Source organism: Lissotriton helveticus, chromosome 2_1 (genome assembly GCF_964261635.1).
Source record: "Lissotriton helveticus chromosome 2_1, aLisHel1.1, whole genome shotgun sequence".
NCBI lineage: Eukaryota > Metazoa > Chordata > Amphibia > Caudata > Salamandridae > Lissotriton > Lissotriton helveticus.
This window is the reverse complement of record NC_136059.1, coordinates 257,510,363-257,582,451: the sequence shown is the minus strand read 5'-3', so window position 1 is coordinate 257,582,451 and position 72,089 is coordinate 257,510,363. Positions and strand designations below refer to the sequence as shown.

General features: G+C 45.7%; 1 long non-coding RNA gene across 1 annotated transcript; it reads right to left on the bottom strand.

Annotated features, from left to right (window-relative positions):
* Nucleotides 1–18,409: 18,409 nt before the first annotated feature.
* Nucleotides 18,410–67,682, bottom strand: LOC144819306 (uncharacterized). Its single transcript, XR_013607281.1, has 4 exons — nt 66,162–67,682; nt 65,722–65,820; nt 27,560–27,662; nt 18,410–18,545 (listed from the first exon to the last, which is right to left on the bottom strand). It is a non-coding gene; the product is annotated as an uncharacterized LOC144819306 (long non-coding RNA).
* Nucleotides 67,683–72,089: the final 4,407 nt, after the last annotated feature.

Here is a 72,089-nt window from a genome sequence, read left to right as displayed (position 1 = left end):
AAGTTCTTTTCCTCTCGTTCCTTTACAGTCTCTTTTTAATCCTTTTGTCTTTAAAATCCACACAACTGGAAGCTGACAACCTTCTTCGCAAAAGTCCTTTAACAGTTCAATAAAGACAACCCTAGCCCTTCTCCATCAACTCAAGGGAAGTTCCCTAAAATTCTCTGCTTCCTGGGCGCTAGGTAATCTTCTTTTTCTGCTTGTTTTATTTACAAAGTCCTTTAACAGTCTACTATCAGGTTTGTGCCTGTAGCTTCAATAGCATAGTTCAGTATTTCCAAACGAAGATTGTGCTCTTCATGTGCTGTTATCGTTGTACCAAAGTCGGGGAATTGCAATTCTGAAAGGAACATGTGTTTTAACTTGCTGAGGCGGGGAGGTCTGGGGAGCATGAATGTTAGTGACCCTTCTTGTTCGACTCCGGGTACCAACAGTCGTATTTCCACGGTGATAATGGGCTCAGAACTGGACACCACCACCGCTCGGATCCTCCCTGTCTCCGGTTTCACAGACATTTGTCGCCAGATATGTCCACTCAGGTGTGGAGTATCTTCTGTTAGGCACACGCACTCTTCTTGACCTTCTTCGGTCGGGTGCTTCAGCGCCCTGAGCACCTTCTTCTGGGTCTGAGTCTTCTGATATCGGAGGAAGGGTTACCTCTGGAGTTGACCTCAGGCTAGAGCTCCTTCTTTGCGGCCAATTAGCTTCTCCACGTGCCCTTCTACTCCTTCTCCTTCTTGTCTGTTCTCGCTCTCTCTCAGACCTGTCAGGGTCTGACTCGTACTCCCAGCTACTTTCTCCTTCTGTAGCGTCTTCCGTTTCGCTGTTGTACTGACCGTCCTCAGCTTGGTCAGACTCGTTCCCTGCTTCCGCTGGCACCTCTACAGCTTGGCTAGCCCCCTCTATGGCTTCTCGGTCCTCTTCTGGACGTCTATCCGAGAGAGGAGCTGTTTCTTCCCGAGGTGCTGGAACCCTTCGCGTATGTGACGCGTGGATCCAATTGGGCAGGCCTCCCACCTTCACAGCTGTGTTCGTGATCAGGATGATCTGGAAGGGCCCACGCCAACGAATATCTAAGCAGCTTCTTCTCACATGTTTTTTCACCAGGACCCAGTCCCCAGGGTACAGGTCATGGCACGGGCCCTGGCACGCTGGAACCTCGGCAGCCTGCACCTGAAGGGACACAGAACGAATGGCGTCAGACAGCCCCTTACAATAGTCCAGGATCATATCATCTGTGATATTTAACAGTGCAGTAGCTGGGACAGATGGCAGCCTCATTGCTCTCCCCATTAACACCTCATGTGGTGACAACCCCGTTCTTCTGTCTGGGGTACTACGAAGGCTCATGAGGACCAATGGCAGGGCATCAGGCCAACTCAGGGTCGTTGAGGAACAAACTTTGGCTATTCTGGCCTTGATCGTGCCATTGATCTGCTCCACAATTCCTGAGGCTTCTGGTCGGTAACTGCAATGCAACTTCTGATCAATATTTAGCGCTACACAAATCATCTTCACAAGCTCGCTGTTAAAATGTGTTCCCCTATCTGATTCCAAAAAGGCCGGCACCCCGAAGCGCGGAATGAGTTCCCTGAGCAGTAACTTGGCCACTGTGAGGGTGTCGCACCTACGTGTAGGGTATGCCTCAACCCATCTGGAGAACACACAAACAACCACCAGGACATAGCGGAGGCGGTTGCACCTTGGCATTTCAATGAAATCTATCTGCATTCGATTGAATGGACCTCCAGACCTTCCTATGTGACTTAGTGCAACTGGTGTTCTTTTTCCTACGTTCAGCTGCTGGCAGGTCACACAACGCTGGCACACTGCTTCTGCTGCTATTCTAAACTTAGGATTGTACCAAGTTTGTCTAAACACTCTCAGCATAGCATCTCTCCCTAAGTGTACGGGACCATGTATGAGTCTAGCCATTGGACTCACCATCTCATTGGGCAACACTGCTCTGCCGTCTGCTGAGACCCAAAAATGGGACTCACCCATTACACATCCTGCCTTTTCCCATGTTTCTTTTTCAGAATCAGGAGCATTTTCTTGCATGTTTGACAGTTCATCCCAAGTATCAACAGTTTCCAGTATCATGGCTAATTCAGTCCTTACATTTATTCCACCCACTTCCACCTCTGTGAAAGAGTACCCTTGCTCCGCGCAATACCGCGCAACTTCATCTGCATATCTATTGCCTTTCGAAACAAAGTCCTCATTTCTGGTATGTGCGGTGCACTTTACAACTGCGATACTTGCTGGGCATTGCAACGCCTCTAACAACAGGCGCACAAACTCTCCATTGCGAATGGGAGAGCCTGAAGAGGTCATGAACCCTCTTTGAGACCATAACTGCCCGTAATCATGAACTACCCCATAACCATATTGGCTGTCGGTGTATATGGTGACTCGAATTTGATTGCTTGCCAAGCAAGCACGTGTCAGGGCAATAATCTCGGCTACCTGAGCGGAGTGTACTCCTTCCAGGCACCCAGCTTCCACAACTCCAGTAATTGTACAAACAGCATAAGCTGCTCTCAACTGCCCAACTTCGTCTCTTACACATGAGCCATCGACAAAGAAAATTTCGTCTGGGTCGATCAGTGGCTCATCTACGATGTCGGGTCTGGGTTTGGTGCATAGTTCAGTCACATCAAGGCAGTCATGGTCTGTACATTCATCATCATCCTCGATATCATTTGGGAGTGGCATCAAGGTGGCAGGGTTCAAAACAGAGCATCTCTTGAGGGTCACATTCTCTGCAGCAAGAATAACTTGCTCATAGCGCGTGAGCCTGCTGTTGGTCAGATGCTGTGTTTTGGTCCTGGTCATCAACAGTTCAACAGAATGGGGCACGCACACCTCTAACGGGTGCCCCATGACGATATTTTCACATCTCTCAATGCTGACACCCGTTGCAGCAACGGATTTGAGACATCCGGGCAACGCTGCGGCTACTGGGTCTAAAGTAGCCGAGAAATAAGCAACTGGTCTACGGGCATTCCCATGGATTTGGACTAACACAGACAACGCGCAACCTTCTCTCTCACAACAGTAAAGAAAAAATGGTTTATTGTAATCAGGCATTCCCAATGCCGGAGCACGACACAGGTCCTCTCGCAGCTGTAGGAACGCCATCAAACAGTCTTTGTCCCATGGTACCGGGTCGCTCACCTCTTTGTGCGTCAGTTTTTGCAAGGGCTTTGCTTTCAGTGAAAAGTTCACGATCCACTGTCGGCAATAACCCACCATCCCTAGGAACATCCTGACCTCTCTCTGTGTCTTAGGCGCATTCATTTTCATGATCGCCTCTATCCTGTCTGGTGACACCTTTCGTTTGCCTTTCTCTATTCTGTGTCTCAAGTACTGCACTTCTGTCAGGCAGTACTGCAATTTTCCCGGGGACACCTTGTGCCCATTGGCAGCTAGGTGATTTAACAAAGCAATGGAGTCCTCCCTGCAAGCTTCTTCTGTTTCTGACGCCACAAGGAGGTCGTCTATGTACTGGACCAGAACTGACTTCTGGGGCCGCACTAGACTTTCAAGATTTTTCTTCAAAAGCTGGTTAAAGATCGATGGGCTCTCTGTATACCCCTGAGGGATACGACACCATGTTAGGACGCGATTTTCCAGCTTAAATGCGAAAAGAAAATGGCTTTCTTCGTCCAGAGGGATCGAAAAGAAAGCCTGACAAAGATCGATCACAGTGAACCACTCAGCTTGGAATGGAATCTGAAACAGTATCACTGATGGATTCGGTACCACTGGACAACACGAAACGACTATGTTATTAATCTTTCGAAGGTCCTGCACTATCCGAAATTTCCCATTTGGTTTCTGCAGACCCATAATCGGGGAGTTGCATGGACTACCCACGATTTCTTTCAGTATTCCCTGTTTAATCATGGACTCGATCACGGGTTTTATGCCTGCAATCGTTTCTGGAGTCAATTTATATTGGGGTGTTCTTGGGAACTCAGCATGCGGTTTCACTACAATTTTCACTGGGTCCACCCCTTTGACCAATCCAATCTCTTCCCCAGTGAAATCCCACACTTCTGGTGCCACTGTCTCTCTCAAGTCCCAGGGGAGCTCATCTACTGTCAAAGTAGGGTACAGCTCCACGCATATTCTTGAGTTTGCAACTTTGAAATCTGCGTCATCATCATTGGTCAATACCTCCACTCCCTGAGGTGTACAGTATATAGTACAATTCAATTTACACAACAGGTCTCTCCCTAGCAGACACACAGGACTTGAATCGCAAACCACAAACTGGTGCTCATCGCTGTACTTCCCTATTTTCACCTGTACCGGTTCTGTCAATTGGCTGGTTATTCTCCTGTTTGCGACCCCCACCACCTGTATGGTCTCTCCAGACATGGGCAGGTCTGGAACTGCAGCTGATCTGATCGTGGATCTAGTGGCTCCTGTGTCCACCAGAAATGTCGTAGGGCACCCTGCTACTTCTGCTTCCACATAGGGTCCCCTCTGGTCCACCTCCAAGGCTGCCCCGAGGGTGCAGTCTTCTCTTTCCACTCTCTGTCCGGTTAATGGGTCCACATAATAGCACTCTTCCCCTTCTACAAACAGGGGCATTTGTCTATAGGTCTTACCCATAGTCCCTACTCGAGGAGGTTGCGGGAACTGGGCTCGGGGAGGAGCCCCCCCCCCTTTGAGCACCTTTCCTTGGTATGGCGTCACCCCTCTTGTAGGCGCGCTCTGGACCTCTTCCTCCTCTATCTCTTGTTCTCCTATCTCTACATTGTAGGGACACTCGCGTTTCCAATGCCCCACCTCGTTACACTGGTGGCACCTAGTCGTTTTCTTCAAGGCAGCTATATCTATTCTGGGTCTAAAGGTGGAACTCTCCTCATTGCCCTTGTTCTGACTGTACTGCTTCTTTCCTCCTGTACCTGTTCCTTGCTGCTGTTGCTGTTGTCCCCCCTTCCCTGCTGCCTGCATCTGTACCACCATCAACTTTTCTTTTAGTTTCTTAGCCTTAGAGTCTATCTCATCACAGCAGTACCTGGCATATCTCAGTATTTCGTCTAGGGGTTTAGTTTGCCAACAAATCGAGTGTTGCTGAATCATTAAACTAATATCCGGTCTCAGTCCCAGGACGAACTTGGACACAAATTGCCCTATGTCTTTTGGATCCATTACATCCAAGCCGCTATACTGTTTAAACGCCTTCAGCAATCTCTCGTAATATTCGTGAACTGTCTCTTTGGGTTCCTGTCTTGTTCGGTCTATTCTGACCCAATCTATGTCTTGCATTGGCACTTTCTCTTTCAGCCAAGTCATCACTCTCTCGAATTTTGCCATCACAATCTCGGACGGCCCATTAGTCTTAGCATCTCTCTCTGGCTCCGTTGTGGGCCACTCAGCGCTAACCTTGCATGCTGTCCACAGATCGCCTGGTACTACAATGTCAAACAGCGTGTTCAGATCTATCCATAGGACCTTTGAGATTTTTACAAATCTCTCCACTTGCTTGTACCACTCCACTGGGTTTTCCCGTAATTTGGGGAAAGAGGTGGTAAAAGCAGCTAAATCTCCCCTACTCCAAGGGACATGTACATAGTTCCCATTTGCAACTTCACGCAAAGGGTAAGCTTCTATTCCCTGCTGTCCTCCTGGTGTCATACCAAGCGTGCTTCTCCTGCCGGTCCCTTTCTTGGACCACCTCTCTTCCCACTTATCTAGTGCTCTCCATGTCCTTATTCCAGCGATCAGTTCCCTTATGTGCGTTTTCAGCCCAATCGTTCTCCTCTCATCTAGGTCTCGATCTGTATAATGTAGCCTGTGGTTACCCTGTAATGCTTTGGTTCTTGACAAGTCCACCATATATTTGCCTGCTAGTTCGACTAACTTCTCATGGACTGCTCTCGCTTTTCGAGTAATGTCCTTTGCCATATACAGTATTTCATCCTGTTCATACATTTCCATTCTTTCTAAAGGCAGGGTACCATCTACCATGTCATCCAGGTCTGACCTTAAACTGGCGACATCGAGTCTCTTGGCTTTTATCTCAGCTCGCAATATGTCTTTCGAAGGGGGCTCACTGGTCTCCCTACCATCCCAACTTCGAGCTCTACGTTTGGGCTCGGGAGAGTTAATGGGTGCCCTCCCTTGCTCCCATCTCTCCAGGTCCCATGCTCGGCCATCCGATCTTGGAAGGTGATGGAACACGGGCCTGTTACCCCTACTCTTGCTCTGCCCACTCTCTTCTTCTTCTCTCCTTTCACCGTGCGCCTCTCTGTTATTTTCCCTCTGCTCTCTACTCTCTCTTTGCCTAGTATCTCTCAGTATCTGATACGATCCTTCCTGGTTCCCCATATTCCCTGGGCTGCGCCCATTTCCGTCATCACAGGGACTATGGTGCGACCTCTCACAGCTCCCATTCTGTTCTCTGGTGCCGGGCACACAGTGTGGACACTTAAAGCTGTTTCTGTACTCTTGCGCTCTCCTCTCCCCTTCACTGAGTATTGGGCGCGCCACCCCTCCACTCCCGGGGCCCCCGTTTTCCAGGTCTGTTCTATCTCCTCTCCGGGCCCAATGGGTGACTCCCCTACTCTCTCTCTCTCTACAGTCCCACTCCGGGCTGCTCTCCCCAGCCCCACAGTGAGTCCGAGCTCGACTGTCCTGACTTTCCCTTTCAGCTTCCGCAGCTATGATGCTCTTTTGAGCCTTCACTGCCTCATCCCACTGCTTCATGTACTCATTTAGCTCTTGAAAGGATTTTCGTCCAGATCCCCTCAGATCTACTGGCCATCTAGGGCCCCCAGGATCTCCTCCTGGGTCCCCTGCTGTGTGCATCGGGGTGCTCCACTCTCTGGGTATCGGCATCTGACTTGGGGAATTGATCGTATCGTTCCTCCTTGCCTTCTCTGCTCTTTCTCTGTCCTTCCGTACCCGTTCTTCCCCTCTTGCTCTCTCTTGGTCATATATCGATATTATAGGACCTATGGTAACAGGTACCTGTAGTGCATCTGGTAATGGGTAGGATGTGGCGCTTTCCGTTTCCGGCGCTCTTTGTACCACAAACCTCCCGACTACCTGTTGCACCTGACTAGGCTGGGACAGCTCTTTCTTTGCCTCAGGATCCCACTCTGAACTGGGAAGCGGTCCATGCTCTCCTGCATTGCCCCCCTTTTCTCCTTCACTATTCTCGACCTCTCCCCCTGCTCTATTATACGGGGGTGGCCTGTCTGTCAGTAATCTGTTTATCAGGCTGTCCTCTGTTTCGCTTTCATCATCTTCTTCTAGGGGACTTTTATTTACGGGCACCTCTAACACTGGGTACAGTTTATTTACTTCCATGTTATGCACTCTCCATCTTTTAGCATCCGCATCCCACCTGGCATCCTGCACTGCCCTTACCGATCGTTTCACCCTTTCTTGTCGTCTGTTCATATTCTTTTCATGCGCTGCCCTAATCCATGCATCAAGAGCTTCAAACTGGGTCGGTCTAGGCAAGGGTCTCATTGAGGTCATGACTGATTTTAATCGATGTAACACCTCTAATCTGAACGTCCCGTACTTCGGGAACGTCAGTTCCTCATTTCCTTCAGTAATCTTACTCCACTCTGATATCCAAAGGATCGTATGCAGCCCAACATTCACTGCCATATAACGAGCTGGCGTACCCTCCGGCGGGGCTTCTTCCCCTTCATACGATCCCCGCTTCTCTTTTTTAAACACCGCTTTCAGCCATTTAAAACACTTCATAATTATGCGCACAATATCCAGCCTCGCTACTCTGTTTACTTCCTGATGACAATCCACCAATCCTGTCGCGGCTTTGCTAGCTTGGCCTATCGCAGCGCGGTCTTTCTCCGGTCGGCCAATCACGTCGCGACCCTGTCTGACGTCTTTGCTAGCTGGCCTATCACAGCGCGGTCTTTCTCCGGTCGGCCAATCACTGCGCGACACTACCTGACGTCACTTTTCTCCGCTTCGCAGCAGCACCCCTCCTTTCTCAACTCGTCTCCCGGTTATGCATGCGTCCCATTCATACACCGAAAAATGACTACTTCCGACCAAGCGGTCACTTCTCTCGACTGTACGTCCACAGTCTATCTGTAATTGTCAACACAACTGACGAAATGTCTATCGTCTCTCTGATAGGTTGCTTACACACACAGTAACTTCCGACCAGCGTCCGTTACTCACGCACTCACTCTTACGGTCCCCCTATCTCGGTCTTTCGGGTGATCAATGGTACCTCATGACCCCCTTCACACTAGTTGACAATTACTCTGGGTGTCCGATACACCCGAACCACTTAAGCTCTCCTTGAACTTAAGATTTCCACCGGTTGCGCGCGCTCACAACCTGTTCCACAGTCACTCTACAGACATTCAACTCCGCCAGACATTACAACATAGATACAATACAAAACACCGCAATCTAACACGCATAACCCTTTATACTCACTCTCGACCGATACTGCTGCCTTTTCTGTCTCACGTCATCCGGATCTTCTTCAGCGGGCTGTTCTTCCGATCATCGATCTCTAGGGGCCTTGGGGTAAGCTAACCTGGCCTAGGTCACCGTCCTCAAGAAGGCAACCATCCTCTATAGCTACCAACTGAAAGGGCGAGATTTTGATCGATACCTTATATCTATTGATCTAAACCTCGATCTGGTCGACTGAACCTTTGTTGCCTGTCTTGGAGGAAAACAGTGCATCCATTTCCAAATTAGTTCACCCAATAAAGGACTCTGCTCCCAAAGATCACAAACAACTTCTAGCTTTCAAAAGTTTATTGTAAAGATATGATAAGCTGCAAATACAGGCATCTCAGAATGAGATTCACGAGATACACAGGTCCAATTACATACATGTGCTCTCGGAAAGCCCTCAGACGAGCAACGGAAATCACTAACACAAGTTCTAAGAATAATAAAGCTATCAGCATTGACGCATATCTCTCCTTCATTTAGGTTGGAGGAAAACGCACAGGTTAGGCTGTCCCTACCCTGCTCTAGATGGTATCCCTACTTAACCAAGTCCCAACCTAACAAAGGTGTCAGCAGTGAATGACCCCCAAGGGAAGTCACTCACTCTAAGTCTCTTGGTGAAAACCTATAATTCTCCAGTCATGACCCCTCTCTGCCTACCCATCCGCTCTCTAAAGGGTCCTCAGGTCTCTGCTCTAACTCCACCCAGGGGTGCTGTCCCTAATACAAAACAGTCAACAACATTTGAGACGCCCCTTGCGAGACGCCCCTCACGTGGTGTAGCTTCTGGCTTTTTCCATGATGCTTTGTATTGGGCCTCATACGTTAGAGTTGACCTTGCTTCTCAGACTCTTCTCCGGCCCGCTGATACCCCTCAAACATTCCGGAACCCTCCTCCATGTCTGGGCCGTCTACTGAACAGACCTCTATTCATTCATTTATAATTGGATCCCCCCTTTTCCCTTGCAGACAGATATCTGCAGCCAAGAACCCAACTCTCATAGACTTCTAAAAAGGCTTGCAACATTTCTCAGCCCAGACATGTACGTGTAAATCAATGTTAAAACATTTCAGGCCTACAATATTTCTCATCATGATTATAGCATTCAACTTCTTCATTAATTAAAGCATGTTAATATTCTTATTCTATTATTCAGTAAACATCTCTATAAATCATGGCCCATTTAATGCAATGACCAAAACATTAATACAATCTGTGTCGTGAAAAGAAACACCTTCCCTTTTAGCTCTGGCCCTGAGGCCTACCACATTCTGCGTTTAACCACATACCATCTTACATTTTAACAGCTACACGACATGGATTCAGAAATAATCACATCTACTAAAATCATATAATGTCACACATTTCTGTATTAGTTCCACTTCTACTTAAATCTCTACATTAGCTATACATTCAGAATATAATTACAGATACTATTAGCACTCATGGCATTTCTCCTCATGATTTGTGCTTACTACAGGTAAGTGTGATGTACTCATACATTTAAGTCAGTTTGCGCTCTCTCACCACCCTACGCTGTGATGAGTCGGCAATGATGCTATCAGTGAGTCTATCAGTGACATTAAACCTCATCCCCAGTGGATGGATCTCGAGGTGCTTTGCCATGCTGAAGAGGTCACGCCCACAGGGATGTGACATCTTCAACCCGGAAAGTTTAGTTCAGGCAGCCAGGTGCCTGCGCATGTATAGCGCCTGGCTGCCTGACCTGAACATAAAAAGTGTTTGTCAGGCTGACCTTTGCTCAGCCTGACGGAGACTCTTAATGTCGAATTTGAGCCTGAGCTTTCCGGTGCTGAGCACCAGCACCTAATTGTCAACACCACATTAAGGGAAGTCTGCCACAAGGTGGCGCTGCTCATGTAATTTAGAGATGTGCAGTATAACAGTTGTTTATGGAAACAATATACATTAAAACATTACTAATACCTACCTCCCCAGCCATTCCTTTAGCTTTGGGGACCTGGAATAATCTAAACTGTCGCATTTACATGCAAGAGAGATGGTTAGTAGTTGTTTTGGCAGCAATGACAGGGGTGATGGGTGGTGCAAGCTGCAGTGGCCTCCTGATCAGAGCCCTGGCACTTGATATTTTACAAATTAAGCACTGGCGGGCGGGGCCCGTCCGCCCTTAAGTACGGGCTGTTGCTGCACTTACTTTCTCATGCTGTTCTTGCCATACCATGCAGCCTCACAGTATTGGACAAATCACCAATAGTGGATTCTTCAGGAACCCACCGATCAATTATTTTCCTGTCTAGCTAAATTGCTCCCCAGTATTGCTTTAAATATCTATATGACTTAGACTATATATCAATCCTCATTCTAGTGTTTTTTCTCTCACAGAGATAGCATCGACATTGACTCATTTATAATTTCTTTTTAGCATTTTTATCGCTGTTCATCCTCAAAGAGTTCACTCATTCGCACTGAGCTCTGAGGAATGGGAGTGATAAGGCAGTGTAGAGGCATCATTATAGGTAGAATATAGTGTGATTATGAGCCTCTTTAGGTGCAATGTTGCCTGAGAAGGATCCGCACTCTGCTTTTTATATTTGTGGCTTGATCATGTATGCTATATTTATGATTACCTGTTTGTTAACATGAAACTGCATCAATACACATTATAGAAAGATATTATATTTCAACTAGTGTTTACGTTTCTAATGTGTCTATTTTCAGAACACCTCATTATAGGTCAATTGCATTGTTCATTGTATACGGTTCTTACATTCCACTTATTAACTGTGTCCAGCTGACACATGTTTCGCTATGTATCTCGTATATGCCTGAGAGCTTTCTTTTAGCTGAAGGGTATATAAACAAGAATTTTTTTTAATGTACTATGCAATATTGAATAAACTTATTTGTAGATTCATATAATAGTATTTAATATTGCGTTTTGCTCAAAAATAGTTGTATCCAACCTACACGGTAAAGTAGTTTTGAGCCGTTTTCTTTCATTAGTGTTTAGTATATTTGTGTATTCTCCTCCAGTACAAAAACATGTATTTTTCTTAGGACAACACGGTGCTTACTACAGCCTAAGAATTTCATTCAGTAAAGACTGTGGCTTCGGTAATAACAATTACAAGTAATAGTTAGCGAGTGTACCGGGTCTTTGTGCTTTTAGTGATTTCAGCCCAGCAGGCCATTTTCAGTGTCAATGCGTCATATAAATGTAATCATATTGCCTAGGGGCTCATTTAGAGGGTAGTAAAAGGACATCCCGAAATGGCGGATGCCCATTCTGCCTGCCTGTTCATTCCACCGCCTCATTTAGAGTGTATAGTTCAGTGCTTAATGTGAGCCGGTGGTTTCCGGTGCTCAGCACCAGCACTTAATTGTCAGTACCAGCTAATGCCAGTTCACCACATTTGTGGTGCTATCTGTCTGTCTAATATTCAGATAAGAACAACAGTATTTAGTGCGTCAATATACATTAAAAAACAATAATACTTGCCGCCCAAGACATTACTATAGCTTTGGGTGGCTTGGAATAGTCTGGACTCTCAAATTTCTAGGTGTGTGAGGGTTTCTCGTTGTGTAGGTGCTGTCATTGGCAGTGCAGGCTGGGGTCATGGGTAGTGCAAGCTTCAGTGTCCTGTGAATGGCCCTGGTGCTTACATTTTCACAAATTAAGTAGTGGTGTCGTTAGATCGAGTTGCCAGTGGCAAAACATCTGCTGATTCCAGCATCAGAAGCCTCCGTGTGGTGGAGCCAATTTGGGCATCAATTAAGACAGAAGGCCACAATACATTTATGGCACACCTCTGATGCCATGTTCAGTATCATTCCTACTGTCTGGAATATCCATGTAAACCTTGGCTGTACTGGGCAGAACTCCTACACAAAAAAATGCCCCCACAAAAATACTGCCATGAGTGGGGTACATTAGTTATGTTATTCTTAAGGATGGACACCTGGTCTGTAGTAACCGCAGGTCCTCCATGGCAGACACTATGGATCATTTGTTCCTCTGTCAAAGAAACTCTGCACTCAGGCCAACTGAAGTTTTAAAATGTTTATTAACAAAATAAAAATATATACCTATGATTAGGGACAGAGTCATGAAACAATGAGCAAATCTAAGTAAAGAGGAGACACAAACGTGGAGTATTTTACAATCAGGCTTGCAATTGGAATCACGTGGCTTTAGTGAAATAAAGGGAATAGACAAGTGCCAGAGACTGAGATAGTGAGGAAGGAAGGTGACGACCTTGAGTTGTTACAAAAATATACATTTTTAGGCAGAGAAGCCAATTATCACTTTCTCGTCCTATGAGCCAAGATGAAAAAGAGCCTTTACACATCACAGATGCGCATGTCCTTCAGGCACAATCACATGAGGAAGAAAACATGGCTGCAGCAATTATAATGAAGCTACAGCAATGGTGTAGTAATTGTTTTCCGAATTACTGTTTTAATGTTTGAAATTTAAATCCTACAAATTGCTTGGGGGTCCCCGGCTTCCAGTGGTGACTCAATGGGGGTCCTCAGGAGTCAAAAGGTTGGGAACCACTGGTGTAGATGGTCAAGCCCTCTGTCTTACACTACTTCTTAGCGCAACTCAGGACACATCCATAGCCCTAAAGTGATTCACTTTAGGACTATGGATTCACTTCCAAATTCATTTCAGGCTCAAAACATTCTAACAAGTCCTAATCAAATTTCCAATCCATTTATTCCTTAACCTCAACATCAACTATTTTCACTTTTTACGATGGAGAGATCCCTTGACACAACTAACTCGGTTGAGAGAGGCAACATAAATTCGAAAAATAATATAAATAAGAGTAAGAATGGCAAAGATGATCAGTACTAGTTCAAGAATCTCCGTTCCCTACATTTCCTGAACTCCAAAGAGTTTCTTTAGCCAGGACCGCCTTTTAAAGTCAGCCCGGTTATCAATTTATCTAATTGCTTCCCGCTTCCATATATTTCTTGTATACCTAACAAGACATTATGTATAAAGGTACACCATTCAAAACCTACAGTTGCACAGGCACCGCCATTGGCAGCCAAGACAAAACTGAGAGCCACTCTATTCTAGAATGTATTGAGGTTGCAATTGGTCAGAGATCAATCCAAGGATAGTTGGAGTTGAATTCTCAACCTCCTCCAATACTGTGGCGTGCAGGGCGTCAGGATGGCTAGATCAATGCACCTCTTTCATTCACACATTCACCCACCAGGGTCTGTGCTAAGGGATGTGAGCATTCCCTGCCTTCTCTCACCGCTTCCTTTTATTATATTTTTGAAAGTTTTATATAGCGCGAACCAGACTCTTGCGAGTATCAGAGCGCTTTACAGGGCAAGTGGAGTAAATATACGATATATTATGATATAGGATAACACAAAATAGGTAAGTTATACATACGTCTAGATCAAGAGAGGAAGGTGCTTAGCTAGAGCAAAACAACAAAGATAAAGAGAAGGACGAATATGAACCAAGAGAAGCAGGTAATACAGTGCCGTGAGTAGACATAGAGTTCATGTGAATTGAGCCATGAGGATAGCTTTCACTTCTCTTTTGAAGGCGGTAGAGAAGGGGTTCATTCTGGTTTCAGTGGGCAAAGCGTTCCATATCCTCGGAGCCAAACCAGAGAAGGATCGGTTATATGTTTTTTTCTTGGCAAATCGTTGAGGTTGTAGTAGCAGAGTCTTGGCACTCCTGGAAGCTCTGCTTTCCGCAGAGAGCACCAATTTCTGGGCTAGGTAGTGTGGGGTGTTGTGGTAGAGGGCCTTGTGAGTCATACAAGCTATTTTTAAATGAATTCTGGCTTCACACGGTAGCCAGTTGAGGGCTATGTGGGCGTTTCTCTTAGAACCTGTGATGAGTCTCGCCGCTGAGTTTATCGAGGCTCTTAGCGGGGCTGTCAATGACCTAGGGAGTCCGCATAAGGTTACTGCTCCATATTCCAGGCGTGGGATAACTAGGGCTTGAACTGCTTGTTTGAGATCGAAGGCGGGCAGATAGGGTTTCAGTTTTCGCAGGGTCTTAAGGTGGAAGTTAGCTCCCTTTGTTGAGGTGCTGATGTGTTTCTGCATCTTAAGATTACATTCCAGCGTTACCCCTAGAGATTTTGCTGTGTCGACTATGAGCGGTTGTCCATTGAGAGCTGTTAGGTGCTTCATCCAGTCTATGATAGTGTGAGTTTTGTTAGGGGGAGCGATTAGAAGGAATTCAGTTTTGAGGGAGTTGAGTTTCAAGTGGTTTTCGGCCAGCCAAATTTGGGTTTTTTGTAGTGTGGTTTTGAGTGATTTGATGTCTTCCAGAGAGTGGATTTTGATGTATAATTGGGTGTCGTCAGCATACATGTGGAAGTGTATCTTGGAGCAACTGAGAAGATCAGTGAGTGGTTCCATGAAAAGGTTGAATAGGGTGGGAGAGAGGGAGGAGCCTTGTGGGACTCCTAGCATGACAGACGAGGGGGTGGACAGGGATTGGTTGACCTTGAATCTTTGGGATCTATTTTGGAGGAAAGAGGCGAACCAGTTAAATACAGTTCCAGACAAACCCATTTTGTGTCTCAGGAGATTCAGCAGGTTTTCGTGTTTGACGGTGTCAAAAGCTGATGACAGGTCGAGTAGGATTAGAAGACAGGCTTCATTTTGGTCAAGGATTTTTAGAGCGTCATCTAATATGTGTGTCATGGCTGTTTCTGTGCTGTGACCTGCTCTGAAACCAGATTGAAATTGGTTCAGCAGGTTGAAACGAGCAATGTGACTGTTCAGTTGTATGTTAACACATTTTTCCAGGAGTTTGGCTAGCATAGGGATGTTAGAGATCGGACGATAGTTATTAAGGTCCGAGGGGTTGGCTGTGGGTTTCTTTAAGATAGGCGAGACCTGCCCTACACCGTAGATTACACTTGCACTTCTACCTCCTGTTATCCCAGGACGTCCCCCATATAGCTACCCGAAGTGGGTTTATTCTATCATTACCTACCCAAACGACAAATTCAACTTTTCAATGCTTTATACAATAACACACTTAGATGAGATATTTCCTAAATACAGTAGAGCGACACCGCTGTCTGACCTGCTTAGTGAGTCGGACGCCAGGCAACTGTCCACTCAAGCTAGCAATTTCTCCATCTTACCTGTTGAGGCCTGAAGTTGCCATAGTTGTGGAGTCATGTCCAGTTCTGCTCCCCACTTTCGGTGAAGTGCAGGCACTTCTCAAAACAAAGCATCAGGTCTGTCAAAGAAACTCTGCACTCAAGTCAGTTGAAGTCTTAAAATGTTTTTTAACAAAAGGAAAATATATTTCTGTGAACCAAAGAAACAACAGACAAGAAGGCCCACCCAACAGCTGTATTGAAATAAACACTGCTAAGCAAAGGTGACACTAATATATAGAATTTTGAAAACAGTGGTTCAAAGGGAACCACATGGCTTTGGAGACACACGAGGAGTACACAGGTACAGGAGACTGGAATCATGAGAAAGGTAGGAGATAAACTTCAGTTGATACAAGAATGTAAACTTTTTAGGCTCAGCATGCTAAGCACCACTTTCTCGTTTCAAGGACCAGGGTGTGAAGGAACGGCTCTAAGTGTCATAGGCAGGCACATCTTTTAGGCAGAATTTGCTGCAGCAATTATAGTTACATTAAGGAAATGGTTTCTGTTGTCAACCCTGAAGTTGCTTTTGCTACGTACGTAGAAGACCTTTTAGAGAAAAATGCAAGCCAACAAGTTTAAATCTGGTGGTGTGCCAGCTGCCACATGTTGTATTCACTGCCTCAGACACAACAGTGTTCCAGTGGCTGGGCTGCCAAAATCGAAATTACACCCGTGGCCACAACTTCTTGATATGAGTTAAATATGGATTTACATTTTTCAATCCTTTCTATTGAGGTTGAGTAACGAATATGATAAATTCAATTACGGGGTTTTCACTCTTCTCCATTAAATATGAAAAAGAAAAAAAAGGATGTCCTCACATAATTTACTTGCTTAATGTTGAATGCATTTCTATAATTTCTATATTTTTACTGAGAGTTTGTCAAGGTTTAGAATGTCCAAGGGTGTGTGTCACAAGCTGTTTCCACTACAACCTATTTATCTATTTGTAAATTTGTATTTATTCCAAACTCCATATTCTCTGATTCCGCCCCTTAATCTGAATCCCCTTTCTCTGGTGCTGGGTCATTCCTCTCGACTCATGTATGCATGATTGCTGCACTTTCCTGTTGGTCTTGCTCTTTCAGTCCCTCAGTCTCCCCTCTTCCACCCATTCCTTTGAGACTTCAGAAGTGATCAATGCCTTTCCCTGTTGATTTTTCACAATCTAATTGGGCTTACTTTACTAAATTAACTAAAAGATGAGCACTGCAGTGATACCCAGGTCCTTCTGAAAAGCTTTTGACGGTCAATAAATTATAACTTATTTTGCATCGAAAACAGATGCCAGAGATTCCTAAACAGGCATCCATTGAGGGCAATAGAGAAGTCTACTCCTTGGCGTATAAAGCAAATAGGTACTGGCGATCGGAATGGTCAGTAAAATATATGCCAGTTTCTGGAAATTTTATCCCATAATATCTCATCAATTTCCGACACAAATGTGTTCTGGCTTCGAATAATTTCATGGTCTGCCGTTAACCTATATCTATGTCAGCATAGTGTAGGTCATATTGTACAACATTTTCAGAATGTTATCTATTTTCAGAATCTATTTCTCACACACTATTGATTCAAGAAAATAGTTAACCCCATCCATAATACTACATAGAAAAGTCAAAATGTGATGGGTGGATTGCTTGAGTATTTCTCAGCCACCCACAATCACTCTTAGTCACATTGCAGTCCACCGTGGTTTTTGCCACTACGACACTCAAAAGATAAGTTATATGCAAATCAGACTTTGTCCTGCTCTAATAGTAACAGTACAGTCCAAACCACCAGGCCAGCACACTCTCAGCAAACCTTGAGGACAACACATTTCTTAAGGAATAGAAAGAATTTTACTATCTACGAAGAGCTGCTTAAATGCTCTAAACAGGGTTTGCTAAGCCTGAGCACTTACCCTATTCTGCTAGCTTGACCCTGCAAATCACGTCATTCTTATAGACCACTAATCTATATAGAGACAGATCCCTTAACTATTTTCTCCTTACAGATCCGAACAGAAGAAGTAAAATGTGGTCCTTTCCTGTCCAAATCCTGGAGCAAACATCTGCCATCCCTTAGGATCAGCCATCTCTCTGACTCTCTTTGACAGCTACGTGCTTCCACTGGCCTCACTCGGTGACCACCTTTATGCCTCCGAGAGTTCCCACTTGTTAGACACATAACATACAGGTGTTATTTCACACTGAACTCTGTTTCATGTCTCAAGTAAACCAAGTATTCCAACACACCATCAATCATCTCCACTTATTACGAGTAGTACTCCCGCTCTTGCAGATTTTTTAGACAATTCCTTTGATAATCTGAGTGGTAATGTGTTTTCTGGAGTACTATGATGCTGTATGCCTGGGATGCCATACCACAACACAGAGCTTACATTCAGTCTCACACCCTTCTAGAAGAGTCTTGACTTGCCTATGATAACACAGTTCACAACCACCCACACTTTCCTGTACCACTGGTGCTAGTGAGTGTGCTAAAATATCGAGGTCATTCCAACGCGCTCATCACTTCTCAAGAGAGAAATTGTTGCATGTATAGAATTCCTTTATTTATATTGGGAACTCCCTTCAGTAGACCTTGAGACTCTAAGCAAACTGCTTTCATTTCAGCAGAAGACTAACCTGTTCTGCCTTCAGGTTCTCTACAGAGGAATTCAGAGTGTCATTATCCAAGCACACTGTTACATTAGCTCCTCCCACCCTACTTGCTAATTAAACCCTTCAGTCTGGTTCTGCTTACCTGCATGCAAATCCAATGTGAAGCCCGGGGTACTCTCCATCGACACTCAGAATGTCTTAACCATTATGTAGCTGAAGTTGAGGCTTCTCCAGAGACTCCACAAGTCATGCTATTGCCCCTATTGGTTGTCCGCAAGTACCCAGGCTGGTGCTGAGATTTAAGACAGGGCTCTGATAGAAAAGAGAACAGCAAACTGAGCCGATCAGGGCATTTTAATGTTACTTGAATATTAGTGGCATAAAGTATATTAAACTATGGGCACTCCAGAGAAAGGTGCTCAGCTGTTAACAACCTCATCAAAGAAAAGACCTACTCATCAACAACGTCAGCATTCTTATTTGGCTGTCTTTGATATTGTTTTACCAGACAACCTCTCAAGATTTCTTAACTCTCTGAAAGACAAGTCTGATGAGGACAAACATGATCTCAATTTCAACAGTTAAGGCCATCCCCTGTGGAGCTCTCAAGTTTTAAACATGAAGGGTCATTTCGAATTTGGTGGAAAGGTGCCCTAAATCCACTGATGTACCACCTAATTCACAATCGCACACTCCATCGAGAGATGGATGATCAGCAGGGAGCTTCTGCTGGTGAGCCTGCAGCGTCTGAATAAGACCTACAGTCCACACATCCTTCAAGCAAGGGATCTATCCAAAATTAATACTGTCAAATCTTGCCTTTGCTGAAGGAATCTAACCTTGGCATTAACAAATGCACTAACTACCGAGCTATCACCCACTTAACATTCTGTGACATGATCATAGAAAAGACAGTCAGCATCACACTACAAGAAAAGATTACAAACAAAGGCCTTCTCCAGGACTTTGAAGCTATGTTCAGACCTCAGCGTGGGACACCAACTATCGGAATGGGCCACAGATTACAGCTGAGATCTTTCTGGTCCACGCCAACCCTAGTCTTCTGCAGCCTTCCCTAAGGATCTGTCTTCTTGCCAGTATTCTTCAATCTCAACATAGAACCCCTAAGATTCATCAGTATGCAGATGACACCAAAAGATCTCATCTGTAATGACATTACCTATTTCAAACAGTATCTCTTGAAAGCGGAATTTATATACCAGGGTCCTAAAACTAGAGCAAGCGCAGGCCTGCCTCTCTGCTATGAGCATTGGCGGCCTCAACTCACAACTGATGAGCAAGTAAAAATTCTGAGGCTCCACATCAGCACCTTTCTTGCTCGCTTCAGGATTTATACAGTGATGAGCACCATTCATCAACATTTTCTCCTTCAAATGAAATCTGATTTTAGTTCAGTTGTATAAGTCCTGGTCTTTCCAAGTTATGGACAAGTGCAAAACTCTGCTTACCAGCAACCTGCTAATGAATATCCTTCAACCGAAAACCTATTTCTTCAAACACCGGCTTATCATCATTGTGTAATTTTCCCAATATTGCAACCTGCCTCCAAAGCGACCTGCCTCCATTCAGCTATCAGGTACAATCTGCCTGTGCTATAAGTGAAAGTGCCCTCCTCTCCTCTAATATATCTCACTATCCTCACATTATGTACTCCTTACCTACAAGCCTCCATCTCATCTGAACCCTACCTGTAAATACCCTATCCATCTGCTATCAGATGTACCTAACAGGCTGCTCCTCTATATGACTCCAATTCTGCACAGTGCCCAATTATAATGCAGCTAGATTTGCGCTTATACATGCCCGTACATACAAATATATGTACATGTATATGGTCTCCTGGCAAGAACGTTGCTGCTGATAGGAACCCAGCAATAGAGGAAGGTGAAAAGCTAAACTTAACAACCATTGCTGTTAAAACCGGCCTATCAAGGTCACTGCTAGATTCCTTCACTTAAAACCATTCCTAAGACTGCTATGTTGCCTTCCCGCCTCCCATTTCTCACTTCTCAAGCGCAATCTTTCCCCTAGTTTATTCCGCTTTGTCTTCCTTAACACACGATCTCTGCTTCAACACAATGTCACAATTCGTGTTGTGATTACCTCTTCAAACATAGCTATCCCCTTTCTCATGGATGCATGGCGAAAGGACATCAATAGATCAATCTTGTGACAGCTATATCCAATGGTTTCAAAATTATACAGATTGACCGACGAGGTAAAGTTGGTGGCAGGCTCGTTCATGATAATTTTTTGAGACACCATTGCTTTGCTCTGTTACTTAACGCACTGTCTTCTCTGCTTTTTCAGCACATCCCACATCCCCATTAATGTGTTTACTAATGTAACATTCCTCTGGTCCTTCTAGTGATTTCTGCTCAACCTTAACTGATGCCATCTCTCCCAGTGTCATGCAAGCAGCCAATGTCCGCCTTCAGGGTGATCTCAATGTTGGATAGAGGCTTTGAATGTCCCTAGCGCTGCCCTCTTGCTGAACTCTCTGGCATCCACAGCCCACAACCAATTAGTCTTCACTGCCAACTACATGGACAGTTAAATATTGGATTTGATTTTCACCTTTACCTTTTTCCTTATGATGGACAAATATTCCAGTGATCCGGTCAGATCATTTGGTCATTTCCTTAGACATCAGAAGCCAGGTCTGCACTCTGGCTCCAGTTCTATCCACATATGCGTCTACTCAGCTGGAACAACATTTTATGTTTTGAGTGTAACAATCTGCCTGTCCTACATACTTAGGCTTATTCCACCTCCCACTTACTGCTTATCAAGAAGCCAACCACACCCGCAAAAATAGGTTGCATCACACATGACATTTCTGTCGCGAAAACTATATGAAACACTGCCCCTACTTACTAACAGCTTAGATCACTCATCAAATCACTATATTTGTAGAGGCAAACTCCCTTTTTGCCCCTATTCAATCTGCTTTTCTACACGTCCCTGGCATCGAAATTGCCTTACTTAATGCAATAAATGACATTTGTTTCATCCTTGTTTAAGGGGGTCAGGCAGCCCTCATTTTGCTGGATCTGACCTCATTGCAGCTCTTGATGTATTTTCTCACTTCACATTATTTTGTAGGTGCTCTACTCTAGTTATCCGGGGGTCTGTCCTTAGATGGATCGCCTCCTGTTGACCAACAGACCCCAAGCCGTCACTCTCGCCTCATTCTTCTGCTAAAAGGTTATTTGTGGAATTCATTAGGGTGTTCCCTTATCCAGTACTTCATTTGATCTGGGGTGAGGGGTGGGGGGGGGCACCAGCACTTATTTCGGGGGACCAGCATTTATTTCACGCATCAGATATATACTGAGTACAAAAAAGTGAGAAAAAGCATAGATCGGAGGGATGAAGGATGAGAAAGATGGCAAAACACTCATGAAGAGAGAAAGCAAGAACCTGCAAGAGCGAGAAAAGGAACAGGGGGTATCTGGTAGTGGATAAAAGACTACCACCCTTGGTGTTCGGTTTTCTTTCACAAATACAAACTTCCCTAAGCTCATCTTTACATCTGATATATCGCCCCTCTTTTCTCCTTAATTTGAGATTTTAAATTGGCTTGCATGTCATAAGCTTACAGCAATCAAAGAATTGTGTCTTATACGCCTCCTAAAGATAACGCCCGTGCCTACTTTAGAACAGTCAACACTTGGATGCAAGGTAGTTGTTAAAATAAATTTGATTAGACTGAGGTTGTTATCCTTGGTGGTCCGTCCACCTAGACTCCAGGCTGGTGGCCCCCGTGAGCTGGGGGATGCACCTTTGCCCATTACGGCTGACATAACATAGGAGTTTTTGCTGGTCCTATCTTAATCTGCTCCTCAACATTCACCCTATCATTCCCACTGATTGTTGCAAGACAGGTATTCGGACATTGATTCTCACCAACACTGATTGCTGTACTTCTCTCTAGTTAGGCATTCCTAAACATCTGCTGTAGCATCTCCAACTGATTCGAAATTGAGTTACTAGACTTCTATTGGGCCTCCTAGCCTACTCATCATTTTCAGGCCAGCATTCCTTTCCTCCTTCACTGTTACCTGGTAGAAAAGCCAGCTAAATGTATGGACTTATGCATCTGCCACAGAGCTCTTCATGCCACAGATCTTGTTTTCCTCCAACAAAAAATAGATTTCCTTATTCCAAGCCGAGTACTTCGCTCTTCCAAAAATACAAAAGTCATAATCAGGCGGCTGCTCCTTCCCATTACTACTATATATAACAAGGGGACCCAAAGTAGCAATTGGCTTGGGACCTTGGGGGTATAGAATATTTCAAAAGACAGTGGTCCCAAACTTCAATATCAATTTAAAAACAAAGGTACAAGTAGACCAAAATTGGAATCTTTGTTCATTGTCCAGCCGGACAAAATTTAATAATAAATATAAACAGATATAGCAAAATATCTTACAATTTCCAAGTGGGACACACGCCTGTGTCCAGCTGCCACATATACACAACCAACAGATAAACAAACAAACAAATACAAGGCAAAGCAAAAGTCTGTCAATTGGGCTAAAAATGTGTAGAACAGACAAATTAATTGAATACACTTTCTGTGATTTCAAAATTAAGGAGGTATACAAATCATCAAGTGTAAAAAGTGTCGACGACGTTTCGGACCTTATCTATTAAAGGACCATCATCAGGACATATCGATGCATGCCTTTACTACATATATCTCTGGTTGTATTGCGCTCTCCTGATATTATTTAGGGGAGGCTTACTTGCTCTCATCTAGATCTATTGTAGAGTTATAAAGTTTTAATTACATTGCTGAGCAGTATCCATAGATTCACGCTCCAGTAGGTTAGGTGAGCAGCTCCTAACGGGGGGAGTCTTTTCCGTATTTGTACGTATACAAGGCGGAGGGGCAGTCAATCAATGTACCATCCACTTGCGTATTTACTCCCGTAATAGGGGGTCTGTTGGAGCCGGCAAGATACTGCTCTGGAGCAGTATCTTGCCGGCTCCAACAGACCCCCTATTACGGGAGTTCTGGACTTCATTTTTCCGACTCACGACCGGATACCATTTTGGTAAATACGCGAGTGGATGGTACATTGATTGACTGCCCCTCCGCCTTGTATACGTACAAATATGGAAAAGCCTCCCCCCGTTAGGAGCTGCTCACCTAACCTACTGGAGCGTGAATCTATGGATACTGCTCAGCAATGTAATTAAAACTTTATAACTCTACAATAGATCTAGATGAGAGCAAGTAAGCCTCCCCTAAATAATATCAGGAGAGCGCAATACAACCAGAGATATATGTAGTAAAGGCATGCATCGATATGTCCTGATGATGGTCCTTTAATAGATAAGGTCCGAAACGTCGTCGACACTTTTTACACTTGATGATTTGTATACCTCCTTAATTTTGAAATCACAGAAAGTGTATTCAATTAATTTGTCTGTTCTACACATTTTTAGCCCAATTGACAGACTTTTGCTTTGCCTTGTATTTGTTTGTTTGTTTATCTGTTGGTTGTGTATATGTGGCAGCTGGACACAGGCGTGTGTCCCACTTGGAAATTGTAAGATATTTTGCTATATCTGTTTATATTTATTATTAAATTTTGTCCGGCTGGACAATGAACAAAGATTCCAATTTTGGTCTACTTGTACCTTTGTTTTTAAATTGATATTGAAGTTTGGGACCACTGTCTTTTGAAATATTCTATACCTGAAATATTCTATACCCCCAAGGTCCCAAGCCTATTGCTACTTTGGGTCCCCTTGTTATATATAGTAGTAATGGGAAGGAGCAGCCGCCTGATTATGATTGTACCTTTGTTTTCCTTCCCATTACTAGTCACAAAATAATGGAAAGCCCTCCAGTTTAATCTTCGCAGTCCGCAAAACTATTTTGTGAAACCTCTCAAAATTGTCTCTTTTCTCCTTCCAGATTTTAAAATCTTGTTCCTTCTCAAGTGCTAACTTATCTTCAAATTTACCAATAGGACTGAGCTTACTGTGACAACATATGCAAGGACAGGCATGTTATAATAAATCACAGCCAGCCCTCCTAGCTTTCCAAATGCTTGGTAGTGTTGCTGGTAGTAGTAGTCGTTTTACTGGTAATAGTATTGGTGATGATGTGGTGCTGGTATTTAATTTGAGGTATTGATGGTGGTATTGTTGGAGGTGGTGATATTTCCGGCAGTAATGGTATTGCTTGTGGTGGTGGTTTTGCTGGTACTGTTAGTGATATTGTTGGTGAGGTATTGGCGGTAGAAGTCATGTTGGTGGAGGTGGCGATATTAGTGGTTGTGATGATGTCAGTGGGGGTGTGGTACTGGTAATGGTATTGATGGTGATATTGGTATGGTGGTGGTGTGGTATTGGTTGTTTTGATCGAGTGTCCACTTCTGTATACATCTTCTACACACACAGTTATAATTACTTCTTGTTCATCTGCTCCAAACAGCCTGGCCCAGCTGATATGACAAACAGAAAGAAATTACTAATCCATGTTTCAGCTGCCTGCAATGTAGATTCCAAACTACACTTACACCACTATCTTGCCACCCCCTCCCCAGATCTAAAAAATATATTAACATATTCAGTCTCAATTGTCGCTCTCTAGCCAAACATCATGCGGACGTTCTGGATTTATTAGAGGAGGCCACTCCAGATGTCCTCTTCCTGACCGAGACATGGCTCTCGGATGACATGACTGCTGAACCTGGCCTCGCGCTCCCTGGGGCGTACAGTTTTCTTCTGATTAACAGAGCTACTAGAGGTGGGGGCATAGCAATTATTTTTAAATTGTGTTACTCTTGTTCGTTTAGTCTGCAGAGGATCACTGGCTGTGAGAGTGCCCTTTTTAAGGTCACCTTGAGCCCCACTCACAACTTGTCCGAGCTCTTGATATATCGACCTCCAGGGCCCTCACTAGGTTTTAGGGAGGCCCTGGTAGATATGGTTAGCACCCTTGCTGGTCACACTGCCAACTTTACTATTCTGGGGGATTTGAACCTACACTTAGACAAAGTAGAGAATATTGATATGGCGAATTTTGCAGCCGATCTAGCAGCCTGCCAATTGTTACAGCTAGTAGTAAGTTCTACCCATATTGCGGGGCACTTATTAGATCCAGTTTTTACTAACATATACCACATTACAGTGCACACACCGATCAGACTAGGTTAGACGGACCATTTTTTGGTTTCAATGACCCTTTATGACTCCTGCTCGGACTGAGGGTCAGGTTTCCACTTGGAAACGACTGTGGCACAAACTTAATTGGGATCATCTGGATGTTTGCCTTTTGGCTACTATCCCAAATCTAGTTGAAGATTCCACTGAAGCCTACAGAGCATTCTTGGAGTGGATAGAACACCCATTAGACAGCTTGATCCCTCTGAAGCGCTCCGCCAATCAAAAAGCCAAATCTCGACCATGGTTCAAGACGGAACTTGCTGACATGCATAAGGGGTGCAAGAGACTAGAACGGATTTGGAGAAGAGATTTCTGCTCCAAGGCCAAAGTCATCTATCGGGCAGCAATCAAAAGCTACCATAAGGCCATATATCGGGCACGTGCAGCTTTTATCTCCAATCAAATACGTGAGAGTACTAATCCCTCTAAGAGTACATTTTCCATTCTCGCCAGTCTGCGATCTAAACAAACCGCAGCGGGGTCAACCATCAAGTCCATTAAACAGTGTGAGTACCTTGCCCTTTTTTTTGTGGAAAAAGTGGACGCCGTCTATCGGTCCTTCCCGACCACTTATAGCATCCCGCAGGAGTCACGCGGTTGCCAACAGGCTAACACCCTCCACACTTTTCCGACTATTACGGCTGATCAACTCTCTGCTCTTTGCTATAAGATTAAGTCAGGATATCCTGCCGACCCTCTTAAGCCTGACCAATTTAAGAAAGTGCTGTCAACAATTCTACCACCCCTAAATCAGTTGATAAATGATTCCCTCAGAAAAGCTGTGGTGCCCAGGGCTTGGAAACAAGCTAAAGTGATCCCTCTACTCAAGAAACCGACTCTCGATCCAGCCAGACCTGAGAATTTCCGCCCTATTTCCTTGCTTCCATGGGCAGCTAAGATCACAGAGACCTATGTGAACTCGATTCTATCAGACTATCTGACTACCAATAGCCTTCTGGATCCCTCTCAGAATGGCTTTAGGCCGGGTCATAGCACGGAATCAGCACTCCTAGCGGTTAAGGAAGATCTCTGGTCAGCCGTTGATGAGGGTCGAACGTCTGCGCTGATTCTGTTAGATCTGAGCGCGGCGTTCGACACAGTGTCGCACGACATACTGCTGCGACGCCTTGCGGAGGCCGGAATTATGGGCCTGGCTTTGGAGTGGTTGGGTTTCTTTCTTCATAAGAGGTCATTTACGGTCATTACCCCGCTGTTTGCCTCTGGCAATTATCCAGTTAAACAAGGGGTTCCTCAGGGCTCCTCCCTCAGCCCCCAGCAGAAGGGGTCTGACCATGGTCTCCCACGCTGACGATACTCAGCTGGTGGTGGCACTCTCTAATAACAATGAGTGAGACGCCCTCAAGTTTCAGGGCGACCTTGCGGCAGTGGCCAAGTGGATTAACAGCAACTGCCTCCAACTGAACTCTTAACAAATCAGAGGTATTGTTGGTAGGATGGGACCATGGTCGGTGGAGAGATCTCTGGTGGCCAACCAGTCTTGGTAAACCCCCCTCCCCCAAACAGGCAGTAAAGAACCTTGGGGTATGGCTCTACTCTTCCTTAAACTATCGAGTCCAAACAAAAAAAACAGCTGGGACGTGCTTTGCACTCCTTCGGGGGCTTAGACCCCTGTTGGACTTTATTGATGCCTCAACGCGTCAGGTCATCATTCAGGCAACGGTTTTGTCAAGACTCGACTATGCCTGCTCCCTGTATTTAGAGTCCAACAAGGAAGAAGTCTTGAGGTTGGAAAGGGCACAGTACGCAGCTGCTAGAACACTTTTAAGTCTATGCAAATTTTGCTCTGTGTCTATTGCAATCCGCCGCCTGCACCTGCTACCGGTGGCCAGATGTATTGAATTCAAAACCTTATGCATTGCTTTTAAGGTTCTGAAGCTGGCCACTCCTCCCATCTTGGCTGATCTTCTGTTGCCCTATGCCCCCACGTGATGTCGTCGCTCGCTGGGTCAGTATTTGGTGGCGGTTCCCGGCCCCGTAGAGCCCAGGCGGGTGGCCGCTCTTTTCATTATAGAACCGCCACCTTTTGGAACTCGCTTCCTGTGCAGATTCATGGCCTTGACAACTACTCAGCATTTAGAAAAGCCATCAAGACCTACCTTTTTTCGGCTCCCTAGTCGCCTGCAGGCTCTCTGCCGTGTTGTCTTTCCTGCATTAGCTCCGGGACGCCCCTTCGCTGGGGCAGCTGTCGCGCTCTACAACCTAAGATAACATAACATGTTAAGGTCAGGTTTGCACTTGTGTGCTTACAATTGTATTCAACATTCTGCTGCAATAAAAAAAACAAGTATTCTTTTTTTCCAATCTATGTATGAAACTACAAAATGAACATGACAAGAAGTGTGATGTCGAGTGAACGTTTTAGAAAATAAAATAATCCTTCATGCATTGATATGCACTGGTGGCAGAATAATCCACCAATAGTTGAAGGGAGAGACGCAAAGCCCACTATGGCATATTATAAGTATTACGTCATGCAGACAGCTGCTTTGTCTACCAGACCTAAAAAGAAGTACTCCGTGTAAGAAACACATTTTGTTTTAGTGGATTATGCACCTCAATGTATACAATTTTGAAGGTTTGTCACGAATCGAATGCCTAAGTCGCTTGATGCATTAGTTGGGCCTACTCCGAGCTAAGAGACAAGCAGGCATTTTAAGTGCCCCTGCTCTTCCATACAGGAGAAGCAGACACTTACACATTAGCGTTTGCAGTCTCTCGGGCGCTACCCATTTCCACTTCCTTTGTGCAAATCCAAAACACGGCTTCCTTCCCTTTGATCTTCAGCTGGACATGATTTTCATGAATGTATGTCCTCAAGGTCACTGATAAAAGTAGCGGTGGACACACCAGGGTGTTACTGTTGCTTCGGGACTGAGGCCAGCATGATTGCAAGCAGAACAGAAATCACCTTAATACAAGCCTATTTATTATTGAATATAATATACAACCTGTGGATCGAACCACGCAGAACTACAGCGCACGTGCAGTAAACCAGCTATTTTTAAGTAAGAGATACAGATTGCCTGCTGATAATATTGTCAGACCTTGGGTTTCAGGACACTTCCTGTTTCTCAGCTACAGTGGAAGCTGTAGGCTGGAGTAAGCCCCGGGGACCCATATTTCTGAATGCTGCAGTTCTCTCCCCTCACTGTTCAATGGTGGATGAGTTTAGATTCATGTCCCTGGAAGATTGTGCCATAAAACTATTTCCTTTCTAGAATGAAACATTTATTTACTACAATCTTAAAATGTCATTCACTTTGGTTTTCACAAACTACAGCAGAAAAAAAGACAATGAATACCCACTAGGACTATTCCATTGTCACAACAGAACTTGGCATCGTGACATGATGCGATATTATCGAGGAATCGTGACATGATGCGATATTATCGAGGAGTCGTGACATGATGCGACATTTTCAAGGCGATTGAGTTGCAGTCTTGGGAACCAGGGAGCCTGGGATTTTCAGCTCCACCCTTCATCACATTTTGTGCAGCTGTTTAGTCCCTTAATCTACATGTGCGGTGCCTCATTCACTTGTCAAAATGTCAGAGTGCCTAGAGGTTGTTCGGTGTACAGATTGCGAAATTCATTCATCTCTTTTCCTAGAGTTAATGTTGTAACATGCATACAGATCATAAAATACGAGTCAGTTAATTACTCCATTAACCTGTCAATACGCATTATCCATAAGACGTCCCAAAAAAGGGTGATATAGCAAAACACGCATTGGCAAAGCCAATAGGTCTGGCATTGAATGCCAGCCTTTTGGTTTTGTCAATGCTTAAATGTTGGGGAGCTGCCAGGCCCTGACCAATATTATAAAACACTGGAGAAGTGTGGCTCACTGGTTAGAGGAGGCAGACCTGGAAGCAGAGGTCAGCCCGGGACCAGGGTTCAATTCCCGGCTCGGCGGGGTCTTGAGTCCTAAAATGTCCATGGACTCGACAATTCTCGCTCCGGTGCCTACTCGATTCACGGGTTCACACTCTGCGACTCTGGGCAATAGCTTGCTTAATCTCCACAACGGCCCCTCGCGGCGGGATGCCTGGCTTTCACCTTGCGGATACCCTGCCGGGGTTATCTCACAGGGGAATACCAGGACGGGTTCCCTAAGCAAGCGCTTAGAAACCGCTTGGTGATTTGCGCTATATAAATTCCTGAACATTTACATTTACATTTAAAGCAAAAACATTTTTGATCTCAAAAAAGCACACATTGCCATAGTAGTCCCTGTCAATGACATGAACTACTTTGTGTGTTAATATGGTCCTTGTAAAAGAGCAGAATGTTGTCACTCCTGGTAAAGCATCATTTTGTAAAAAGAGCGAAAAACAGGAAGGGGGTTTGGGGTATATAAAAAAGGGATTAAATCCGGAGACGTTAGGGTTAGTAAAAATAAAGTAGTAAAGCAGAAAGGGATTAAGGGGGTTGTAAAAAAAATGAAGAAAAGTAGAAGGGGGAGTATTACAAGGGGCATAGAAGGGAGGTAGGATGGTCTTGAAAAAGAACAAAGTGGTTAAGAAAGTTTAATGCCTTTTAAAAGCCACAAAACAAAATCAAACATGAAGAAACAAAATCTGGCGGAAGCCATTGTAAAGGAAAAACTAGTCAACAATGGTTCAACTAAATACGTTTGACAGAACAATGTACTTAATGTTTGAGTTTCTCAAAATCAAACACAACCATCACTCATAATGAAGTTAGCCAATGGCTGAAATGGGCTCACCCATGGCCCCATGGAGTATGCTGTAGTAGGTTAAAGAAAAATAGGAATGACGCATTGGAAGACCAATGAATAAAGAGGGCTGGCTAAAAGCTCCTGTATGTAAAATTAAGTATATTATCTATATAATTTAAGTGATAGCAAACGTTCTTACCATGTCCTTGCTGGGCAAAATAAAAAACAAATAACAGTACATCTGACAGTTTGGCCTGCAAGGGGCCCCTTGCTGACTCGAGCACCAAGCAACACATGTATGTCATTATCCAGCATGCACTGATTTTGTGAACAGTTCCTGGCTGCCACTGAGACTTCAGCCGCAAAGTTGAAGGTGTTCAAATGCCGCTGCTCAATCTCCACGCTTGGAGGAACAGATTGCGTAGGTCCAGTTGCCAGACCCAACCCTGCTGCTGCAACAGAAGATCCTAGTTAATCAGCAACCTGATAGGAGGACAGATGCTGTAGAAAAGTCAGCCCATAGCGCACCTGATGCCCCGGCTGCTGGCGCAGGACGCCTCTTAGTTCCCATCTTGAACAATTACCAAATAAAGAGACGGGCGCTGGAAGCAGGAAAACAAGAACAGAGTTTTATTTCTCATGAGGAGAGCCTGTCATTTCGGACACTCGCATAGTGTCTTCAGGAGGTGCTCTAACAAGTTTCTCTGAGGCTTCGTCTTTTATACACATGTTTATGATGCACAAACATTCCTTATTGCAATAAAGACGCTTTGAAGTAGGAGAAAACATGCTTGGTATCCCAGCTTCAGGCCTATTCCCATACCAGTCGCTCAGATGTCATCCTCCCCTCCTAAATGTAACAAGAGATTGTGATCTCTCAGCCGGACATTCCTACAGGACACGAGGGCAGGAGGGGATGATCAGATCAAAGGTTGGGCAGGCGATAAGATCGGGGCACTTCGGTTGGTGTATCACGGTTTTGTTATGCTGGGCAGGAAAAAGGGGGGGGGTGTACATCCACGAAGCTTGGTCTTAGGACCTGGGACCAGGTCGAAAGGCCGAGTGCAGCTGGGGGGGGGGGCTCGTCAGCTGAGGGGAAGGGTGTTCTTGGGAGGAAATGGGGGGTGTGGGTCGAGCAGGAGGGTTATTTCTAGAGCAGGGTCACGCAGAGGGAAAGGGTTCCATGGCCGATGCATGAGCAGTGCGCGCGGGGAGGGGTACCGGGGGTTTAACAAACGGGCAGAGAGGCCATGGTGCCTAAAATGGCTGTCGTGTACGTGTGTGCATGGGTCTATGCTGGCGGGATAACACAGTCAGTGCTTCTCAATATCCGTTCTGCTTACAACAAGGGGTACAGTGAACACAAATGAACGCCGCTTATGTGCATATACATTGCTATTTTCAACAGTCGCCGCTTTTTTACATAAGCTAGTTCATTTCTATACAGTCGATACGATTGGCGGAATGCGGTACATATGATTTTACATTTGTTGGGTTATTCATACAAGTCTAGAGATCGGCATAATACTTAGTCGGGGTCAATCAAGAAAAAGGTTCCGACACATTATAGAATCATGTTCTGACTTTCTCTCCGGTGACATCAACACACAGTAAAAAGTGCTCTGATACCTTCAGGTCTCGTCAGTGCTATAAGAGACTTTTGGAAAACTAAACACATGAGTGACCGATGAAACATTTTTGAAAGCAATACAAAAAATGGTTGAGGGAGGAATTCAGTTCGATACAAGCAATTAGTCAAGGGGTGGGTAGAAAGTTCAGGAAGGGGGTCTTCGTCACAATGTCTTTTTAACAGCGAGCCATCACTGGTAGGCTCTGGTAGTCTGTGTTCTTTCGTTGGCGCTGTTGAGCACCGGCGGTGGAGCTATAGGTCCAGCTCGGATTCATCCTTACGCGTTGCAGGGTGCGATCAGTCCTCTGCTGTTAGATCACAGTCCTGTTTCCTAACTGATCTTCTTAGGGATGCCTCATGCTGGGCACCTGCGTGTCTTTCTTCTTCCGTTGCAAAACCTTATTATATCTAAATGCTGCTCTTCTTTTCTGAGTCAAAAGTTATGTGAAAAGGGTGATGTTGTTGAATAATCGAGGGAAGAGAGGGCGGAGTGGGATCAGATCTTTTGAACGCACCAAGGGACCAAAGGAGCAAAGGACGACGAGCAGGCAGGCCCATCAGTCGGGCCCAAAAGGGACGGGGACTTCAGGCACGAGTGGGTCAGCAAATCGAGGGCTTCAAAGCAGCCCTTCATTCCTTCTTCTGCCGAGTTTGAGAGTGGTGCCTCGTCCCGCGTCTCGTTGCTCTGCGACTCCACCTTTGGTTGAGGTCACACGTGCTTCATGATCTGTGGCCAGGCTGTGCGTCACGTCCCGCTCCTCTCCTCCAGTGTATGTATCTTTGAATGGGTACAAAACAAGTTTTTAGAAAAACTGGCAGGAGAAGACATTTATACATCTCAATTCCATCCCCACTCCTAAGTAGGTGGGGGATATGTTCATCGGTCACAGTCAGAAGTCATCACTTATGGAGTATGTAGGAGGGCATTTCTACTGAATTCGTAAGCCTATTTGGCGTTCATTCGTGACGTACGTGGATAGAAATCGGACTCCCATCGACAGTGTATTCTATCAAACTCGAAATCGAGTCCTTAAACCCAAGAACTGACAATCTTACATTTCCCTTCGGGGTCGGCTAACTCTTGAAAGCAGGGGGGTTATCATCATGAGATGGGGGCAGAAGTTAAACATGCTTTTCTTGGGGAGCGACGGTTAATCAAGGTCATCAATTACGCTTAGGGGATAGCTGATATGGAGCTGGGGTCAATCGGGAGAAGCGAGGACGCTTAGGACAGGGAGCTGGGGTCAATCGGGCGAGCAGGAGGACGCTTTGGACATCCGCACTTAAGTGCAGAAGCAATCTGGGCATTGGGGATTGCATTTCTAACGAACTGAAAAACAGAAGACCATTGACGTTATAGTCCCCCTATAGAAAGGTCAGATTAGGGGACATCAGTCGTCTTACCTGTCCTTTCTTTCATTACCAACTCGGGTTCTATCGTTTTGCAGAAAGGAGAGGTAGTAATATGGTAAGTTACAATCGTTTTAGTTCCTGTCAATTTTGCCGAACACCTTTGTGTTCGAAGAAACCCAATTAGGTTTGTGCCGGTGGGGTACAACGTTACCACACAAGGGAGGAGGGAACAGGGAGACCCTCAGAGAGAGAGAGAGAGAGTCGTCCGCACTCTAAACGAACCATTCGGTACACGTATGACATGGAGGGAGAGAGAGAGAGAGAGAGAGAGAGAGAGAGAGAGAGAGAGAGAGAGAGAGAGAGAGAGAGACGTGTACAATAATAGGCCATTTAGTGCGCACATAACACAGAACAGCAGGGGTCAAGTAATACGGAAACACAGGCAGAGGGACGACGTAGATCCATACATTACGTACACACAAACTCAGGCGGGGGAGACAGTACATGTATTATATACAAGAATCCAAGACAGAACATAGAACAGTTACCGGTATTATATACAAAAATCCAAGACAAAACATAGAACAGTTATTGGCCAAAAAATGATCTCTTCCTGTATGCTGCGCCTCCTTAGCATCCTAAGCTCTTTTACCCTTTTCTTCTCTTTTATCGTCGGCTGTCTTCACTGGTGGCTTTGGTTGCACACACTTACGCCTTTGGCAATTGGTCAAGAACTAACCTGGTCGGGCTAATGCTCACAGTGGGATTTTCGAATCAATTTCCAGGCTGTGGCAACAGTGGGTGTCAGTTGGGAGAACAATGGGGCAGCTTTGAGTTTCATGTCTATGAGGGTGCGAAAAGGATGTAGTAGATTTTAAACACTGGCAACATTCCTAGTCTTCCAAGCGGAGGGTACTTGGGTAAACCTCACCTCGGAATATTCCTTAAACTTTCCCTATTTAGTTAAACGTAGGAATTTATTCATTAGTGCACGTCATTCTTGGTTGTATTATTCGGGGTGCCGAGCGAAGTCATATTTTGTAGTTTCTGCTTCAGGCTGTCCTCCCAAGCGCTAAGTTCAGGGAGAGAAACAGTCACGGTTCGCTCGTCGTGTGTAGGTACCATAATCGAACCCCTTTTTCCCATCTCTTTGTCCGCTAGATCACCAGTTTCTTTTTCGTACTTTAATTGATGTTCCGATGTGACCTGCAGAAAGAGGGAAAAAGAAGGGGGGCGGGGGCAGCATTTTAAAGACACATCAGCACGCATAAACTCGAAAAGGCTTTTACTTACTACATACTCAGGCTATCACCACTGGATGCGGTCCCTGCCAACTCGGCGTTTAAGCCCAGGTGGACCATTTAGTGTGGGAGAGATGATTATCGGAAGCCTGTGGATAGCATAGGTCGCCCAAGTGTGGTATTATGGATCGTGCGCGGGGGGGGTCAGAACAAAGGGCAGTCGGTGCAACGTGGGGGGCGAGCTCGTGCTCTTCTTGGAGAAAAATGGACAACCTTCAGTGGTACGGGGTCGTTGTCGTTCATACTAGGGGGGTCAGGTGGCACTCCTTCGGGGCGGCTTAGGGGCATTTTAAAGCAACTTACCTGACACAGGTTGCATATAAAGTATAGGTTAAATACCAGGATCTTTAGCAGTTGCTTTAGGCTTGTACAAAAATGAAAAACACATACAACAAAAACCTGGACCGTTCATATTTGCAATATTTCTGCGTACTATACTTTTTAACCCTTACTAGTCGACTTGAGCCATTTCACCTGTAATCTAGTTATATCGGAAATAGTGGTCATTTATTCGAAACTTACCAATTTACGCGTGACAACTACTTTTGCTTTTTTTTCCCAAAAATCTTTAATACAAATGTCGGTGCATAAATACGGGCCTACAACCCCGTGGGCCGGCCACGGAGCAGGCTGGAACTGTACATGTGGGGATACTTTTTAGTGGAAAACCTAATGGAGTCGGTGGTCGTTGATTTCATAATAAAAAGTGCGACAGGTGCAATAAAATCATATCGAGACTTCAGTGTGAGCGAGTATCATAAGTGTTGAAATTCGAACTTTCAACAATCACGATGCGCCAAAACTTAACAACAATTCATTGTCCGAATGTTCAATCAGTACCCATCTCACTTCAATTCATTGTCCGAACACATAATCAGTACCCATCCCATATCAATTCATTGTGTTTAAAAAAATTGCATACATATCTCATGACACCAAGGCTGAGCAATCGGGGTACAACAAGGAGTTGAAAGTTTCATTTGTACCAGCGCCATTTTGGGTGCGGCCGGGCAGATCCAGGCATAGTCAAAATCTCCACCAACTCGTGGTTGGCCCAGAGCCTCTTTCGGCAGTCCAAAAGTTCCGTTAACGGGCAACAGAAAGGATCGGCGGTATGAACCATCAGTCAAAGGGGGAAGGAGGCAACAATTTTTCAATCGGGTCATACTGAGTTTTCGCTGGAACTGATCCGAACTGTAGTCTGCAGTATTTTAGTCATTCAAACTGAGGCTGGCGCCAGCATGGGAGCGCCGACGTCTCGCGGCTACATTTTCATCGTTCCGCGGGCAATCATGGCAGTCATTCCCCATCGGGGGTGTCTGCGGGGGTCGGGGGCCCCCGTGGCTTTCATAGAATCTTCAAAGTCGAGGAGAACACTTCTGATTGTGGGACTTATTTCTTAATCTACAAGCAACCGGGCCATCTCTTCACTCCGGGCCCGCTCCTGCAGGGTCGACCGCCATTTTACAAGTTCCAGCAGTCACTGCATCACAAGAGTGGACGAACCCTCGTCGGGTGAGTGGAGCGTTGGGGGTGCCACTGGGGGCCTCCACCTGGGGAGGTGGGAGAGGCTCGTTCGCGCCGCCTCTCCCTCCCAGCGCACCCCACGCCGTTCTTCTCGGCGCTAATATCCATGATGGCCGGACCAGGCGATGAGAGGGGGGGGGGGTTGGAGGCATAGGCAAGACATCCCCCCCCCCGGTGGCCTGCAAGGCGCCGCTTCAGGGCCGAACGGGGAGCTCATACCAAGCCGTGGCTGGACCAGGAGATGCGAGGGGGGGGGGTCGATGGCATGGGCAAGACATCCCCCCGTGTTGTTGCAGCCATTATTGAAGAAAGAAGAGGGGACGGCCGGATCCTGTCGGCCTCGGCTCCTCTTCTGGCCCACCTTATGCGATGACCTCCAGCCGACGGCTGGCAGCAGGACCTGCCCTACACGTGCCGAAGATCTCGTCTTCCGGATGGGCGTAGCCGCGGACCTGTTGCACTTCGGGAGTTTCCAGAATGGGGGTAGGTATCTGCCGACTTGTATCTATCTCATGTTACCGTTATTTGGGCGTGGCAGGCGGTGGGACAGACATGTTTGGAGCAGTGAGGGGTGGCGAAGCCTGGTTGCCTCGTGGTCGTTGCGATGTCAAGCTTGGCTTCTTTCACCATTTTCATGTTTCCTATTACGGGCTTATTTTTAACATTTCTTATTTTTAGCGAAATCATGTGTTTTATCGTGAGCTATTTCTAACATTTTCCTATTTGTAGCGAAATCAAAAAACTCATCAGTGGCCTACTGATTTTGCTTTCTTATTTCTTTCTTCCCTTTTTTTTTTTCTAGCGTGTTTCACGCTAAAGTTTCTGTTAACAGGATACGGTGATTACTTCGTTATTGTTGCATATGTCCTTTTTATTAGGGGTGCCCTCTGGTTGAGCCAGATGACCTACCTCTAATAAATGGTCCGGGTGGAACTAGTTTACCAATCAGTGGGGAGTAGATAGGCCCGAGAGATTACAACGGGGGACAAAAGGTCCGCATTACCTACCCTTCACTACTTGCAAAGATTAGACAGAATATTTCTTTTCTACGTCATTTGCAAACAGAGAATTCCTCAAAAGAACTATTCCTTGAACAAGAAATGTCCAGACAATCAATCAATCAGTGGGGAGAAAAACAGGCATGACGGATTACAACGGGGACAAAAATCTGCATTACCTATCCTTCACTATCTGCAAAGGGGGCAGAATATTTCTATTCTTCCCTGTTTGTAGACAGGGAATATCTCAAAGAGCAATAATCGATAAAAATCGATAACAAACAATCAGTGGGGAGAAAGATAGGCATGACGGATTACAATGGGGGACAAACGTCTGCATTACCTATCCTTCACTATTTGCAAAGAGAGAGGAACGTTCCTATTCATCGCTGTTTGCAAATAGAGAATGTCTCAAAGAGAACCAATACTTCAAGTACAATCAATCAATCAATCAATCAGATGGATAAAGCCATCCTACCAATCGGACGTAAAGACGTCCTACTTAACCTTACCCGGACCGGACCGTGTGGGCAATTCTTTGCCTTCCTTTTTCCAGCGCCCAATCGTTCTCTTTCTCCATGTTTTTACCACAGCATTCCTGTGGGATTCCAGTCAGGACAGTAGGTCACTTGAGAGAGGTCCGTTCGGAATTGGTGAAGTTCATTCAATCGGCAGCCGGACGAGGGCCCTCTCAAGGCAGGTATACTCCAATCATTTAGATGTTCACCCCATCGTCTGGACCTCTCTTACCGGACCCTATGTCGCTGATGGACCCCGCGTTGGGACGCCAATTGTAGAAAAGTCAGCCCATAGCGCACCTGATGCCCAGGCTGCTGGGCCGGGACGCCTCTTAGTTCCCATCTTGAAAAATTACCAAATAAAGAGACGGGCGCTGGAAGCAGGAAAACAAGAACAGAGTTTTATTTCTCATGAGGAGAGCCTGTCATTTCGGACACTCGCATAGTGTCTTCAGGAGGTGCTCTAACAAGTTTCTCTGAGGCTTCGTCTTTTATACACATGTTTATGATGCACAAACATTCCTTATTGCAAGAAAGACGCTTTGAAGTAGGAGAAAACATGCTTGGAATCCCAGCTTCAGGCCTATTCCCATACCAGTCGCTCAGATGTCATCCTCCCCTCCTGAATGTAACAAGAGATTGTGATCTCTCAGCCGGACATTCCTACAGGACACGAGGGCAGGAGGGGATGATCAGATCAAAGGTTGGGCAGGCGATAAGATCGGGGCACTTCGGTTGGTGTATCACGGTTTTGTTATGCTGGGCAGGAAAAAGGGGGGGGGTGTACATCCACGAGGCTTGGTCTTAGGACCTGGGACCAGGTCGAAAGGCCGAGTGCAGCTGGGGGGGGGGGGCTCGTCAGCTGAGGGGAAGGGTGTTCTTGGGAGGAAATGGGGGGTGTGGGTCGAGCAGGAGGGTTATTTCTAGAGCAGGGTCACGCAGAGGGAAAGGGTTCCATGGCCGATGCATGAGCAGTGCGCGCGGGGAGGGGTACCGGGGGTTTAACAAACGGGCAGAGAGGCCATGGTGCCTAAAATGGCTGTCGTGTACGTGTGTGCATGGGTCTATGCTGGCGGGATAACACAGTCAGTGCTTCGCAATATCCGTTCTGCTTACAACAAGGGGTACAGTGAACACAAATGAATGCTGCTTATGTGCATATACATTGCTATTTTCAACAATGCTTTGGCCAGAAGTACTGGGTACCATACTCTCCTGGCCAAATACGTAACCACTAGGATAACTTGGGCCTGGTCGTTCCTGAACTTCTTCACAACTCTGGGCAGGAGAGAAAGAAGAAGGAAGGCATACAGGAGTCCTGTGCTGCACTGCTGAGAGAGCCTTCTTGGGAACTCCAACGCACAAAAGTAAAATGCTGAAACTGCACATTCTCGGCAGTGGTGAAAAAATCAAGTCAGGGTTCTCCTCACTGATGGAAGATGTCCTGCTCCACACCTCTGGTTGTAAGCACCATTTGTGATCCACTAGATTGTGGCAGCTGAGCTTCAGTGTCTTGGCATTTAAAGATCCCAAAATGTGGTGAGTCACAAGGGATATGCTCTGATAGCTCAACTAGCCCCCAGAGGCACATAGCCTCCTGGCAAATGGACCTGCTCTGCTTGCTGCAGTACCACATGCCCATCAGTGTTGTCCATGATTACCTGTACCAGCCTGCTCTTGGTGGCTCAAAGCCAAGCAACTCACCCGCAGCTGCAAAATATTTATGCGAAGGTGGGACTCTGCCGGATACCAGAACCCTCTGATCTCCACTTCTCTCAGGTGGCCTCCACAGCTCAGTAGTTATGTCTCCATCACCATCGTCAAGTTTGGGTGGGGCAAGGAGGGATGTCTGCCGCTAGTCAATTGTGGTGAAGCAGCCACCAGTGCTGATCTTTTGCAGTCTCCTCCAGCATCTGAAAGAAATCCTACAGGCTCTCCTGGCGCTGGGCCCACTGAGGCTTCATGTCCCATGCAGAACCTGCATATATCATCAGGCACGGTAAGCAAGCAGGATGCAGAAGGTAAGTAGGCCAAGAAACCTCAGAATTATCCTCAACGAGATCATGACAGAGTCTAAAACACGGGGATCATAGTCCGAATGTCGTAGACTCATTGGTCCAGATGAAAGGCTTGAAAGAGCGCCATATCCAAGATAGATCCGATGATTGGGAGCTTCCCTGTGCAGAAGTAAGGCGTGACTTCAGTAGGTTGATTGAAAACACCAACGATGTCAAAAGGTTAGCTATGGTCTGGAGGTGGTCTGCGACTGAATGTGGTGAGCTTGCCTTCAACAGCCAATTATCAGAAACACTGGTACCCTCGACCTAGCAAGATGGGCAGCAACCACCCAAGGGGCATCAGTGAAGCGGACAGGGAGCACGACAAAGTGAAAATGCATGTGCCCACCTACAGGTAGCACGTGTGATCATGCAGATCAATGATGTGATAATAGGCATCCTGCAGGGCGATTGCCACCATCAGTCTATGAGATCCAAACAAGCGTGAGCATTCTAACACAGGAAGGCATTGGCAGGGTGAAGATCTTAGATAAGATGATTGCCTCCATTCTTTGGCACGAGGAAGCAGCAGAAATAGCATCCAGTCTCCACTTCAGAGGCCAGTACCTTCTCTATGGCTTCTTTGGCTAAAATAGCCTGCACTTCGTGATGCAAAATGGACAGATGGTCCTCCAAGAGCCTCTCTGATGTAGATGACCGGTTGTAGGGAAATGGCCTGGTGTAGCCCCATTGGACAAGTTGAGGACCCTGTTGGATGCAATGCCCTGCCACCCCAACAGGAAGTGGCTGACCCTGTCTCCTACCAGGTGGCTGTGTGCAACTAAGGGTGCACTAAAAAGGTTTGGAGGTTGTCACCAGAGAGACGGGAGCTTGGGATGTGTGCTGCCCTTGATGGTATCGTTGTTGTCTACTAGGCCCACAGGCCTGACCTCGAAGTGGAAGTGAGGCCTTTTGTGTTGGAGACAGGCCCATTAATATGCCGAGCCCCTGGGATATTCCTGAAAATGGCGAAAGAGTTAGGGGGATTGCATTACATCCCCTGAGAAGCCTGTGGATATCATCTATGCATGCCGTCAGAGTATCATAATTGTCCAAATGGCCATTCCTTGACAATCAGTGTTGTCTTGGCCCAGGCAGATGGTGTACTTGGACGCATCCAAACCATTTTGCATGGCTAAGGAAACCCGTAATCTACTGGGACTGCCGATAAATCTCAACAAGTATGTGCCAAAGTGTATATGTGCAACAACCAAGAAAGCAGCTAGCGTTGACTGACCTCAAGGCAAGGATGGCCAAGGAGAACATCCATTTGTGAAATGTTTCCAGGGATTTGGACTCTCTGTCAGGAGGAGTTGTCGGAAAGGTGTCTGGGTTGACTGCGCTGGTGGAGGCCTGCACCGCCAAGCTCTGATTACGTGAAAAAGTCAGGATCGCCTGGCACTGGTCTATGGTAAAGGGCAACTTGTTAATTGATTGAAGGACAAGATCCCGGTGTTACCCAAGTGTGCAATAGTGTACCCGTTAGGGTCTTGTTGAATGGAAGATGTGGCCTAATGGTCAGAGCTGCTGGCTTTGAAACTGGGGGACCAGGTTTGAGTCTCGGTGTCAGCTCAACATCCTGTGATTCTGGGCAAATCACTTAATTTAATTTAAAGTATCGGCAGTGCCACATCAGGATCTAGGAATGGCCTCAGTCAAAGTTGTGATGTATTTGGCTCAGAGTCAGAAACCACAGTGAGTTGCAGCTCCTCTTTCAGTGCCAGCATTGAATTATGTGGGACCGGTGCAACGTTTGGTGCTAACACTGAAGTCAGCACTGATGGCAGAACAAATCCTGAAACAGGCTCATAGGGTACAGACAGCACCATGGTCAGAAACCCCCACGTTCTCCAGGGGTAACCCGACTGGAAGCCTCTCCGGAGCCTTAGGGCCCAAAGGCGCACCAGAGGGAGCCAACAGCATCCCAAAGATGTGCAGCATGGCGTCTCAAAAGGCTTCGACCTGCTGCAACATCGCCAACAGTCCCAGAAACACAGGGTGTATCAGGATTAAAGACATGCTCTGCTCCTCAGTAGAATGGGAGTGAGACCTGGAGGCACAGTGACACCTGCGCACCTTCCCCAGGGAGTGACGGAAAGGGGCTGAGTCTAGCCTGGACTTCTTATGTTACCCAAAGACTTCGATCTGCCACAGGAACGACTTTGGGAGTGGAAACAGGTTCACCCCCTCAACTTCGATGTGGAGCAAGACCTACGTGGAGTCTTGCAGCGTTTTGCAACATAAAGCTGTACCTTGTGTTCATGACTGGCCTTCGGGTTGATATGGACGTAGTTGTCCCAGGCCTTGGAGACGAGTGCTGAACTCAAACACCAGAGATCCACCTCTTCAGGATCTGTTGAAGTTGAAGTTGAAGTTGGGGGAATTTATAAAGCGCACGTATACCAAAAAGGTTTCATGGCGCATATCTGTCAGACACATCTATTTGTGACAGTCCCTACAAGGCTTAAACCCTGTAATTGTAGGAGGTGGCACACACAGCAGTACATTTTGAAGGAAAAGTCAATTCACAAATTTAAGAAAAAAGAGAAGCGGAGCTCCAGATGCACGTGGATAGAATGGAACTGACAGCGTGCATGGATGGTTCTTATACGTTGCTTCGTTCGTCACTTCTGAAGTGGGATAGCATTGGTGCAGAGCTGCACAGCGTCACATATCAGCACACTGGAGTTGTTTTTTGAGTTTCTGGATCCAGTTTGGTACCAATGGAAATTCACAAGGAAAGGTGTTTGTGGTTTTAGGTATTTATGGAAAAGAGTATTAAAGGAGTACTACTTTAAATACATCAAAGCATCCTTGTTAACTAGCATTGTACTACTGAATATCATCCCCAGAATATTGTGTTACAAGAATATGAAGGACATAATATCGGGGGACAAATTATTGAAAGTTAAGTATAGATTTACTATTGCTAACCCCACATCTACGTACTTTCAAGATATATGTACCATGTAGGTACATATGTGTAGTTAGGTACAGAAAATCTGTCAATATTTTTTTTTTCAATATTTTGTCCTCATTTGTTTATTCTGGGGTGAGTATTAAGGGTGCACACCATCATGTGGCCCCTGTAAGGGATTCACAAACAGCCAGCCGCTGCCCGTGCAGGTAAGAACGGTGGGGCCGGGTGGGGGGAAAGGGGGATTTCGACAGACGACGAGGGAAAATTATTTATTTAATTTTCCCTCGTGGTTGTCTGTCGAATCCCCAAACCCGCCCCACCGCTCTTACCAGGACAGGTAGTCATCTTGGGCTGGTTATCTGGCGTCCCTATCAATGTATCTGCTGTTGGAATTGAACAATATCTAATTACATCAATCCATATAAGCAACAATTGAATTGTTTCCGTACAAAACGTAAATTTAAGCAATTCACACTCATTACCCAACAGAAGGTGTAAATATGTTTACTGGATTATTCATTTTTAATGCTACAAGGTGCTGCTCCAGAGGACGTGCCTCTAAAGCTCCCCAAAGTGGGGAAGGCAAGGAAAGGGTTTCCAGAGATGTATTTTCCTCCACCCTGATCCCATGAATACGTGTCCATTGACATGCACTGGTGAGAAAGGAAGCTAACTTGAAGGATGTTTGTAACAATTGCTTCTGCGGTTCAAATAACATGTTTCCTTCATGTTTAGTTTACAGCACAAAGATTCCTGTACCATAAACATTCTCAGCGTATACATGTGGTCAGCAAGAAACTTTAATGGAATGCAAGACTCGAGGGCAAATTCTGGCTTACTCAAACTGCTCTGAGTTTTGCATTGGTTTATTATATTAAGGCCTTCTGCAATGGAGTCATCACCTCAACTTTAGAAAAACCCACGCAAATTATTTTTAACCGCAGTTTCTATGCACCCGCTGTCTCCTCACGAAACTGCACCCGCAGCCAATACCGTGCACAGAGCCCCGTTATACAATAATCCAATGTGATTGTTCATTCACTCAAACATTAATTCGTACAATCACAGTCCTCAGTCTAGAAGGAACCCAGAGAATATGGATCAGTTCTCTCTTTCCTCGGTTTAATGTCATGCAAACTTGTTGCATCTAAAGCGCTTCTAAACCTTGCAGCCTATGAGGGATACTTAAGAAGGTTAACTAAACAAATAAATAAATAATGCACAAAACTCTCATGCGGAAGAGATGGAAAAGAGATGGAAGAGATGGAAAAGGTCTGTAGCTCCACAATCCAATTGAAAGTGCCTTCAGGAAGGTTTGTGCAGTGAGATTTCATCTCACTGTAAAGAGTTAACCACTCTGCTCCTGTTTTTACAACTAAATGACCTTTCAGCAGTACTTTAATGAAAGCCATTATGTAGTGACACTGTAGGCCCAGCTGATAGTGCAGCGCATGCTCTTGGTAATAAGAGCGTTGCCTTGGGAGTGTTTAGAGATCACAGTGTCCCTTCAGAGTGGCCTGCACGTTATGCTACATTAGTTTGTGCAGCAGATGTATGGTCTATAGAGCCTTTGGAGTCTGGGCACCTTGGCTGCTCTGGGATATCCATTGAGCAGAGTCACGGTGTTCTGTGGGCGTTGTATTTGGTATTAGTATAAGGTGAGTCATAGTGGGTGGTGCTGCTGATGTTTGCACGGCCAGCAGGTCATGGCTGCATTGCATGGGGCATGAGCCCAAGAGCAGGTGTAACTCTGGCTGAGAGTGGTTCTCTGACAAAGACGGATTTAGATGAAGTCCATAAACCTGGTTGTATTAACGATGATATATCATCTACCTAGAGTTAAGGTAGAGGAGCTGGCAAACGAGTTGGGGAATTAGCCTAGTGTAAGGAGGTGATTTCTTTTGTGAGAATGGACACTGTACCACAAACATGGTCCAAACAGATTCCAACATTACAGTTCACCTCATGCCCTAAAATATTCATCTTTGCACCTACTGGTCATTGATCAGGGTCCTTACTCATGGTTTGGAGCATGCCGTTTCACTTTATTGCCCGCCAAGCTTCTGGACTCTTTAGTGTCTTGAATGGCGCGACCAATACTAGGAGATGCTTTAAATGTAGATTCATTCCTTCAACCAGGATACATGTAGTTTCTTTCAAGGCTTGCTAACAACTGACAAGCTTGGAAATCCTAACCCCTCAATAAACCCTGCGGAACAAAACCCCTCAATAAACCATGCGGAACATTTTAGGGGGAATCACAAATAATCTAATTAGAAGTACAACATTACAGACTCCTTGTTGGTTAATCTAAGCTTACATGATGATTCACTGCCTTTTTGCTAGGTTTACGCTATAGCAATGCCAGATACACAGCCTTCCAAAAGTCCTTTATTCTTGCCTCATTCCTTCTATTTTTTATTAGGCATTAATCAGACCTATGAAGGTTATCGATACTACCAAAGCCCTCGGATACCCTTCTGGGTTACTGTGTGCTCTACAAACTGATAGAATAGAATAGAATAGAATGGATTAGAATTATGGCTTTATAAATCACTAAATGTAAATTGATACTTGTATAGCGCACTACTCACCCGCAAGGGTCTCAAGGCGCTTGTACGAATACCGCTGTGGAACCCATCCTGGCTTTCCCTGTGAGGTGTCCACTCCTGGGCAGCCCCAAGGTGGAGGCCAGGCATCCTTAGCGTTGTGGGGGCCGTTGTGGAGATTAAGCAAGCTATTGCCCAGAGTTGCAGAGTGGGACTCCATGATTGGAATAGGCACCGAGGCGAGAATTATCAGGTCTGTAGAATTTTGAGCCCCAGACCCGCCAAGGCGGGGAATGGAACCCTGGTCCCGGGCTAGACCTCTGCATCAGGGTCTGCCGCTCTAACCATTGAGCCACACTTCTCCACTAACATAAATATGAAACCATTGTCCACAAATCCTTGCACACAAACAACTCATGCCTACCTAGTGAATAAGCAGATCCCTATCAGGAGAATCAATCTGCAGTAAACCCCAAACACTCAACTAAGATTTTCCAGAAACTTGAAAAAGCTTTAGGAGCAGGTCCTTTAAAGTCACTGACCGTTGCCTGGAACCTTCTTCTTACTGCGTCTTATTCCACACCAGCTGTCAGATAGATAACTGGTGAAAGACAAGCCTTTAAATAAAATCTTTAGCACGCACAAGCTTCCAGACAATTAAAAAAGAATCCTAGAGGCTAATAAACTCTTTAGAACAGTACATAAAGTTCTATCTGAAGCCACTCAATTCTCAAGAACAATTCTAATGTCCTATCTGAGGTTACCTGGCACTACAGACTGAATACTAAACTTCAACCTGATTGACCAGCATAGTTTATAAAGTTCTATCTGAGGTTACCCGCATCTCGAATTAATAGTTCTATTTGAGGCTACCCGAAACTCCATAGCAGTACATAAAGCTCTATATGAGAACACTGGTCTCTTGAAACCAATACTAAAGTTACACATAATGCTACTCGAATTTCTATACCAATATGCAGAGTTCTAGCTCAATCTACACTAGCCTTCAAATCAATGCTAAAGTTTTATCTAAGTCTACCAGACTTTTAACACGAATTCATATAATTTTATAAGAGCCAACCCTGCCTTTTCCAACTAGTGCATTGAGGGTAACCAAATCTCTTGAGCAATGGATTATGGTTACATAACTCAAGGCACTCAAACCTCAATGTATGCATAAGGCATTATCAAGTACCCTCTTGAGGGGGCGTGGCTAACTGCCAAGCATGGCGGACGTGAGCTAAGAAAACTCCGTGCCAAACCCGACACTATGCCAAATTACACGGCCGGAACGGGGCACTTTTGCTACACAAACACCTGCAATGTGTAGCAGAGCACTTACTGTGCAAGAGGACTGCTGGTGGAGAACTGGGGCGGTCCCCTGTGTGAACGGAGCGGACTGGACCACTGCCACCGCGAGGTGAGCCTGGAGCAGAGTGAGGACGAGAGATCCGGGGAGCGGAGGAACATGGGCCGTACGAAGCTGCTCACTGTGTCGATTCTACCCCTCTCTCCCGCTGGTCACGCACGAATCAGGAGGCCGTGTGAGGAGGTGATCGGCTCCCGCGGTCTTGCACCGAGGTCACAGGGACACTGGGGGAAAAACAGGAGACGCTGCAGAACGGAGGCAATCCAAGATGGCGTCCGGGGGACGGAGATGAACATGTCAGCAGGTTGCGTCGACATTTCGAGGTAGTGACTCCCGAGCCTGGTGGCTGTGTCACATATGCAGAATACTCAAGGAGGCACGGGTGATGCAGTGAGGGAGCGGAGGTGGAACTGCGAGCGACTGTGCTTGAAAAGCTGTGCTGTGGGGGCAGGGCCCCCTTCTTCCCCCCCGAGCGAATTGAAACTCCGGGGATATGCTGCATGCGGATGGCGGAGGTTGGTAAACTGGGCCGTGCTGTGGGTACTGGGAGGTATGAACTGTGGGGCCGTCTTGGGAGCTGCACGGAAACCTAGTGACTGCTGGCAGCATAGGAGGCCTCGGAGGAGCACGCAGTGGGGTACAGAGAACTAGAGCCACTGGCGCTGTGCGACTGTGGGCTTGCGCAGGGAGGCGCCCACCCGGAGGGGGTGTACAAGCCGGACAGCGGACTACACAACATAGAAACACAAGCGTGGTGCCACACGGGGAGTGGGGCGTGCTGCCCTCAGTATTTTACACCCTTTTACAGAATCGGGCCTAAACTGGTATGCTGCTTGTGAGGGGTTCGCCGTGCGGACTGTGACTCTTCTGCTGTTCCTGGGCAATGAGAATAGTGGACCTGACTGCCAGCGCTAACGGGTGAGGGGCTGGAGTTGGGTTGTGTGCTATTGGCCTGATCGAGTCAACCAGCAGTTGCATAATGGTGAGTCCCATGCTGAGCAGATTGGTATGACGGGATGAAATAACTGGGTCCAGGACATTTGTGGTGCTGTTACAGAGCACTGCCCTGGGATTGCAGATAGAAGAACCACGCTAACACAGTTTGCCAACTGGGTGCTCGCGGAGTGGGCAGCCTGTTTGAATCGCGAACTGCTGCCGGTGGATGCCGAGGAAGACATGGGCTAAGAGTAGGGGATAGCCTGTGACTCCCTAAAAAGGACTGGTGCCTAACAAGGAGTGGAACTACATTGGAGCCCAAGCTTCACTTTCTTGAACTGTGACTGCTGGTGCTACCGGACGGCATGGTGTTTTTGTGCAGCGGGGTCTGCGGACGCAGGACGTACTTAGTGACATGGGGCGCACCTGAGCGAAACAACCGGACTCGCAGGTTCTGGAGCCTGTGGACACAGTCAAGTGGTCGGACACAGGACTCGGACGCGGACGTGATCCCCCCCACGGATTAAGCACAACCTATGGACAAATTGGACCTAATACTGAAGGAATAAGAGACTCGTACCTGTGATGGAGACGCAACTGGGCTCACTCTCTACTAGCTTCAACTTGCTACAGGCAGACCACAAAAAAATGGCAGAAAAGGTGAAATTAAAATTGCCATTGACGACCTATTACCTCAACAGACGGAACAAGCTACTCAACTGGAACAGGTACGGCGGCAGTTGAGGGGACTCCAGGACAGGGTGGACGATGCAGAAGGGAGGTCCCGCAGGAATAATGTACCAATTCTGGGCTTACCGGAGAAAAGCGAGGGGCGCAACCCCACACAGTTTGTGGAGAACTGGCTAAAAGAACATGTGGCGAGAGAGGTGCTGTCAGCGCTGTATAGCGTGGAAAGAGCACACAGGTTACCACCAAGGCCTCCTCTGCCGGGGGCGCCCCAAAACCCGATTGCCCGTATACTGAACTACAAGGAACAAGACACGATCTTAAGAGCGGCGAGAGAGAATGCTCCTATCCGATTTGAGAATAAAACGATTTCCTTGTACCCATATTTTTTGCTCTGGCGGTCCAGAAGGCTAGAGCTACATCCCAAGAAGTTAAAAAGAAATTGAGAGCGCACAGTCTAAAATATGCCTTACTCTTTCCCGCCAGATTGAAGGTGATACATGGTCAAACCTCACTTTTTTTTTTAAATCCGGAGGAGGTAGCAGACTGGCTGGGGATCACTTTCCCCCCCCCCCCCTTTGCCACGCAGGACTCCCTCCCATGGGGTGGCTCCATGCGTTCCCCTCTGGGACGGGGGGGCTACATCGGCTCGGGAATTTACTGAATGCAGGGTGACGGATCCGGGGACAAATCCATCTGAGGAACAAATTACAAACTGCCAACGTGATGCTATACTGATGGCTTGGCAGTTCGGGCTGGACTGTTCCCATGAGGCACAGGGTCAGACTGATTTGCATATAGCCATGTCTGAACTGGGGTGGCAGAGTGGGCTAAAGAACGGTGATGGATTAAACCAAGATCTTTTGACTGGGTGTGAGTGTTTGATTGATTCAGATGCTCCGTCCATCACCACCCCCTTTTGTACCGCTTTTGGCCACCATAAGTGTGGCAGGGTATGCTCAGACGTGAGTCCCTTGCTCACTTTGCCACTGGATTCAAGCAAGCCGGGCTGAAGACGGCTGGAATGCCAGAAACCGATCCTCGGAAGCTTGTTTCCGGTCCAGGGAAGACATAGCTTGGCAGTTCGGGCTGGACTGTTCCCATGAGGCACAGGGTCAGACTGATTTGCATATAGCCATGTCTGAACTGGGGTGGCAGAGTGGGCTAAAGAACAGTGATGGATTAAACCCAGATCTTTTGACTGGGTTTGAGTGTTTGATTGATTCAGATGCTCCGTCCATCACCACCCCCTAGTAGTACCGATACTGATGGCGGCAGCATTGGCAGAACATGACGCAGGGACCCGGGCAGTCTCCACTCACTCGTCGGATGAGGCGACGGTCTGCTCGGAGTCTGAATCCAACTTAACTTTGTTCCCTTTAGTCACAGCGCAAACGGCAGACAAGTATTGAACTGATGGAGGGGCCTGGAAAGAGTGGTATTGTATAATGTAATGCTTAAGTGGACTGTTTTGCTGTTAAAGTAATACGTGTCCCTGTTCGGTATGTATTCACACTGGTGCATGAAGGGTTTGTGCTGGAGCGATGCAAGTATGGCACGTGTTCGAGGAAAATGATATGGGAAGCTGTGGCGGTTGCCTCCCCCCCCCTGGAGACTGCTTTATGGTATGCTTTTGGCAGAAGTTCTGGTTGAACTGATAGTTCTGGTTTGGACCTCTGCCGTTTACAGGGGGACCCGAGTATTGTTTTTTTTTTTTGTTTTTGTGGGTTCAGCGTTAGCTAATATGACTCGGTTCAGATTCAGTAGTTCCTGTGGTCCTGGGTGGCCACCTTGTATACGGCCTCATGGCACACCCTAATACTTATAAATGCTGCTCCTGGAATGTTTGGGGCCTCGGCTCAATCCAGAAAAGACATAGACTGTTGGCACAGTTGAATAGGCGGAAGGTGAATGTGGCGTTTTTACAGGAGACCCATTTAACTCATGATGAGGCAGTGAAGCTGTGCAAGAAGTGGTGAGTGCAATTATTCTTCACATCATATTCGGCCTTCACTAGGGGGCCCACAATTTGGCTTCAAAATGGCATGCCCTTTAAGTTAATAGAGCAGAAGATTGATAAGGATGGCAGGTATGTGCTACTACATGGGTTACGTGATGGGGAACACGTTATATTAGGGAGTGTTTACACGCCAAATACAGAGCAGGACAAGTTCTGGGAAGTTCTGAACACACTACTGGTAGACTGGGAGGGATACCCGTGGGTGATTGGGGGTGATTTCAATGCGGTGCTAGATATAGAACTGGACAGGTCACACCCGCCGATGCATACTGCACTAAGTAAGAAGCTGGCGGGGATACTGAGGAACTGGGCATATGGTTGGAGGATGGTAGACGCATGGAGAACCAAACATCCAAGAGTTAGGGAATATTCATTCTACTCCCCAATGCACAAATTACATACTCGCATTGACAGGATATTCTGTTCAGCCACGTTGGTGGATGCGGTCAGTGACTCCACGCACCTGGGGAAAACATTGTCGGATCATAACCCGGTAGAGATTACGTTGCAATGGTGCAAAATACCGACACTAGTGCCGACATGGAGACTGCAACCGCAACTGTTAGAGGACTCCGTTTTCAAAACAACCTTAGCCACGGCTATAGATAACTACTTCTCAGAAAATGCAAATATAGCGTCTTCCAGACAGGTAGAGTGGAACGCATTCAAGACTGTGATGAGGGGAGTGGGGATAGGCACGAGAGTAGGAATGAGACATGACCTTGTCACCCAACTTACAGACATAGAAAATACACTGGGGAGGTTGGAACAGATGACTACACTCCGATTGTATTTTGTCTTCGGTTACTGAGATATTGCAGGTGTTGTTGGCACAAAATGTAAAAAAAGCTGAAAATGTGATTAATCCTCTTATTACTTCTAGTAATTTTGTTTCTGTTGTTCAAAAAGTTGATGATCATACTACTGAGGTGGGGGGAATTGCCTCCACAGGATTGTCTATAGAAAATGTGATTAATCCTCTTATTACTTCTAGTAATTTTGTTTCTGTTGTTCAAAAAGTTGATGATCATACTACTGAGGTGGGGGGAATTGCCTCCACAGGATTGTCTATAGAGGTGGATATTCAAAAGCCCCCTAATCGACCTCCCCCATCTTCCTTGTCACAGATAAAAGATTCTGTGTTGGCTGAGAAGGAAGAAAAGGTGGTTGTAGAGATACAAACGGAGGGTTATGATCTATTTCCTATTTTTATTCAAGATAAAAAGGAGCCTGAAGGTCCCTCGGGAACTATTAGTGCTGCTAAAGTAAAATCAAGAGGGAAAAATAGGAAACTGATACGTAAATATAAAAAGAAAAGACCTAGGCAAATTATTTTTCAAAAACATGTAACCTCTGAAATGCCTGCTCCTATAGAAAGTGGTCAAAATCCACCTTTAGATATCCCCGGTATGACGGAAGTTGGAGGTAACACAAACGTTGAATGTGGGAGTACCCCGGTTGAAGCATCTATGAAGGGGGCAGTCCCATGTCCATTAGTAAATGTCTCTGTTCCTCTATCGATAAGTCCCGAAGATACTATACATACGCCGATAGTAACAAGAGTATTTAATCCGTCTGCACCCATATTTCGGCCACAGACGGAGGTAGTTAGGAATCCAATGCCTCGTCCAGCAAAAAGCCCTACTTTAAATGTGGATACTTTGTCATTGGATTTTCTCCCATTATTTGATACAGATCTAAAAATGAATAGATCCTGGTTACTTAACTGCTTTAAGGAGATAGAAAGTTTAAAGTTAGTTTTAACAAATGACATTGATTTAGTTCTCCCAATAAAATCTATAAATGGGCAACGAACAAGGGTAAAGTTTTACTCTAAAATATTAGCCAATTTAGTTCTTCATCAAGCGGAAGCCTTTCAATGCAGAGGAATTGATGTGCTACCCTTTGTTAATAATAATTTGTGTCTTTCATCTAGTGAAAGAAACACAAAGTGGACCTCTGATCAGGAAGATTTTTCTATGTGTAATAAAGACCTAAAAATTTGGGTCTCCAGAGGAAAACGAATGGTTTCACAGGTGCTTCCATTACCTGTTAACACAGACGTTCCTCTAAATGAAGACAATTTGATGTGGAACTGGTTACCAGGAGTTCTCTCAAATACAACCTCGAGAAACCCACGACCATTTTCGCATCTTTAACACTTGTTTAAAAATTGTCTCTTGGAATGCCGCTGGTTTGTCGAATTGCCCCGAGAAATTTGATTTCCTCTTCTCTTTGAATGCAGATGTGATATGTATCCAGGAAACATGGTGTAAAACTCTCCCATATGGAGGGAAAGATTACTTCGTCCTAGAGGCTCCTGCAACTCCATCAAAAAAAGGCCATGCTAAGGGTGGAATTGCCTGTTTGTTATCAAACGCATTACAATGGCAATTTTCCCACTATAAGGACGAGAGTAATCTATTCCAATCCATAACTATTTCCAATATGGACTCCGTTAGTCAACGGTCCTCACTTATAATACTAAATGCCTATATTCCTCCAGAAGATACTTTCACGATAGTTTTAAAAAGTATGTTTTCCCATGTCAAACAACTAATAGAGGTGGATCACCCCCCATACTTATTGTTGGTGGGGGACTTGAATTGTAAAGTGTCTAACACTTCTTTGGTCATGTTTAGAAATAAAGATAAGGAAGAAGCATATAATATACCTCAAGCAGTCCTGCCTGCCCAAATCAAAACTAATAAAAGAGGCAAGATTCTCCTCGGGGAACTCAGCGCCCTGGAGGGAATTATTATAAATGGCAGGATGCCTTCAGATACTCCTGCAAATTATACACATGTATCTTTTAGGGGAGAATCTATTTTGGATTATGTAATAACGGATTTTGATATGTTCTCCTTTCTTAAAGATTTGGTGATCTCTCACTCCCCTCTCAGTGATCATAAAATAATTACTATAACTGTCTCATTAACACCCCCAGCAACGAGCCTCTGGTCTTTAAAGAATAGAGGTTTCTCGATCAAGTGCAATACAGACAGATGTTATTGGGGAAATATTAATAGTAAGGACGTACAAAATATCCTTAGCCAATTATTATTGGAGTTGGACTACTGTCAAGGTAGGGAATTCCTATTTCTTGAAAATCTTATTAAAAAAGTCACCTCAATGGCTAGGACTATAGGAAAACCAAAAAAGAAGCATTTTTCCCCTAGTCCTCTATTAAGGTTAAATAACGAAATAAATAAACTCGTTAGAAAGCAATACCTCAATAGATCGGGGGAAATTGAGTCTCAGTTAGCTTTATTAAAAAGAAGGAGGGTAAGATTGAGATACAAAATAAAAAAAGAAAAAGAAGATATTTTATGGATCAAGTTAAGAGAGGCCTCAATTTGTAAAAACTCTAGAGATTTTTGGTCCATAATAAGGCAAGGATGTGGTTCTGTAATAACGCCCACTCCTATAGTTATTACGGAAGATGTCTGGACCGAATTTGTGTCCACCCTATATGCGCCTAATGGTGCAGGGGTGGACCCTTGGGTGCCAGGGCTAAATAGTGATTTTATAATGGAACTCCCCACTGAGCAATCCATAGCTACCGTAATAAAGAGCATGCGCTCTTCCGGGGCTATGGGGCCCGATGAATTGCCCATGTCTATAGTTAAACAAGATGTTACGACTTGGAGCAGGATTCTTCTTCCAGTATTTCTGGCGTGTTTTAAATTACGAACAGTCCCCGACTCTTGGAGGGGAAGTATCCTAATCCCAATTTTTAAAAAAGGTGATCGGGACAACCCCTCTAATTACCGTCTAATAGCTCTATTAGACTCAATAGGGAAAATTTTTGCTAAACTTTTGTTATTGCAAATAATGAAATGGATAAATTTATATAATATTTTACCTATGGAACAGACAGGATTTCGAAAAGAGCATGGAACTTTAGATAATCTAACATTGCTACAGGTAATTATGGATAAATATGCTCGTGTACGAGGAGGTGGCGTATACGTAGCATTTATAGATTTCTCCACAGCGTTTGACAAGGTGGATCGTCCAACGCTGTGGAGAAAGTTGGCGGCTATGGGTATGCCGGGATACCTATTAGACTTAGTTAAGTCTTTACATTCGTGCACATGGTGTAAGGTGCTACAAGGAGGTGAGAGGGGTCTTTCTCATTCTATCCCCTCCCTGAATGGCTTAAAGCAAGGGTGTATATTGGCACCCATATTGTTTTCCTTGTATACGGCCGACTTACCTACTACAGTTGCAGTGTGTGAGGGATTAGCCCCGAAAATTGGAGGGACAGCTATATCGATTCTAATGTATGCAGACGATATACTTGTTTTAGATCTGACCCCGAAAGGTCTTTCTAATCGTCTTCATGCATTGAACCAATATGCAGATGCACATTATATGAAAATTAATAGCTCTAAAAGTAAAGTTATGTGCATCTTTGGAAAGAAGAAAAGCAGGTCTAGTAGCTATAATTGGATACTTAGCGGAGAAAAACTTGAGGTGGTTAAAACCTACATGTTTTTAGGCAAAATAATATCTGCTAATCTTAGTGAGAAGCCTCACATCGAACATAATTCCAGAAAAGCGATGACCCATGGTATGGGATTATGTTCATTGTATAAAGCTACTGGGAAGAGACATTTCTCCCTATGCTTGGATGTATTTCAAACTAAAATTCCTGCAACCCTCCTTTATGGAACGGAATTAGTGGAGCTGAAACAATGGGGTTTCATGCAAAAAATGGAAGGAAAGGTACTAAGAAAAATACTATCACTTAATACAGCCTGCTCTACATCATCATGCAGGCTGGAATTCGGACTTCGAAGTTGTTGGGCACAGGGGTTGGTAGCCCTTGTAAGATGGGTAGCCTGTTTGGCTAGAGGTAAACCGGGCACCTTACGAGAAATTATAAAAAAAGAACTATTGGGCAACTTTAATGAGTTCTCGCAGCTGGTAAAAAACTTTAGAAAAGCGACATCGCTGCTTGAACTGGATGAAAGCACATTATTTTTACTTTCTCCATTAGAGTTAAAGTTGAAGTTAAAAAGAATGTCCTGGGAACTTTGCATTAAGTCGGATATACTCGCCCAACCTAAGAAAAAAGAAAGGGAAGTCCTGGTTATGACATATACTCCCAAAGTAGCCCAACAATATTTAATTTGGAATATTCCTCATGGCGTCCGTAGATTTTGGTACCTTTTACGTCATAATTTGCTTCCACTGAATTCCCTTTTAGCAAAATGGTACGGGGTTTCTCCCCTATGCAACTTCTGTAATAATGTTGTGCAGGATTTTAATCATGTATTGCTTATTTGCCCGGTATTGTGTCCCATGCGCCAAAAATGGATAAAACCAATTTGTTTACAATTGGGAATTGTGAATGTAAAAATGTTCTTCCATGCACTTTATTGCCCCCCTAACGAAATGTTCTGTTCCAGAATTTTTAATTATTTTAAAGAGTTTTTAGATATTTATTAATGAATTTCCGGGAGATGTCGATAATTTGCTTACTTGCAGATAACTTTGTGGCTGTTTTTTCTGTCGTATGATGTTTTCATGTACTATGTTGTATTATTATGTGTGTATTTTTTATGTGGCCCTCATCGAGAGCCAAATCATAATAAATTTGACTTTGACTATATCACTCGTCCTTGAAGGTAGGCACCCTTCCAAATACCACGCTACAGGCCACAGTGATTGCACTGTTAAAACCAGAAAGGGATGGTATCGACATGGAGAGGTATAGGTCCCTTTCGCTACTAAACGTAGATTATAAAATACTGAGCAAAATACTGGCAGTTCGGCTCAGTCAGTACATACTGCAGTTGATACACAATGACCAATGCAGGTTTGTCCCAGGCAGGAACACTGCTCTCAATATCAGGAGGCTGCATCAAGTAATGGCCCATACTCTACGGCAAACCGGCGCAATAGGTTGTATCTCGTTAGATCTAAGACAGGCCTTTGATTCTCTGAAATGGGAGTATATGTTTTATGCTCTGACTAAATATGGGATATCTGAAGAATATGTAAAATGGGTGAGGTTGTTGTATACAGACCCACGGCTCGGGCGATATCTCGAGGCAATATGTGGCAGAGAGGGGTACTAGGCAGGGATGCTCACTGTCGCCTCTGCTGTTTATTTTGGCATTAGAACCACTGCTACTGAAGCTACGCGGTAATACGGGTCACAAGGGAATAACTTTGGGTCCCACCACACACACAGTATCGGCATATGCGGATGATTAATACTGTAATTTAGGGACTTGGATAATGATTATGAGCCTGTACCTTCGATCTTTGCTGCAAACACTGTCTGGGCTGGCTATCAACGAAAATAAATCCTATGTTTATTATTTTACGGAGGCGGAACGCACTGGGACATTGACATTTGGGGACTGGTCGTTTCAGATCGCGCCCAGCAACTTCAGGTAGTTAGGAATCAACCTCAATAGAGATACAGCGGATCTTCTGGAGCGCAACCTGGATTGTGCCATCACATCACTCAGGTCCCAAATAAAATTCTGGGTCACCTTGCTCATATCGGTGGCTGGCAAAATGGTGGTACTCCCTAGACTATTATATTTTTTCACTAATTTACCCATAATGGTCCCATCCAAGACGTTCAGATTTCTCTCCTCCCTACTGATTGAGCTGATCTGGGGTAAGGGCAGGCGGCATATAAGGCTTACAAAACTGTATCTAGATACTAAACAAGGAGGTATGGGGGTCCCTGATCTGAAGGCCTACTCCTATGTGAGTCAATTGCATTGGTTGGCATACTGGCTGGCAGGACGGAATTTCCAGGAAATAGACATGACGCAAGTAGAATAGCACAGAGGAGAAATACATATGCTTCTGTTGCCTAATAGCAAAATTCCAGCGACGGCGCCACACCTTCTGAAAATTGCATTACTATATTGGAGGCATTCCCTTAAATACACTAGGGCGGCGACCCCATAAGCCCCCACTATACCCCTGCTGGGAATCCCCACCCAAGTGGGCAGGATCACTAAGCGGGGGATACGGGCATGGGAAGATGTGCGTATAACCACAGTGGGTGATCTCTTTAGGGAGGGTAACCTGATGTCACATGATGTGTTTGTTAGAGATCACGGAGCACCTGACACACTGTTCCTATTGCACGCAAGTCTATCCCACTACATCCGTACTACATGAGCTCCTGGGGGGGGACCAGCCACTCACACACTGATCACCCTGCAACATCTGATGGGTAATGGCCGGCACCTTAGGAGGTGGCTATACAGAGGTGTCCGTATGGTGGCAGCGGGGTCTCTCCAGAGGCTTCGTGACGAATGGGAAGTGGACGTGGGACGGTCGCTCAGTGACAAAGAATGGGGGGTGTAGTGGAATATCCCAGGAAGGTATCAAGAAACCCAAAATTTAAATTCATACAACTCATGCTCTTACATCAAGCCTATCTGACACCGTGCAAGTTAAAGGTCATGTACCCAGATGCATCGGATGTGTGCCCGCGTTGCCAGCGGCAGCCGGCAAATTTGACACACATGCGGTGGAACTGCCCACGCCTACATCACTACTGGGAGTCGGTTTGTGAGATTTTAACAAATATAGCTCCAGTAAGGAATAACGACAGCATGGAATACTGTTTGCTTGGACTGGAACCAAGGGGAAGAAAGGTAGTGCAGTCACTAAATTCAATAACCCGGCGCTCATTTTAGCCAAACGTAATATCACAATGAAATGGAAAGCTGCAATGCCACCGGCATTGAAAGATTGGTATGAAGAACTACTGAAGTGGGGCAGAGCTGAAGGGGCGGAATTGAAAAGGGAGGAACAGCGTGGACTGCACAAGACACCAATATCCATGGAATGGAATGTGTTGATAAAAGAGCTTGGCGCTGTGGACATACTAGAGTATTGTCCTTAAAGTGTGTCATGTTCGAGAAAAGGATTTTCGGAGCGGAAGAGGTGCTGGGGCTCTGCGGTACGAAAGGGGAGACTGTTAGAGGCCAGCGTACAAATGTATGGATATAACAATCAGACAATAAGCTGATCTGAACTATGTATACGGGTGGACAGTTTCTCATTGCTGAGCCTATGGGGGAGGGAGTGGGTGGGGAAGTTGATATGTTTTGTTCTTTCAACTTTTTACGCTCTGTCACATGGAGATACAGTATAGACCAGGTATGGTCCCTTATCATATATTGTAACCTGTCAGGGCTGTGTAACACTGGATATGTATAAGAGGAGATGTTTATTCTTAAAGATAAAACGAAAGTGGGAATGATACTGGGTACATGTAAAGGTGTGTACATGATAAGATGGGACATTGCTGTAATTATTGGCATAACATATTGTCATTGCTATTATGTGGAATGTGACTCGTATCATTATGACGCAATTATGTGGGATTCTACACACCCAGCGCTGTACTGTATTACAACACTCTAATAAAAGTATGTTTAAAAAAAAAAAGTACCCTCTTGACATGCTGGCCATGTCACCATACTGTTCCAAACAATGATGATGGACCGACTCCATAGCCAGTACAGTGGACATAAAATAGTACTGTAACCGCATAACACTTACACAGGGATGTAAGGTGCTCCACCATGAAACTTTATTTTGTAAATCATGGTTAGAAAAAGGGGTATGGAGAAGAAATTCTGATGTTGCATCAACTCTGGACTGATGATCATTCCAAAGGGCTCGAGCATGCATTCAGTATGAAGACGTAATAGGAAGGGGAGTGATTTAAAAAGATCTATTGAAGAAGAGACATGATACCAAGAAGAAGGGTGATGGAACGAAGGCCACTCCGATAACACTGGTGGATCTTACACATTAACTTAACCGACTGAACCGACCATAATGTCATAACACCTACGTTAGATCAGTACCAAAGGATCTATTTTATGAGGTAAACTACATATCAGTGTGGGAGAATAAAAAAGTCTACAATGTTTCTGTAAGTGACGTAAGTTTCTAAAATAACAAAGAGATTCTGGCATCAGGGTTTGAATTGTTAGGTGAGGAGACCGAATGTGTTGAGTGGCCAATCCGCAGAGTGATTTTCAGGCGTCCAAGGTGTGAGTGCGTGTTTTGGCAGCAGGAAGGCAGGAAATAAAGGCCAGACCCTTCATCTGTTGCAAAGGTGTTGGTAGCAGGAGCGAGTCAGAGCTGAGATGTGAAGCCTAATGGCATCAAAGGAATCCTGCACAGTGCCAAGACTCTAAGCTGATGTTGACAGCTCAAAATATACACAAGGACGAATCGTCAGCTCAGCTGTGAGGTATTTTTGTAATTATGCTTTTTTATCAAATCACAAGCCTCAAAGCGAGAGGTCATCCAGCAGCCGACTGCAGAAGAAGTGCAAGCTCATACAGAAGGATGGAATAGACCACACCGGCTCCTTAGGGAAATACACACCGCAAATTGAAACAGTTCTGCAAATCAAAATGTAAGCAAGGGAGGAAATGAGATCTAACAGTTGAATTGCCACTAGCCAATCCAGGAGATATGAACTCCTGCCATGGGTTCCTCGCTTGACCAAATTGTGTGATCCCAGGTAAATCAATTCACTTCTTAGTGCCACTGTTCTATTTTATCTGTTAAAACTAGAAGCCCTTAAATAAGGCATCGTGGCTATTATATAAAAGAATGGCAAACAATTATGCAATTGTAAGGCCTAAGCAAGGGAAGTGACTAGACAGATATTAAAACGGCTTAATGGCTACTCAAGGGGCATAAAGGGGCCAGAAAGCAGGTCTAGGCATCTTGGAGTATTAGATGTTGAAGTTTTGCTTTGCTGAAAAGAGAATTTACACATCCTTCATTTACAACAGGACTGCAAGTACATTGTTCCTTAAGACACATCAACCCATGTACAAAAAGCATGAAATGTAGATTAGGGGCACGGAGAGGGGATTACGGAAAAAAATAGTTCTGGTTGCAAAATACGATAGCAGTAGGACTTGTGATGGCAAGTGGAGAACAAACACTGGCAAAGCCAATAGGTCTCGCCTATGCAAGAGCTATTGGCTTTGTCAATGTGCTTTAGCCATTTTGTACAACAGTGTGGCTGCTGTTCAGCATGACTAAAAGTTAGTGGTGTAGAGGAGAGTGGCATGGAGGGTTGTAGTGTGGAATGGGGAAGAGTGGAGTGTTGTAGAGTGGAGTGGCAGAGAGCATTGTATATTGGAGTGGCATAGAGTGGAGTTGCGTACAGTGGAGTGACGTAGAGTGGACTGGTGTAGAGTCGATTAGTGTAGAGTGTTGCAGAGTATAGTGGTGTAGAGTGCAGCGCCATAGGATTCAGCGGTGTACAGTGCAATGTTGTAGAATGCAGTGGAGTAGATTAGAGTGTTGCATAGTATAATGCAATGGTGTAGAGTGCATTGGTGCAGATTGGAGTGGCACAGAAAAGAGTGGCCTTGAGTACAGTGGCATATAGTGCAGTGGTGCCATGGCATAGAGTGGTGGAGAGTAGAATGTAATGCCCTAGACTGCAGTGGCATAGAGTGGAGTGATACAGTGTAGAGTAGCATAGAGTGTAGTGGCACATAGTGCACTGGCATAGAATGCAGTAGTACAGAGTAGAGTTGTGTAGAGTTCTGTGGCATACAGTGGGATGTTTTAGACTAGAGTGGCATAGAGTGGTGTTGAGTAGAGTGCAGTGGCACTGAGTACAGTGATGTAGAGTACAGTGAGGCAGAGTAGAGTGCAGTGGCGTAGAGTGCAGTAGCATGGAGTAGGTTGCAGTGGTGTAAAGTAGAGTGGGCTGGTGTAGAGTGCACTGGAGTAGAGCGTTGCAAAGTGTAATGTTGTAGAGTGCCCTGGCATATAATACAGCGGCGTACAATGCAGAGTCGCAGAATGCGGTGACATTAAAGAGTGATGCATAGTAGAGTGCAATGGTACTGAGTGGAGTGTTGCAGAGCAGAGTGGCAGTGCAGAGTGATGACAGAGTGGAGTAGAGTGCAGTGGAGTAGAGTGGAGTGATGCACAGTACAGTGGCATAGAGTGCAGTGATGATGAGTAGAGTGATGTAGAGTGTATTGACATTGAGTGCAGTACTGCAGAGTAGAGTGATGCAGAGTTTGGTGGCAGAGAGTGCAGTGTTGCAGAGTAAAGTGTCATAGAGTGCAATGGTGTAGAGTGGCATAGAGTGCAGTGGCGTAGAGTACAGTGTAGAGTGCCGTGGCATGGAGTGCAGTGATGTAGAGTTCAGTGATGTAGAGTGCCGTGACATAGATTGCTGTGACGTGGAGTGCAGTGACGTAGAGTGAAGTGATGTAGAGTGCAGTGATGTAGAGTGCAGTTTTGTAGAGTGCAATGGCATAAAGTGCAGTGGTTTAAAGTAAAGGGCCGTAGAATGCAATGGCATAGAGTGGAGTGGAACAGAAGGGAGCAGAGTGGTGTAGAGTGCAGTGGTAAATGGTTTCAAAGTAGAGTGGAGTGGTGCAGTGTAGAGTGCAATGGCGTACAGTAGAGTGGCGCAGAGTGCAATTGCATAGAGGAAAGTGGTGTAGAGTGCAGTGGGATTTAGTGCAGTGGTGCAGAGTAGATTAGAGTTGCATACAGTATATTGCCATAGAGTGCAGGGACATAGAATTGAGTGTTTCAGAGTAAAGTAAATAGGCATAGCATGTATTGGCATAGAGTGCAGAGTTGCAGAGTGGAGTTGTCCAGAGTATATTGGAGTGGCCTACACGGAATGGTGTAGAGTGCAGTGGAGAAGAGTGCCGTGGTTTATTGTAGAGTGGCGTAGAGTGCATTGGCATAGAATAGAGAGGTACAGAGTAGAGTGGAGACGCTTAGAGTAAAGTGGAGTAGAATGCAATGGCGCATATTGCAATGGCATGGGGTGGTGCAGAGTAGAGTACAGTGGCGTGGAGTAGTGCAGAGTAGAATGGATTAGCGTAGAGTGGGGTATGCATGGTGTGGTAGCACACTGCCTTTACTGCCAACACGTTTCCAATTGAAATGGCCATTACATTTGCACAGAAATACAGATTTTCTAATAAAACTACACAGTGCACAAAACGATAATGTGTGGAAATGGCATCACCTAGTATAATTATTATTTTCATCCTATTAAAGTATTTGTTTCCAACACACTTCAGAATTAACAAAAAATGTACTTCATTTGTATTGCTAATTCTGATTGATACATTCTGAAATACTTGCACAGTTAATTTAAATGTTGTTGTGTGATGAACAAAAAGCTTTTCCTCCCCCTAGTATCAAGCAAGATTGTCACATAAATCCTCTCACTTTGATATCACAGAAAGAAAAGTACACACCAAGCTCCCTAGGAAGACAGAGCCTGGCATATGACTTCTGTGGTTCAATTCACAGGAAATGTGAACAAGATAGGAACAAGAGTCACAGGCATGTTTACAGAAAGGAGCACTCATGGAAGAATACAAGGCCAGCTGGTGTGTAAGGCTTTGCTCCTTGGGAGGGACGAACTCGAGCTGGACAGCCTGAAATTAATAAAGCCAGAAAATGTGAGTTACAAACTACAAAGCCAATGATAAGCAAAGGGCGGAATGCATTTCCAATGACGCTTTCTGAATGTCCCCAAGATGTCTTTAGCTAAACAAACAGCTGCGCTGTCTGGTAGGCTTGGACCTAAAAATCTCGGGTTACCCCATGATTAGATTCCTGGGTGTCATCACTCCCAATGAACGTCGGCAGTCGTGCTTAAGTCAAAAGCCAAGGAGAAGAAAGTTTTAAAAGTAGAGCATGAATAACTGGCACAGGGTCGATGCCAAAAACAACGTGGAGCAGACCAACCACAACGTCCAGCAAAACTCTTCCCGAGATGGATGAGAATAGAAATGCTAGAAGGCAAGACAGTAGCACAGAAGTTCAGAAAAAGCCATGGGGATTAAAGTACAGGCACACAAGTGGAGACCAATCGAGAAGCAGTGACACTAAAAACACAGAAACGAGATAACAACAAGGATCCAGGGTAATGAAAGAAAGAAGCACAGAGAAAATTGAATACTGTAAATAAATAAAATAATCTTTGAATCTAGAAATACACTAAAGGTTCAAATTCGCCAATATATATATTTTAACAAATGCATTTATACAGCAACTGGGTTTAAAGGCTCAAGGAGTGTACCAATATCTTAGATGTAATAGAAAATATTTGATGTACTATTTGCCCCGTCACATCACAGAGGTGACATCAAAGAAGGTGCCATCAGATTGCGTTTGACTCTGAAAACAGGCCAGTAAGAGTGTTTCCACAGCTTGAATCCTCTAATGAAAGCAAGGGGAGTGGATGAAAACAAAACCTACATGTGTGCGGGTACCTTACCTTCAAACTTGCAAGAACCAAAAAGCAATTGCAATTCCTGATGACTTTTTAATGAACACCTATGACATAAGTAACTGGGCCTCGGTATTCTGATCATCATCCTCTTGCTGGCTCCTGGGGCATGAGGGTGTTGAACAAAGATCCACCTTGGGTTTTAGAAACTGAATATGTGGCACATCCAAAAATAAAGGCCGCAGAGCAACAATATTGGAACCCCCGGTGAGCTCTACAGGTAAACCATTGGAGTGTCATACAATGATATGGCCAAGCCTATGGGACTAGATTAAGAACTGAACATTATTATTATAGCATTGGAGAAGATAAAAACAATGGTTGCTCGTATGCACACTTTCAGAAAAACAAAACAAATACTAAACAACATGTATTGTCAAAGGGTCTAAATGACAGAACCTTTTCTGTATGTGAATAGGTGTGAATTTCTAATTAAATTTGGGGACATAATCATACAGTTTTTCATGTGAGTAAGCAGGCCTCACTCGTGTAAATTCATGGGTAAATCAAACACCTAAGCCTGGAATAGGAATTCTCACAGAAAAAAGATTTGTGATTTAGCCCCAGGCAACAAGGACTAATTCCCACCTCCGACAGGAATGCTTGGCGATCTTAGATCAGGCAATTTATCTTATCAGGTGAGTGTAGAGTTTTCTACATCAATCCCTAAGGTCATCTGGGGTCCCCTCAAACTGATGTGCTGTCATGTTGTGTGTTAAAGCTATTACTCTCGCTCCTGCATCATACTACAATTTTATCCCTGACAAAGACTGTAAGCACCCCCTCAGATTAGGCGAACGTCCAAAGATTAAAGTGATTCTCTTCCAGCCTAAAACGTGCGAGAATGTTCTCATTCCAGTGACCTGGACCCTAAACAATCAGTTTGTGGCCTCACGGTTCTGTCCCTTTGCATTTAGCGTTTTCAGTCAAAACCCTAATACCAAATGAAAATAAAACCGAAGAGTATATCTGGGTAGTACCTATTTAAGTGGTCCTTTCTCTCAGACCAATCCCTAGAGAGAGTGGATACGCCTGGCCACCGGTAAACACTACAGTCAAGCTGGATTCAGGGGTTCTATCCCGACTTTTAACACAGCTCTCTCTACTATGTTTTGCTAAAATAAGGCCATACCAGAGTGCCCACACTGGGTCAGGCGGGGCGGCAAAAGTGTCACTTACCTTGAGCGAAAATCTATATATAGAGTAGGTAAAAAAAACACTGTGCATGCAGTGAACGTGGCTAGGTAGCTAGCAAGAAAATTAAGACCCTCATTATAAATTCACTATTATCTCCTCGTGGACATACCTGGCTGCATTTAAATATAAAGGGGTATCTCCCCACAGGATAACTGGGATTATACATTTACCCCCTAAAATGGGACTAACACACCCAAAATATCACTGATGCCACTGACATCTGTGTATGCCCTGTAGGTTAAAGTTCATTGCCTAACAGGGTATGCTCAACATTTCATCCTTGTGCAGTACATGAATTTAGCATTAAAAAATTGGGTAATAGTAATAACTGTTATTGAGGGATGGGCTTGGGGCTAGTCTTCCTTTTTGTCCTGCTACCAAACAAATCCAACTATTATCAGCCCTTCTAATACGTATTGCTCAACCTCTTCTTTCTTCCATATTTCTTCCTTTTATTTTTAGGTCCAGTGTTAGCCACACACTCACTTATAAAGTCTTTGAGCACCCCACGTCAGCCATTAGCTTACATCACCAAGACTGACTGCATTCTGCTCTTTAACAAGGAGCACATCTACATACAGAGTAGTTCTGTTCAGTGACAAAGACAACTTTGGTAATTTGTGCTTTATGAAATCAAAACAAATTTGTTTTGAGAGACTTTTTTGTATTGGTGAGAGGCCAGCAGCCCCCGCCCCATAAAAAATGTTTTATAAAAACCACAACAAAACAAAAAATAAAATAAGAGTCGACAAAGGCAAAACAGTGGCAGCCAACACCAGACCTACTGGCTCTGCCAAAGCTTCTTTTTAGAATGATATCTTAATCTACTGCCCTCTGGCAAAGGTCACCACAACCACCAGCTCTGTGTGTGTGTGTTACTACATTCTTTACCACAGGATCGACAAAATGCTATCAAGGAGATCACTTTGAAGAAACTCTTCAACCCTAAGTGCAAGGTATATATATAGCCTGTAAATTTTACAGGACATTATTTTTTTGAGTGTTGGAATTCATTTTGTTTCAAGAGGGCTACATAATTTACTACATTTTAAAATACTAATGTATCTTTAAAGGTTTGCTAATTTTCTTATTCTGAAGTAGTCGCTACTTTGATACTTAAAAAATATAGAACAAGAAATCAGGATTCACAACTCCATTCTTTTTAGATTTAAATTTAGTAAAGATTACTTTATACACCCACTCACCATACATGTTGTACACCACTGAACATCACAGAGATTCCAGCACCTGGCTCTTCCTAGGACTCCAGAACCTATGGAAGTAGCAACAACCGCTGTCTTCTGCTAAAAATAAAAACAAGCATTTACAATGCAATAGGTCTCACAGCATTAAAGTTTGAGTTATTGGCATTGTGTATGATAATGCGTTGCATTAAATGTTTAGCAAACTTTGAATTGGTGAGCAGTGAGAGTGTGTGCAAGAGTATGCTGTCCTTGAAAGCAGTGTGGTAGAGCAGAGTTGAGCCCTTTAAAAGTGGGCGACCCCCCACCCCTGCAGAATCCACTCAGAAACAAGAATATTAAACAAAAGTGACATCTACAGTGTAGGAGAGGATATGTTGACAGAGTGAGCCACGCACATGGCTAGTTCCTCTCCCGCCCCCTCGGTCCCCTCTCCTCCTCACCTTGAACTCGCTTTTGTGCTGCGGGGTGTATTCCAGGGTCCAGAGGCTCTGCAGGAGGCTGGCCAGCTGCTCGGTGACCTCGGCCTCGCCCCCTGGTGCTGCCCCGGTACTGGTCCAGAGACTCGGAGCCATCGAGCCCATCCAGGCTCTCCAAGCGCACTTCAGAGCTCTCCAGCCCCCTCGGCCCCCGGTACTGTTCCAGCGCCAGGTACTCCGCGAAAAGGTCGGTGTTGCTCATGCACTGCAGCAAGGCGTTCATTATGCACGTGTTCCCATGGTTCTTATCTTTATGGGGCCAAGTCAAGAGATCGAGGCTTGTTTTGTTTTCCCTCTCGTGTCTTTTCCCAGCTCCTCCACCCCACTCTCTCTGCAATCCCTCCCACTCCCTTCCAATAAATCATCGGGCTCTCTCAGGAAGTTCTGCGTGATTAATTCTCAAAGTTTGTTTTTTGGTAGGCACAGGGAGATTAGGTGATTTGTCCAGAATCACATCGACCCGAGGCTCGAACTTTGGTTTCCAAGCGATAAAGTCGGCAGTCTAGCCGTGAGACCACATGGGACATTTAGCCTTGTAGGACATATAGTTGAGACTACAAGTCCCAGAACAAAAGGATAAGCAGGCCTGGGAGCAGCTAATCACACTTGGCGCTGGGAACTTGGCAGGGCTGTGGCCCCTCACAATTTACTTGCTGAACTGTGTGATCTTGGGCTTACACCTTCAGCCCATTCCCCAGCAGGCTCTGCGCCTTTATCTGTAGATGGAGGGAGCACTTGGAGACAAGGTTCTGATGTTTGGTATTTTTCAGCAGTGCCCGAGCCTTGATTTTTATACATTAATTGTCCATTTCTCCCCATTTTGACGATCCCGGGCTCTCCTGCGCTCCCTCCCTCTACTCTGGCTGTGCGTGATTTTGGAAAGCGTCTGAAATTGCGCTATATGAAGTCTGCTGCTTCAATGATAGACCGGCTCTGCGACTGCCCCTGCTTCTCTGCTCAAAAATACGTCATGACAAACGTACTAATGATGTGTCACATGAAAGACTTTCTGAACTCAGGCTCGCGATATAGGTAGGGGCAGGAGATGCTGACGCATGCGTTGCAAACTTTCTGTGCCAAGCCAAGCGATGTACGAGCGTCACCTCATCCCACACACAGCACACAATTATCAACCCCCGAAACATGAGAGGCCCTGACTGTACCTGCGGCAAGCAGATTACTCACAAGGGGCTGTACCAAACATATCTGAGCGCATAAATGCTAACCGTGAAATGACAAGTACCAGAATGTTTCCATGGTTCTTCAGGCCGGACAGCCCCGGGGTCCGAGGGGGGTCAAGGATGCGCGGGGAACCTGGCTCCGGGGTGAGCCGGGGGGATGGAGGTCCGGGAGGAGTGGGTGCTGGAGGGACCGGAGGGGGCTAGGAGCTGAGCCGGGAAAGGGTGGTGAGGGTGCGCAAGACGCGTCCCATGAGCAAGGCAGAGCCGCGGGGCTGGGGCGGAAAGAGTCGCCGCCGCAGCAACTTCTTCTCCTTCTGGCCCGGGTGGGGGAGGTGGATGGGGGGGGGCGGCGGGCCATACCTCTGCCATGACAGCCCCAGCACCGCGGCACTTCCTGTTACCACCGGAAGTCGGCATCGATATAGAGAGAGGACACGCCTTTAGTGAGGCCATGTACAATGAGTCAAGAGAAGACAAGAGGCAGGCTCCGGCGGGGGAAGCTGGTGCATGGTAGCCGACTCCACAGGATCGAAGAACCGGGTGAGTCACTGCCCGATAAATACCTTGCCCTGCGTTCGCGCACCCATCACGGGGGGTGCCAGCTATATCTAATGAGAAGAGCCCTCCCCTCCCCAATCCCGGGAGCACCAACACGCCGCAGAGCGCTTCTCCACCACGGATCAAATTACATAACCCGTTTCTCCTGACTGCAGTGGGGAGGAGGGTCCTCGGTGTAGGGGCCGTGTGCTGTGTGAAAGGAGCACTTCTGTGCGCGGTGATGGGCAGTGGAGCCGGCGGCGGAGGGGGGAGGGAAAGTGAAAGTAAGCAGCAGGCTGGCAGTGGAGACAGGAGATGGGTGTGCGCGCGTGTGTTTCAGGCATGCTGTCTGCACGCAGCCCGCGCCGATCCGATTCCTGAGCCTGTGCTTGCCCATCTCCTGTCTCCTGGGAAGCAGAGCCGGTGACTATAGGTCTCTGGCGAGACAGCGCTTTCGCGCTGTAATCGCCACGAGACCTAACAAGTCCAATCTCATCACCTGTTTAGATAAAGGTATCAATGAAAATCTTGACAAGCTGTGCCTTTCTATGGGTTGGAGCACCAGTTCACGCAAAGCATGTGCAATTATGCAGTTTCAAGTATAATGAACAGTGACGGGTGATGCACTACAGGGGACTAGTGAGAACAGACACAAATGCTTATTGTTCTTCATAGAGCAACTGGAAAACATACATTTTTGGCGGACTCGTGTTCAGTGCTGAATCTGAGCTGGTGGTTGCAGGTGGGGACAACCGGCACTCATCTTTTGGGACCGCCGCTTATTTTTCTTCATCAGATTTTGAACCACAGCAAGAGGGAGAAAAACACAATCGAGGGAAAGGTGGAAAGCAAGAGAAAAAGGGAAAATCAGTGACAAAGGAATAAACCGTTGACGAAATAAAAACTACAGAAGAGAAATAAAGGGGAAGGGAATGCGTGGAAGTGTTTAATTTATGAAATATTGAGTGTTGGTGCCTGAAGCACTTCGCAGAAGCCCACGGCCATTGCATTTATATATTGGCATGCGGAATAACAAGGCTGAGTAGCCTTAAAACACTTGATGCTTTTTTAATTTAGTACTATACATAGCCTGTCTCTTTATCTCACTCTTACAGATGCCTGCTTCCCCCCCTTGTGAAGGTTTTTTCTTCTCTTCATCCACAATTCTGCTTTGTGTTGTCCTTCTCTTGCTCTTGGTTCATTTTAGAAAAAAGACAAGTAAGAGCTGGTCCCCAAAAATGAGTGCGGGTGGACCCCATTGGCTCAAATTAAGCACTGATGTGGTAATGCACTGAAGAGGCATGAGGTGAAATACTGTGTACTAAGCTTGTGGGTATTCGGCCCCCTGGCATTCAACAGCGTGTTCCCTAAAGACTAAGAAAAACTTAGGACACTCGCTCTTCTTCTTTTACAAATTAAACACTGCTCGTGTTGTAGACCAGGCAGTACTGAAAAAATAGACTACAGGGGAACAAGGCAGGGACACTCTATCATACATGCCAACAGATCAGATTCAGTCATGAGGTCCACTCCTGATTATTTTTTTAAGCCCAAAATGGCTTTATTTTAGCTGCCTCTCACCTAAATTTCAATGTTAGCCAATGGGAAAATTAATTTCCCCAATATCACTCTTTTGAAATGTTGGCATGTATGCTCTGTCTGTAGGTGGCACCCAGAGTAAAACATTTTTACAGACAGGTCGTGTGTGTGTAAAAACTCCAGGTTCGTAAATCTGCTGCTTACACCCACTAATGGCTTGCAAACCATCGCCACTGCACTCACTTGTAATTGCATTTTTATAGCGCTTGCTACCTATGACGATGCGTCGAAGCGCTACTCTAGCTAGCAACAAGCTACTCAGGAACCCAAAAAGGATTAATGGTGAATTAGTATAGGGAGATATGAAATAAATTTGAACGGTGGACAGGGTCGGATTGGTAACGCGGGCATTCGGGAAATGGTTGAATGGCCGGTAGCCGAGTTCTAGCTGTGGGCTGCTTTTTTGGGCAGCCTGGGGGCTGTCTGTATGTTAGGATGCTGCCAGCAGCCCAGTGGGTGCCTGAGTGGCCTTCCTAGAGGCTGATGGGCGGAGGTATCACGCCCTTTCTCTCGTTGGCTTGGCCCATTAATGTATGCTGATCGAGTGGGGGCAGGGGCCCTGAGCAGAAGTGGTCTCACTTGCATTCAGATGTGTCACAGCAGTGTGAACTAATCTGTGCATTAAAAAAAATCTAAGTGAAGTTAATTAAACATGCCCCACCCCCCTTTCTTTTCATAAAACTTCGCTGATGCAGTGTTTTGCGGAAAAGCAATACGCAAGTGTGGGCCACTTTTTTTTGGTGTGCCCGGGCCGATTTTTGATCCCAATCCAACCCTGTGGATGTTTGCAGGCCTGCCAAGTATCACGCATCAGACGTGACTCTAACGCATTTCAGTGTGGTGCTCCGCATCACCGCACTGAAATGCATTGTCACGCATTTTAATGTCGCTGTCTTTCTCCTGTACCAGCTCACAAGTAACTAGCGTGGCCGCCATGCCAGGCTGCTAGCGCGCACTCCTGTGACACCTGCATCTGGCCGACTCTGCTCAGTGCTGCCAGCTGCTCCCTGCAGACTTGCCGGCCGGGGCGCTGCCACTGTCAGGTTCAGTAACACTAAACAGTATAGTAATCTTGTGCACTGTCTGTCAGGCTCAGTAACACTTAACAGTATAGTAATCTTGTGCACTGTCTGTGCTGCTACAATGTATAAAATTGCCTGGCCTGCAGCTGAAATTCCTACCCGTGGCGGAGTCACTGGCACTCGCTGCAACCAGGCCTGACGTCACCCTGCCCGAGGCAGTCCTGTGCCCAATACCGAGACACCCAGGCGGGGTCTGCCCTGAGCTGTGGCAGTTTGCGTGAGTGGCTGTGGCAGGCACAGTTATCGGGGGTTGGCATGCGAGTGTTGCTGTTTGTGGCAACTTGAACTGGAACCACCCCTAGTCAGTGACCTTTCCTACCTATGGCGCCCTGAGGCTCTCACAGGTCAACCCCCGGGTCGCGACTGTGGCTGCTTTATCTGATCCTAGCTACTGATGCAAAATTTAGCCCAGGCCGGCCGCATTGGCGTCACGTGATGGGCGCAACAATAATCGCACAGTGGGGTCCATGTGCTTTGCCTACAGGAAGTAGTCTCTGAGTGAGGGGCGAGCGGCAGTTATGTTTCTTTGCGCGCCACTGCAATGTGCTGCCAGTTTTTGTGCCTCACAGTGACTTGCTGCAAGATTCGTCTCAGCTGCTCTCCGGTCTGTGAGTATTATTCATGGCAGACTTGTTCTTCTTGATTTATGTATTAGTAGCGTTCATTTAATTTAGCAGTCTGCAAGTAGACCTCACCCGCTCACATTGGACTCGGTGCCACTCCAGGGACCTTTCGGCAGCAGGGCTTTGGGCATTCTGAATGCGGGAGAATCATTGTAAATGCGCACTGGCTTGACCTATGTGGAGTATTTAGGTCACGTAGAGGCGTGGGCTTGAGCAGCGAAGCTGCTCTGGCTACGCCCTGCGAGAGATTTTGTGCTAAAAAGGGTCCTGTAAGCCCCGCCCCTCCTTTCCATTGGGTAGCGTCAGCGTTCATGGTAAACGCTGGCTTCCCATTGGAAAAGAGGGGTATTGGGTGCCACCCTGTCCGCTTTTCTCACTGCCCCTCCGGACAATGTATCCTGTTTTGTGGCAGACGTAAAAGAGTATTTTTATCTGCTTGTTTATTTAACAAGCAGATAAGAACATTCTATAAGGCACAGAGAGCGTAGGCGCAGGGGGCACGGGGAGTGCAGCTCTCCCCCCACCCACCCTGGCCGGGCCCTCCCATGTCACTGCCGCTGGATTGGTTGGTGCCCTTATGGGAATCCTCCTGCAGCTGCAGCCACCACATTCCTCTGTGCAGGTCAACAGAGCCCATCACAGTAGCGAGAGAATCACCAGTGTCTATAAAGACATATCAATTTCAATAGAAAGCCACGGATTTCTTTCGGCGTGACTCATCGTCCTAATCATCTCGGATTGCTTTGACATTTTCTTCCACTGTCTCCGTGGCCCCGCGTGTGTCAGAAGAGCCCATCTCCCAGCAATCTGCAGCCTCGCCGCAAATGGCAGCCCCTGGGAGGGGGTGAGCCGCAGAGCCATCATTGTTTG